This window comes from Dipodomys spectabilis, unplaced genomic scaffold (assembly GCF_019054845.1).
Source record: "Dipodomys spectabilis isolate Male_0828 unplaced genomic scaffold, ASM1905484v1 ptg000414l, whole genome shotgun sequence".
In the NCBI taxonomy this organism is placed as follows: domain Eukaryota; kingdom Metazoa; phylum Chordata; class Mammalia; order Rodentia; family Heteromyidae; genus Dipodomys; species Dipodomys spectabilis.
Window position 1 is genome coordinate 1,012,115 of NW_024871091.1, and position 72,089 is coordinate 1,084,203.

General features: G+C 35.7%; 1 pseudogene; it reads left to right on the top strand.

Moving 5' to 3' along the window:
* The first annotated feature begins 38,434 nt into the window (after positions 1 to 38,434).
* On the top strand, positions 38,435 to 50,829 carry LOC122097115 (annotated as a pseudogene).
* The last annotated feature ends 21,260 nt before the right edge of the window (positions 50,830 to 72,089 follow it).

The window sequence follows — 72,089 nt, forward strand, 5'->3', positions numbered from 1 at the left end:
TTCGTGGGATTCCTGCAGATCTCTTTGAGTGTTCTCAGCCTGCTCACGCCATTCCTCCCTTTCTCTTTGAGTATTCTCAAGTTGTTCACGCAAATCCTGTATCAGTTTTTGAGTAGCTTCCTCATGCTTATGATATTCCTGTATAAACTTCTGAGATGCCTCCTCTCTCTCCCTATCACGCTCATACAGAATCCTTGTACGTTGTCAAACTTCTCATTTATCATGTTTGCCAGCAGTGTTTGTAGAGCTATTTGGGAACTCTCCTCTGGATTATTCATTATCTGTTCTAACCCCTGATTATCAAGATTGGGAATTGAGATACCCGAATTTGCCATTTTTCTTGTGTTTTTCCGGCTTACTCTGCCCATTTGAGATGAAGATAGCACCAGTTTTGTGCTAGAACACTATCTTAAGGCAACCATCAACCAAAGTTTGCATTTGTACAGTCAATAGTCTACAGATACAATCTAGTTCAACAGATACATCTATTCGACATCAAACAACTTTATGTTAAAGGACTTCGAACCGCAGAGAAGAATTTGGAAAACCAGAAATTATTAGGGTTAGGGAGAGATGTGGGTAAAAAATAGGAATAGATTGGTGTGGGGAGGCACAGGGAGAGTTAACTATGTCCTAATCACAATGCAGGAAATAGGTTGGGTAGGATGTAAGTAGAGAGAGAGAGAGAGAAAAAGAAGAAAGGGAAAGGGGAATGAAAAGAGACCAGAAAATAAAATAGAAACCTAAAAATTAATGTTATTATAGAGATTCAAAGACTATCTATTTAGAGAGGAATGTGAATATGTTGAGAGAAAGGGAGGGACATAGAGGAGATGTGAAAAACTTTAAAAAAATGCTTAAAATATTATATAGGTATAAAGAGGTAGTACTGCTATTAATGAATTTAAGTCTCAGAGGTTTTGAATTGAGTAATAAGTTTGTGGATTAAGTGTGTACACAATGGGGGTTAGGGTTTACTAGTTAACTACGGGTTTATCTGAGGATGTGCAGGACAAGAGTTAAGTCACATAAAGAAGAACAAAAGAGAGGAAAAGGTGGAAAGGATAGGAAAGTGAGAAGAAAAGATCAGAAGTTCAGTAGAGCTGGACAAAAAACAAAAAGATAATTAAGAATGAAAGAAAAAAAGAAGGAAGACAAGAAAAGAAAGGAAAACACACATTCATGTATTCCCAAAATAAAAATTATAAGAGGAGAAAAAAAAAGTTACTGGAAAGCAATTATTTTTTCAGAAGAGGCAAAAATTAAAGATTAATAAAAGTTTTAGAAAAGGAAAAAATTTTTTTATATATATAAGGTAACAAAAAACAAAAAAAAAAGAAAAGAAGAAGAAGAAGAAAAAAAAAAGTTCTTTGATTTTTTTTTTTTTTTGGGAGCGGTGGGAAGAATCCTGTATCTCCCTTTTGTCTGTAACCAGAGTCTTGTTGGAGTCTCTGGTCAGCTTGAGGTCCTGTGGCTTGATTGGTTTCTTAAGTCAGTTTGTTGGAACAGGCAGAAAAATGCTCTGCTTTACCCAAGATTTTGAGATCCCCCTCCCAGGTTAGTTTACTGGGAGGGTGATCTGCTTTGAGAATCACAAAAGAGGGGGATGCAGTGATGAGGCTAGGTTCTGGGCAGAGTTGAGTCCTTTCAACAAACAGTAGCTTTTCCCTGGAGCTATTTTGTGAAAAAAACTCACAGCACCCAGCCTGGAGCCATTCTCAGGGTTTCTGTTTTTCAATTGATTGTGGTGGCTGCTAGAGGGAGGGGCAGCCTCTGGCTCTGGTTACCCAGTGAGGAGAGCCACTCCAATGGCTGGCGCCTGAGCTGGGTGACTTTCCCCTGGATGGAACTGAGTCTGTGAGGTCACTTCGCCGTTAAGTTCTTGTGACCTGCTAAATGACTAGTTTTATTCCAAGGCCTGAGCTGGAGCTAGCCGCTCCTCCGAGCTTTGTCGGTATCCAAGATGGAGATCACCGGTGCTGGGGGGGGAGGGGTGGCCTTCCCTCCTCTGCTCCCTGAGAAGGAATGAGGACGTCGGGCTTCTACTCACGCCAAGTCTTGGATCCCGGGTCGTCTCTGGTCTGCAAAGTGCAGGATGAAGTTGTCCGCTCCTTGTCGGTTCTTGCTGGTGTTGAGTAGAATCTGCTTGTCCGCTGCGTCTGGCTCCTTCGTCCCGGACTGTGTCTCAGGTATGACCCCACGGTGGTGGTCGCCGCCGGGACCCTGCCGCTGCAGCGGCAGCTGCTGGCAAGCGCTCAGATGTGTCTGCTTTGCTTCCCCTCTCTTGACTACCTCTCTGTCTTGGGATGGCACACTTGGTGTGATTCTCTGGCTTGGGACTGTTCACTGGAACTCTGAAACTGCTTTCTATGCAAGAGCTTGTTCAGATTCCAGCTTCTCCTCCGCCATCTTCCCGGAACTCCTGTAGATTTTTTTTACAGTGATCATGATTGCATATTTTTTTCACATAGAGATGCTGAGCTTCTTGAGAACATGGACCTCCAATACTTAGAAACATACCTGACATATAACAGCTCTTAAACGCTTGTTCTATTTAATGACTAAAGGAAGTAACTGGAATTTTATAACCTTAATATTCTTTACAAGTTTATGTTGATCATTGCAAAGAAGTACGTAAGCAAAGAAATTTTAATCTACGAAATTGTATCTCCATGCGAAATTTTTAAGACATCCTGACATGAATCTTAATTTTTACATTATGTATTCTTTCTCCTAAGGCAAACATTGCCTCACCTCTCCCTGTTCTGTATCAATATTGCATAACAGGAGCATTTGCCATGCCTGGCATAAAGAAGCACACACAATGCTAACTCAGCATGCTTCACTGCTATGATAAGAAAATTATAGACTCCCCGGTTAGGAAGGACCTGAAAGCAAAGGCCAGACAGCCAGTGAACACGGGAGTCGGGGCCTCATTATTTTTCATCTAGACTATTTCTAAAGCTTCACAATGCATCTTGCCTTTTCAATTCCAGTCTTTGGTATATTGCAAGCTTAATCTTCCTACTATATAGATGAAAGCATACCTGTTTGCTTCTTCTGAACTACAATAATAGTGTTCTTTTTGCCTACAAAATAATGGCACACAGCATCCTCCAGTTTCATCTTATGAATATTTTAGAAATATTTTCTCTAAGTTCTTCCACATATATGCACGTGTGACTTTCTAGTCAAGCACCCCAGAACTGCTAAATGCATAAGATTCATAATGTGTTGAAGTATATTTTTATACATATTTATACATATTTTATACATATACATGTCCGTGTTATAGACATGAATTTTATATACACATACTTTTTAACCTCAATCAGCTTTAATATAATTTAATATAATTTAATATCATTCCTGCTATAAAAGTGATTATTATCAAGCTTGGCATGTGTTAAATGCCTGTAATCCTAACTACTCAGGCTGCTGAGATTTGAAGGTTGCAGTTCAAAGCCAACCCAGTCAGGAAACACCATGAGACTCAAGGCCAGTTAACCATCAAAATGCCAGAAGTGGAGCTGTGGATCAAGGGGTAGAGTGCTAGCCTTTAGCAAAACAAGCCCAGAAACAATGACCAAGGTCTGAATTCAAGTTGTAGGATTGGCACCAAAATAATGATTGTTATGTTTCAAAGACAGTTTGTAATGCTTTCCAGTAAAATGTATTTTCCATGGCTTCCTAATCAGAATGAAGAATTATCTCTTTCGTGATCCATTTCTACATTGTGTAGCAAAAGATATGACTACCGCATTTAGTTACATTGTTTCAAGATGGCAGACATCAAATTACATGAAATAGAAAAGTCCCCATTTTCATGATGTTTACACATAAGCATGGAAGGTATAGAAAAAAAAATTTTATTGTGAAAATACTGAACAGAGGGTTTACAATTACATGGGCAAGATAATGAGTACATTACTTATCAAACATTGTAGCCTCCTCCTTTGTTTCCCTTTCCTATCCCTTTCCATCCTCCCCCCCCAATCATCCTCTCCCCGCCCCCCACCCCGCACCAAAGTTGTAAAGTTCGTTTTCGACATAACGACTTGTACATCTCATTGTTGCAATGGGTCCACCTGTATCCCTATTTAAACCATTTGTTTTTCCCCTTGCCCTCCACAAATTATACTGACATCAAATACAGTAAAAGCAGGGGTTATACCATGGGAGAGGGACATACAAAGCAACAAAGAAATAATTGTATAAATGTGATAGAAACAATCGCATGAAAGAAAAAAAGCATTTGAATACATATCTTAGGGTTCATTTCCCTAACATCAACTTATCTAACCTTTTCTGCTTGACTCAGATATATACTAGATATTGCAAATAAGGGAAACCATGGGACCTATGTTGCTTTGGGCCTGGCTTACTTCACTTAATACAATTTTTTCCAAGCCGTTCCATTTCCTAACAAATGGGGCAATATCATTCTTTCTGATGGAGGCATAGAATTCCATTGTGTATATATACCACATTTTCTTGATCCATTCATCTACCTAGTGGCATCTGGGTTGGTTCCATGTCTTAGCTAGGGCAAATAATGCTACAATAAACTTAATTGTGCTGGTAGTTTTAGTATGGTCTTGTTTGTGATCATATGGGCAAATGTCCAAAAGTGGGATTGCTGGGTAATAGGGGAGCTCTATGTGGAGTCTTTTGAGGAACATCCATACTGCTTTCCAAAGTGTTGAACAAGTTTACACTCCCACCAACAATGCAGTAGGGTTCTCTTCTGGTCACATCCCCTCCAGCATCTGTTGTTATTACATTTCTTGATTATAGCCATCATAGGTCCTATGGTTTCTCTTATTCGCCATAACTTTTATATGTCTGGGACAAACAGAAAAGGTCAAAAGCTATGTACATAATACCAGATAAGATGATGTTAAGCGAACTGAACCCCAAGATAGGGACACAAGTGGTTTTTTCTTGTTTGCTACTGTTCCTAACGTATTTATAATGTACCATGTGATTTTTTTGTTTCTTTGTATGTTCCTCCCCCATGGTATAACCCCTGTTTTCGCTATATTTGATGTCTGTGGCCTGCATATTGTATGTACATTTCTCTAATTTGGGGAGGGGAAGGGAAAAAACAAAATGCTTAAATAGGGACACAGGTTGACCCATTGTAACTATGAGATGTACAAGCCACTATGCTGAAAAATTAACTTTACAATTTAGGTGGGGAGGGAGTGTAGTTGTGGATGTGGGAAGGAAGGGAGGGTAGGGGAAAAACAAAGGAAGAGATAACAATACTTGATAGGAAATGTACTCATTACCTTGCTCATATAACTGTAACCCCTCTGTGCAGTATTTTTACAATAAAAAGTATATTTTAAAAATCACATAGTATATTATAAGCATATTCCAAACAACAAGAAGAAAGATAAATCCTCTTGTTTCCCTTTTTGGGGGTTCATTTCACTTAGCATCATTTATATGGTCCTATGTACATAGCTTTTGACCTTTTCTGCTTATACTAGACTTTTACTAGTAATTGCAAATAAGGGAAACCATGGGACCTATGTTTCTTTGGGCCTGGCTTACTTCACTTAATATATTTTTTTCCAAGTCAATGAAGTATTCTTGCTTCTGAGGCCAGAGGTGAAATTATCTGGTTTGGGTTTTTAAGGAATTGATCTGTTTTTTTTTTTTTTTTTTCACACTAGAGTATAGAAGATCAAGTTTAGAAGCAGAGAGATTAGAGTATTTTTCCAGTGATTTGGGTCAGAAGTTAATAGCAACTGAGACTAGAATGGCAGACATTGAAGGGGTGAGAAGTCAGGCTGTGAATCTATTTTAGAGCAACAAGTAAGTAAGTTATCTGCTTGGAAAAGATCCAGTCAGGCCAGGGGCATGTGACATTTTTAGCATCACCTTATTTCTACTAGATACACTGATAGCCATTAGTAAGTACAAAATAAGTATATGGTAAACAAGGAAATGATCAAAATGCCAATGGATTAAAAGTGAGTTCTATGTGAATGTGAGGAGCTGAATATAACTCCAGTTTTTCACTAAGACAAATAGAACAGAGATCCCCTTACAGTGATAGCGAGACTATGGCTATGGGTTTCTCTTGAATATAGGAGGGGTTGAACACTGTGATTGCTGCTTTTCTATGTTAAGTTTGAGGTGACTATTAAGAATGTAATAAACTACCAGTTATATGAGTTGAGATTCCAGGACAGAGGTTTATATTAACAATATATATGGCAGAGTTTTCAGCAACATATAGATGATATTTAAATAAATAATGCTAGATTTGGTCAGTAAAGTTTGAGTGCAGACAAAAACAAAAAAGATACCTGCATATGTGCCCGCAAATGTCTACCTTAAAAGGTTAGGTGCCAGGAGCAGTGGATCAATTACTTAGGATATGGAGTTGCATTCGAGGGCAGCTGGAACACAGAGTTATCTAAACCTCATTTTAACAACACCAACAAAAAGTGAGGCGTGGCCTTGCATGCCTGTGATCCTAGCTATTAGGAAAGCATAACTGCTACAAAGATCACCAGTCCCAGGTAAATATGATGAGAGCTTATCCAAAAATAAACAGAATAAAAAGTTCTGGGGACATTATTCTAGTGCTAGAGGCACTGAATTCAATCTGTAATATTGCAAAGAAGAAAAAAAAGAAAGGAAGAAGAAAGAAACAAAGAACAAAAGAAAGAAAGAAAGAACAAATGAAAGAAAGAAAGAAAGGAAAAGAAAAGGAGAGGAAGGAAGAGAGGAGGGGAGGATGGAAGGAAGGGAGAATGGAAGGAAGGAAGGAAGGAAGGAAGGAAGGAAGGAAGGAAGGAAGGAAGGAAGGAAGGAAGGAAGGAAGGAAGGGAAGAAAATATCAAAGAAAGAAAGGATGCATGAAAGAAGACAAAAGATAGTGCAACCAAAGAGATATAATACAGTGGGTTCTGAAAACCAAGTAAAGAAACATAAAAGAAGAAAAAAACCATGTGAGATGATTCACAAGTGAGTATTGAGTTTGGTGATACAAAATTTGTTGGTGGATTGGTCAAAAAATAATTTTCTGGCACAGTGCTGCTAAAATGTTAAAGGAAGAAGCCTCCAAAATTAAACAAGTGGAAACTTGCAAGTACAGGCAACTGCAGGAATTTGATTGGAAAAGGCAAGAGAGAAATGGAATTATATGTTCTAGTACATATTTTATGGGCTTACTGGGAGGCTTCAATGATTTAATGCTTTTGAAAATGCTTTATAAATGTCAAGTATTCATTACCACTGTTTCTTTTTTTCTTTTTTAATTATACAGAGCTGTTTTCCCTCAAAAATCAATCTACGTGGATATGAAATACCTGTTTGCTGTTATTTTTATTTATCCTGATATTTACAGTTATATTTATAACTATGCTGTTTATTCTTAAATTAGCTCCCAGTAAGGCTGATTTAGTTCTTTGCTTGTCAAACAGTTGGATTGGGTTATTTGCATTAGTTTTGCCTTCTCAGCCAAGCTGTGCATTCCTTGGTATACTTGGATGCATGCCTCCACTTCCTGAGCAACATGGGGCACAAAATTAATCTGTAATAACTGTCTCTTGAATGATGAAAATAAGAAACAAATATTGAAATGAACATATATGTTTAAAAAGGTGAACTAGGAGACACTTTAATATCTTAATAAAGGTATAAATTCATGTTATGTCTATGCTGATAGGAGATGGCTGTTGGCAACTTAGACAGCCTGTCAATAAAACCAAACTATGCTTGCAAAGTTTCTATTTGCAATAAGCTCAGATGCACATGCAATCAATAGTGCCACCCCAAATCAATGAATCCTGCCAACAAAAATTACTCTGCCCTTTCCTTGTATAACACAAAGCAGGTTCCAATAACCTTTAAGGAAATATGCTATTACATCAAGAAATAATGTCAAACTTACCAAAACATTATGCAGTTGCTGTTGCCATTAACACTTGCTTCTGTTATAAAGGAAGTTAACTACTAGTAAATATAGAGGAGTTACAAATAGTGTGATTAGGATATTATTTCAAATATATAATCTAATGCTTCTCATGGATATTCCACTCAACTAACACAATTTATTCACTAAAATCTAAAGCAATGAAGACAAACAGAATTCATGAGAAAGGAAGAATTTGGTGGGAAATAGTTATTAGAATTAATGTGAAATCTTTTTTTTATCATTTTTCTATTACTGGTACCAGTAATAGAACAGCCTTATAATCTACCTTGGCTAACAGTTGCATGGTGAATAGCAACCTCATCCACTATAAATGCTTATAAATTAATTTACCTCTCTACTTCTGGGCAAATTTCATGTTCTTTATCAACAAATACAAGAAAAGGAGATAGGCAGTTCCTTTCAATCCCAAAGAGAAAAACTTACCATTGTTCTGTATGTGTCATTTTCAGAATGAGTCAACTGTGACTACCTGTCCCTTGTTTTATGATTGAGCCACAGTTATTTGCCCTAAGGGACAAAAGAGCAGTCGAAAAATCCATATTTTCTCTCAAGCTTTGGAAAAGCTTTTTGTGATCATGGCAGGAGATATCACTTTACAATTTTGTTTTGTGTATGCTTCCTTTGAAGTGTCTTTGTATCTTGAGCATGCCAACTGGAAAAATACAGCAGAAGCTTATTGAAGAAAAGATTAAAAATAAACTCAAATTGCTTCAGGAAATATGGTGAGGGCCAAATGTAAAGAAATATATACGAAACATAATTGACTGTGAGTCTGTAATTGATGTTAGATGCTGGGTGAATTATGCTTTTTTCTATTCTTTTGTATGGTTTAAATTTCCAAAAGTATTACAGCTATTTCAAGATACAAATAATTCATAATATGCATTATATGTGTTAACACATCATATACTAAACACATAGAATGTTTCATACCCTGTGGGGGTGCTGAAGAAAGGATATATAAGCCATTGTATCTATCCAAGAGGCACCAATATCTTGATGGATGTAATTAAATTAACAGTAAGTTATAAAAACTACTGGTTACTTATTATGTGCCAGGACTATACTATCTCAAATATAGCTTGCTATGAATCTATCAGAGCTATCTAACAGAGTTCAAAAAAGTTAAATTTTACATTGTTATGAAGCTTGTAATTGGTTGAACATAGATTCTTCCTTAAGTCTAATAACCTCCCAATCACATGCTCTTTTATAATTTTATTTTATTGTAAAGATGCTGAACATGCTCTTTTCTTTCTATTTTTTTTATTGTGAAAATACCGTACAGAGGGATTACAATTACATGGGCAAGGTAATAAATACATTTCTTATCAAGCATTGTTGCCTCCTCCTTTGTTTCCCCTTCCCATCCCTTCCCAACACCCATTCCTTCCCAGCCCTCCACCCTCCCCTCTCCCGCCAAAGTTGTAAAGTTCATTTTTTGATATAATGTCTTGTACATCTCAATGGGTCCGCCTGTATCCTTATTTGAACAATTTTTTTCCCTTCTCCTCTACAAAGTATACCAACATCAAGTACAGTGAAATCAGGGGTTATACTTTGGGGGACGGACATACAAAGCAACAAATATATCATCTTATAAATATGTTAGAAACAATCGCAAGAAAGAAAAAACATTTGAATCCTTATCTTGGGGATCATTTTGCCTAACATCAACTTATTTGGTCATATATAGATAGCTTTTGACCTTTTCTGCTTGTCCCAGACATATACTAGATATTGCAAATAAGGGAATAACCATGGGACCTATGTTTCTTTGGGCAAGGCTTACTTCACTTAATATAATTTTTTCCAAGTATTTCCATTACCTAACAAATGGGGCGATGTCATTCTTTCTGATGGAGGCATGAAATTCCATTGCATATATAATAGCACATTTTCTTGATCCATTCATCTATTGAGTGGCATCTGAGTTGGTTCCATATCTTAGCTATGCTAAATAATGCTGCGATAAACATACTGGAGCTGGTAGGTTTAGGATGGTCTGTTTGTGATCATAAACAAGACCATCCTAACCCTACCAGCGCAACTACATTGCCTCTGTTTTTTATTTTGGTACCCTGTGTCTTATATATGTTTTTATCTGATTTGGGGAAGAGAAGGGGAATACCAAAATGGTGAGACAAAGGATACAGTGTGAACCAATGCAACAGTGATACTCACAAGATAATGAACTTTACAACTTGGGGGAAAAGGAGAATCAAAAGGGAGGGAAAGTGGGGAAAATGAGGTAGTGCATAACAATGTTTCACAAGAAATGTACTCATTACCTTCCTTAGGTAACTGTAACCCCTCTGACTTCACCCTTACAATAAAATCAAATTAATTTTTTTTTAAAAAAGGTAGGCCATACGTAGAAGAAGTAAGTCTTTGAAAGACAGATCTTGCCTAGGCCCCATCTGATGTCCTTCTCTCTGGTTCTCTGCCACCATCAAGTGGACATACATGTTACTTTGCCCTACCAGTGTTCTGTTTTGTGATACTCAACCTCACCTCGGGGCTAAAAGCAAAGAAGCTAGCTGGCCACTGAATGGTTCTTCTGAAACTATGATCCAAAGTGTATCTTTCCACCTATAACCTAAATATGTGTCACATATTTTGTCAGAGTGATAGAGAAACCAACACACGCACACACACACACACACACACACACACACACACACACACACACACACACTGATACCATATTTACTGCATTACTAGGAGAAATCTTTGCCAAAGAAAGATATTTTGGGGTAACAAATGGAACAGAGTGGTGTTTTTAGGAGTTTTGTTTTTTGGCCAATACAAAAGCACCAGAAGTTACTGTTGAACTACAGTGAAACCATTCCAGTTCTCAGAGTGCCTAAAAAATGCCATCTAGATAAGGTATTTTCTTTAGTAAATCATCTTTAATTGCATAAATCATTTATTTGTGCCATATGCCTCAATGAAGTAAATCAAACCCATCTGTCTGAAGTTATAATGACAAAAATTGATTAAATAATCCCATTATCAATCAAAATTTATTTTCCAATTATTTTTATCTTGATTAAGGCTAAAAGTATATACTGGTCCACTGTAAACTAAACTTTTCCGAAGGCATTTCATTTGAAGGCAGATCTGTTAGTGTCTAAAATTCTGAATTTGAACTTGAACAGAACTTACAGATAATTCATTTGCACAAAATGACCTGTTCAAACGAAGTCATAGCACAATTGTAGCAAAGAAATATCATATGTTTTCCTCTATGTTAAGGAAACTTAGAAGCAAGGTTTTAATCCCTGCTAATTCTATAGGAAACACTGTATCTATTTTTTGAATCAACAAATAAACTTAAGCGATTGTCAGATGCTCAAATGGTAACAATATAAATAGGGGCACCATGTTGTTTAACTGTTTCCTAAAAACTCTGCTTTCAAAATCAAACACGCACATTTGCACACTCGTGTTTAGCCACACAAACACACCTAACCTTATGCAAATGCACACAAAACAATGATACAATACATTCCAAAGATGCTTTCCCAATCCTTCAAATACAAAAAATGAAAAATGATATAATTGGAACATAGAAAAGACTTTTTAAAAGACCCTTATCAACACAAAAGTGTTAAAACAAATTTAGTATACTTTATCTGAATAGTGAGGAGAAAAGAAGACAATGACTTCGAATACTGTCACACTTTTAGTAGAACAAAGAACAACTTTAGTGTCAATACAAATTTAATGTTTGTCCCGCAATAAATTATGGAACAACGGGAGAATAAGAAGTCAGAGATTTTGGTTGCACATATATCATAGAACAAATTTAGGGCACACTGAAAATTTTGAATCTCTTTGTATTCAGTATCGCAGATGTAAAGTGACAGATTGACAGTTTACAACTTTATACAGTCCAGTGATGTGTCACCAAACAATCTCTGAGAAAAATGTAGCCATGGTATTTAGCACTTGCCAATTTCTATGATGAAAATATCCCCACCAAGCTATTGATGAGATGATAGTGAAAGGAGATATACAAATAGATGCACATAATTAGATTTCTAGAACTACTGGGAGTGGCTCTAGTACATAATTGTATACATCCATGTAACTATCAATTAACTTATCAGATGCATATTCTTTCACCACACGAAGTTCTCCAATGTCCTATTACAATCAACCTCTACCCCTCACCTAGCAATTCTTATTTGGTACTGATTTTTGAACTCAGGGCTTACACTTGCTACCCATGTACTCTATCTAACTTGTCACAAACCAACATTCTTTTATTGCTCTGCAATAACCAATGGAACAGTTTGTGTATTTTTTCCCAGTACAAAGCTACCAGAAGTTACACTGTTCACCAATAATTAAATAATTCCATTTCTCAAGATAGAACCTCATTTCTGCCTACGGTGCCTCTGAATCTCAGTTGTAGTATTCTTTTATTCTGTTTCTTTTTTTAAATAAGTTTTTTTTGGGGGGGCGTCCAGTTGTAAGGCCTGAACTCTGGGCCTGGGCGCTGTCCCTCAGCTCTTCAGCTCAAGGCTAGCGCTCTACCACTTGAGCCACAGTGCCACTTTCGGCTTTTTTCTTTTTGCTTATGTGGTGCTGAGGAATCAAACCCAGGGCTTCATGTATGCAAGGCAAGTGCTCTACAACTGAGTCACCTTCCCAGCCCCTTAAATAAGTTTTTTATTGTGAAAATATTGTACAGGGGAGTTACAGTTACATGAGCAAGGTAATGAGTATATTTCTTATCCAGCATTGTTGCCTACTCCTTTGTTTTTCCCCTACCATCCAGTCCCTCCCACCTCCACAACTACCCCCCCCTCCACCCCTCATCCCCCCACTCCGCCACCTAAATTGTAAAGTTCATTTTTCGACATAGCATCTTGTATATCTCATTGTTGCAATGAGTCAATCTGTATCCCTATTTAAATATTTTGGTTTTTCCCTTCCCCTCCCCAAATTATACCAACATCAAATACAGTGTAGACAGGGGTTATACCATGGGGGAGGGACATATGAAGAGACACAAAAATCGCATGGTACCTTATAAATACGTTAGAAACAATAGCAAGAAAGAAAAAAACACTTGTGTCCCTATCTTGGAGTTCATTTCACTTAACATCATCTTATCTGACCTTTTCTGCTTGACTCAGATATATAGTAGTTATTGCAAATAAGGGAAACCATGGGACCTATGTTGCTTTGGGCCTGGCTTACTTCACTTAATATAATTTTTTCCAAGCCTTTCCATTTCCTAACAAATGGGGCAATGTCATTTTTTTCTGATGGAGGCATAGAGTTCCATTGTGTATATACACCACATTTTCTTGATCCATTCATCTACTGAGGGGCATCTGGGTTGGTTCCATATCTTAGCTATGGTAAATGAGGGTGCAATAAACATAGTTGTGCTGGTTGTAGTATTCTTTACTCTCTAATGTAGGTGAGATGACAGGTGCATTCCATTATGCTCAGCTACAGTTGAGAAGGAATCTCATGAACTTCTCTGTCCTGCCAACCTTTCAACTTCAGTCCTTCTAATTCCAGCTTCCCAAGTAGCTCAGGTTAAAGCTCAGAGCCCTGCTTTGATTTCTTGCAGCATAACTTAGTTTTTCCTATTCTTGAAGTCTACAAACATTTTCATATTACATACTCGATGGTTAGTTTCTATATTTAATGGTATGTTGTCAAGATTCTAACAGTTTTATTCACTGGAATGAAAATATAGCCATATTTTGAACATTAATTATATAAATATAGAAAACACTTATGTGTTTATTTTTCTATTGATGGCCATTTGTTTTAATTTTAGGCTTAAAAATATAATGTAACAATAGGCGTAATATTGTTGTTCTTCCTTTTGAAGAGTTACTATGATGAGGATTTCTGCACTCCTATGAAAATGTCCTGTGTCACTTTAAAAGAAATGCCAAGTAATTTTCCCAAATGACTACCAAATTCTTCAATCCTATCTGCAATTTAAGAAAGTTATGAATGCTTTACATGAATACCAATATTCAAAGTTGTCAGTCTCTTTAATTTTAGTCATTTCAGTGGGTGGGAAGTGTTATCTCATTATGTTTTGAATTTGCATTGCCTGATGACTAATGATGTTGAGTAACTTTCTATGAGCTTATTGCCAATTGGTACATCTTCTGCCATGAACAATTTGCTCAAAGTATTCTGTTTTAGTTCAGGTTGTCTTTTCTTATTAAATTTAGGAATACTTTACATAATGTAGTTGCACCTACTATATTAGTTGCATATATTGGAAAAATATTCTGCTTTAATGCTTATATTTTGCTTTCTTAATTATGCATTTTATAAGAAATTATTTAATGGAGCTGATTTTAACATTACTTTTTCTTTTATGATAAGTACTTTTTATCCTAAGAGATCTTTCCTTAATGTGTGAATGTGCTTTCTCACATATTCTTCCAAATTTGTCTTTTAGCTTTTATAATTAGTCCACAACTAATTAAAACTATTATTTTTACTGTGCCAGTACTGGTATTTGAGTTTGAGCCATGTTTCCATGTCTGACTTTTTGCTGCTAATTGTTGACATAAGTTTCATGGACTTTCCTGCCCAAGTTGGTTTCTAACTGAGATCCTCAGATCTAGCCTCCTGAATAGTTAGAATTACAGGGGCAAGCCACCAGCTCCTTGCTTTAAGGATGTTTTAGTTTCCTTATACACATACAGCATATACAGTTGATATCTATTAACTATTTTATCTTCAGAAATACTTTCTGTAAGGCTGATATTATTTCTTAATTACATTTGATAACATTCTCCATTAAAACATTGTTTTATTTTCTAATTCATTTGGAGTCAGTTCTGGCAAGTTTGTTTCTTTGGTTTTGCTCATCACTGTGGTAATGAGGGTAGAATTTTTAGTCAAATGCTCTCTTTTTCCATATCTATAATTTTTATTTGTTCTACTCTTATGGATTACTATTGATAGAGTTTGTTGTAATATTTTAAATAATACTCATTAATTTGCTAATTTTATCCACATTTTTATTTGATATTTCAATGGCATGTTTATGAATTTACTTTGTACTTTGACTTTTGGACTTAATTTGCTTTACTTTCAAAAGTTCTGGAACATTTAAATCAATGATATTAAAAGTTTTCCTTTTTGAATATTAGCATAATATTCAGTGCTATAATTTTCCATTGAGGAGATTTATTTTCCATGGAGAAAACATTTTGGAATAACTAGAAATATTTTTGTTGTGATAGCTCTAGGCATACCATTTCCAGTTAATAAGTAGACTTCTTTGTTAATTTTCTGTTGTAAAAATGTTGTACAGAATTGGGTGGGGGGGAGGGGGGAGGCTGGGAAGGGAGGTGAAGGGTAAACAAAGGAGGAGGCTGCAATGCTTGGTAAGAAATGTATGCATTATCCTGCTCATGTAATTGTAACCCCTCTGTACAGTATGTTCTCAAATAAAATAAAATAAAATTAAAAGAAAATGTTGTACAGAGGGGTTACAGTTACATGAGTAAGATAATAAGTACGTTTCCTAGCGATCATTGCTACCTCCTCCTTTATTTTACCCCTACTATCACTTCCCTCCCCACCTCCCCAACTCCTCCTGCTCCCCACTTCCCCGACATTGTAAAGTTTCTTTTCAGTGTAGTGTCCTGTACATCTCATCGTCACAATGGGTCAGCCCGCATCCTCATTTAAGCATTTGCAATATCCCTTCCCTTCCTCAAATTACAAAAATATATATACAAGGTGCAGAGCACCAGCAATAAGGAGACTTTCTTGCTCTAATCTAGTAACATGAAGTTTCTTTCAACATATTCTAAATATAGAAATTGAATCTTATCACCTTTAACACACTGCATTGACAGAAAACAAGATAAAGTCCCATCTGAAGCCAAGGGATGGGGATTAAGTTAGACCATACATATTAGAAGGTAGCTATCCTGGGATGGTCATCTGATCCATATTATTGAAAAACAATTTACCAAGTTGCTGTTTTTTATTGCAGCATTATGTACCATAACTAAGATATGGAACTAACCCAGGTGCCCCTCTGTAGATGAATGTATCAAGAAAATGTGATATATATACACAATGGAATTCTATGCTTCCATCAGAAAGAATGACATCACCCCATTCATAAGGAAGTGGGAAGGCTTGGAAAAATCATATTCAGTGAAGTAAACCAGACAAAAAGAAACATAGATTCATGGTTTCCCTCATCTATAATAATTAGTGCATGTCTAGGACAGTCCTACCAGATGGGCAGAATAGCTCAGTAGCTATGCACATTTGACCATATAAGATGATGCTAAGTGAAATGAACTCATAGTTGTGTACTATGTGATCTCTTTCTTCTTTGTTTTTTCCCCTATGATTTATTCCCTCTTGTCACTGTATTTGATTTTGGTACCCTGTGTATTGCTATTGGATTTTGTTTTTGTTTTTGTTTTTTGGGGTTTTTTTTGGTCGGTTGTGCAGCTTGAACTCTGGACTTGGCGCTGTCCCTGCGCTGAAGCTCAGGGAGTACTCTGCTGCTTGAGCCACAGCTCCACTTCCGGTTTTCTAGTGGTTATTCGAAAGAAGAGTCTCACGGAGTTTCCTGCCAGGGCTGGCTTTGAACCGCGATCCTCAGATCTCAGCCTCTTTAGTAGCTAGGATTACAGGCATGAGCCACCAGCTCCTGGCTTGCTATTTGTTTTTAATCCTACTTGAATATAAGTCCATCTGATTTGGGGACAGGAAGGAGAAGCATAGAATTGTGGGACAAAGGGTGAAACATTCAGGAGTGATATTCATAGATAGTATGTTGGAAATGAACTATACAACTTAGGGGTAAGAGGGGAAATGTGAGGGGAAAAACTGAGAGAGAATGAGGGAAAGGTGACCCCATTCAAAAGGAAATGTACTCATCACATGACTTATCGAACTGTAACTCTTCTGTATATCATCTTCACAATAATTTTTTTAATTGTAATGCTGAGGACTAAACCCAGATCCAGTATGTGTGTGGCAATAGTTCTACCACTGACCTGTACTCTGACCCCTTAATTTACCTCTATTTATGTGCTCTCCTAATCATCCTTACCTTTTAGATTAACTGAATAAATTATTTCATGTTAATGATTATATATGAATTATTATTTTTTCATTGTTTCTGTGGACATTTCAATATCCAGCGTCAATTCATTACAGTCTATTTAGACTAAATATTATATTACTCGATGGAAAATGTTAGGATCAGCCTGATGCTGGTGGCTCACATATGTAATTTTAGCTGAGATCTGGGGATGGTGATTTGAAGCCAGCCCAGGCAGAAAACTCTATAAGGCACTTATATCCAAATTAAACAAAAAGCCAGAAGTGCATCTGTAGATCAAGTGATCGATCACCATCCTTGAGTAAAAATGTACAAGACCTGAAGTTCAAACTCTAGTATCAGTGCAAACACACACACACACACACACACAAATAAACATAAAATAATACAATTCTATTCCCCAGCCTTTTATTGTATATTTTATGCATGTGGTAAAACCCACAGTTATATGCTTTATTTTTAACAAGACTTTCAAAATGTTAAGAACAAATAAGGCCTGTTGTTTATGCATGTCTATATGTCCAGCTAGATCCGGTGCTATTCTGATCTGTAAAACACTGCCTCAAATAGATTCTTGCATAGTTTTTATAGTGCAGGATTTCTGGTGATAACTTCTTCCAAGTTTCAATTTTCTTATAAATATATTTTGGCCATCACAGTGCAGTACTGTTTTCTGAGTATAGAATTTTAGAATTTTATTTTCCTTCTGGTATTTTAAACATGTGTCCTGATCTTAGGCCTTTATTATTAATGATAATATAATCACATTATTCAATTATGTTAAGTTTTCCTCTTCCTCTGAATGCCTTGAAATTTTTCTATTTGTTGTTTGTATTATAAAATTTAATAATAATTTGCTTAAGTTTAGTTTTACCTGTATTGATTTATCTTGTATTCATTGAATTTCGTAGATATTCACTTTTACATATTTAAAGAAAAATTAGCCTTATTATTATTACATATTTTTCAAAGCCTATTGCTCTTTACTATATTTAGACACATGTATTTGTAAGTATGTGCTTTTGTGTGCTTAAGTTTCTTGACTATCTTATAAATCACTGATTCTCACTATATTTTTCTATGTTTTTTCTCTGTTGATTTTTATTGATCTCTCTTCCTTTTCAATGACTCTTCTGAATTTTTCATCAAGCTGTTAAAACTGTAGTTATTGTCTAAATTATGCAAACTCTATTTTATAGCTCTTGTATTTACAGTCATTTGTAACTTCTCAGTTATTTGATGAGATGTGTCCTTGTATTTTCACATGATGCCCATTTTTTTTCCTTTTAAGTAGCTGAAGATATTTATAATAGATGAACTAACGTCTATTCCCTCGAATTCTTTCTTTAAGATTACTTTTGGAAATATTTCAATTGAACACATTTACTCTCTTAGATCACTTGCAATACATTTTTGTACATGTATAGTCACTAATTTTTTTCTTTTTCTTTTTGTGTGCTTAAATATGTGCAACACTGAAGTCACCATTTTAATAACTTTGAAGAGTATGATTTAGTTCCATTTACTGCCTTTATAATATTGTCTTCCATCTTCATTCTGATAGTGTGTTGGGTCCTCTTTGTGATTCCAATGATTCTGGCTTAGTCTTTTATGACCAATCAGAGAAATATGTCTGCTCTGAAGTGCCTGTATGATTAGATCAGGCCACTGACATAATATCACAATCTTTAAAATTACCTGCAATACATAACAGATACTCCATTTTATTCATAAGCGATATCCAGTAGCCTGTGGGGGAACAAGTTTGGAAGACCATCTTGGAAATCTTACTTTCATATATACATATACATATATTGTTTTTGGCAATATTTCCATACATTATTTTATAAAAATTCTAAAGGTATGTAGGAAGAAAATACATGAGGACAATGGTATATAGTTACAAGTATCTATGTTTACTACATGAATCACACTGTTGCAACTCTGGACTAGCTGACCAAAAAGTACATGTCATAAATTACCATACTATGACTTTGTAACATTTAGTTTCTGATATGTCACAATGTAATCATAGGTAATTGTATGATAGCATTTTATAGCAGGTGAAATCTGTAAGGTTGTAAGAATCTCTAATGTAAGAGTTTATTGAAACCCCTCTGTACAATATTTTTACAATAAAATATTAAAAAAAAGAGTTTATTGAGCAAAACATTCACTATAAAAATGTAAAATCTCAATCGAGCTTCATTTGCTATTTCAAATGTATTCAGTAATTATAGTAAATAATATTTCAATTGATTTAGCACAGTAATAAAATACTAGGATAATGTCACTGCTTACCAAATTCAGTTTCTTAAAGAAACTTTGCTGTAAAATAGAGAAGAAATAAATTTTTTGAGGAATGAAATCTTGGTTTGTACTCATAAGATGTGAGTATAGTCTGAGTTATGAATAGTCTGTCCCATTGATGATTCCCCAATGAAACTATTAGAAGAAATTGATAATCTTCCTATACCGTATTATATAGAATACATGTATATGTATACATATTTAAATATGGATTAACTAATCTAGAAAATGTTCCTAACAAATTAGCTCAATTTATACTAACCAGGAGCAGCAGAAGAAAACGAATTATCTATTCAGTGTTTAAAATAAACCATACATAAGGATTATCATGAAACAAATAGAAAAATAATTAGTCCTTTAACAAAACCAGACAATGCTTTGGGAAATATTAAGGGCAACAGAAATGAATGTAACAGGTATTTTAGTTACAATTCTGACATGAAAAATAAGCAGAAATCCTCTCTTCAGGTTTTACAAAGAGAAAAAGTGCTGAACAAATTTCAAATCAATAGCTTTTGGAGAAAATTTAGAGACCTGACATGTCAAGACATTTCATCACTGTCAAGCTATACAATCTATTAAGACAGGAACATTCGGAGAGCTATGGATCCAAGATTTTCTTACCTAGAAAGAAAGCTACTAATCTATAATAGTGAACGGTTTCTGTGTAGTTCCTGGCATAGAAACCATTTACACAAGCATTTGCTACAGACTAACCATCGGGTTTGTGTTTTGATTTTAGGTCCAAGACTGGGACTCGAACTCAGTATAAGACACCTTAATTTATTAGTTAGCACTCTACCAACTGAGCCACACCTCCAGCCCCAACCACTAGGTTCTTATAATAAATATCTGAGAAGTAGTCTTTTTTGAAGAAAATGTAAACACTGTGAAATACATCCATGATTTTTTCGATATCAAAATAATTCTCTTTCTCTCTTTTTTTTGCCAGTCTTGGAGGCCAGGTCCTGAGTTCAAGCCCATGACAGGCAAAAAATAATAACAATCATTCTCTAGGAAGAATATAATCTTTCCATAACTTTATTTCTATATACAAAGGGATTGGTTTCTACTCCAACTTCTTTCAATTTTCCTTTCTTACTTGCAGGGGAAATAAACATAATCAAGAAAGATCAGACCTTCAGGAAATAGATTAGAAACGTTGCAGCCACGAATTGAAGAAGAAAGAAAGAAGAGAAAAATAAACTCTAGGACTGGAGGCATACTTGCAAAGGTCACAGCCCAGAGCTACTGGTCTATGAAAACACTGAGATGAAATTAGAAGATTATATAATCCCTTCTCCTGACACTTGACACCTCAACACCAAGACTTCATTATCATAACAGTGAAGTACAGCTGAAACGTGTTCAAGAAGCATACATTTTGTAGGAAAGAAAAGTCAAGAGGGGATGTAAAAAGAAGTATACTAGAAAAAAATCTGAAAACTCTGGAACAAGTATCTCTAGAAAATATTAAGTACAACTTGATGTCTACACAGTTAAGCACAAATCCTGATACTAAAGGTCTATTTACTTTAGCTTTTATTGTTAAATATGTAATTTCTGATATTCCACCAAAAGCTGTAATGTATACCAAAAGAGGAGAGAGAGAGAGAGAGAGAGAGAGAGAGAAAGAATGCAGACAGAGCAATTATCAGAAGTAATAAATGCAGATGTGAGAATTGAACTACATAATTTTTTTAAATATGAAAATTAACAAACCAGGCATAATGGCCAAGCTTTTAATCCCCACTACTCAAGAGGCAAAGCTTAGGGAGATAACACTTCAAGGTCACCCTAGGCAAATAGGTAAAAGCTAGGTATGGTATTATGTGCATATCGTACCAAATTCATGTGCAAGAGGTATAATAGAAAGACTGTGATCCAGTTGAGCCCTGAGCAAAAAAATGCTTTTCCCTCTTTAAAGGAAATATAATTTTATCTTGTGTGTGTGTGTGTGTGTGTGTGTGTGTGTGTGTGTGTATATATATATATACACACACACACAAGTCTGTTTATTTTTTATTTACACACCGATGGGTATATTTCTCTTCCTTATGTTAGCTGTTGTAAATTATATGGAAACAAATATGTTACTTAAGGTATATCTTCAATATACTGATTTCAGTTTATTTGATTGCATACTTAGAAGTAGGATATCTTGATATATGATCATTTAATTTTTATTAGTTTTAAATAATCTCCATACTACTTTACAAATGGGTTTCTGAATTCCATTCTTGTCAATACATTGTTTGCAAAATGTTCCCCTCTTTAAAGGGCTATATACTCTACAAACTGTTATCAATTCTTTTTATCATATGTCTTTTGCTATTAATAATGACATCTTATTATGGTTTTAATTTTCAATTTCCTGAAGATTAGAAATATCAAGCTTTTTAATTTTATTTTATTGTGAAAATACCATACAGAGGGGTTACAATTACATGGGCAAGATAATGACTAAATTTCTTACCAAGCATTGTTGCCTCCTCCTTTGTTTCCCCTTCCCATCCCTTCCCATCTCCCCCCCCCCCCACCTCCTCCCCTCCACCCCTCCCCCCCGCCAAAGTTGTAAAGTTCGTTTTTCAACATAACGATTTGTACATCTCATTGTTGAAATGGGTCCACCTGTATCCCTATTTAAATGATTTGCTTTTTCCATTCCCCTCCACAAATTATACCAGGCCCAAAGAAACATAGGTCCCATGATTTCCCTTATTTGCAGTAACTGGTATATGTCTGAGACAAGCAGAAAAGTTCAGATAAGTTGATGTTAGGTGAAACGAACCCCAAAATAAGTATTCAAATGTTTTTGCTTTCATGTGATTGTTTCTAACATACTTATAAGATGATTTCTTTACTGCTTTATATGTCCCTCCCTCACGGTATAACCCCTGCTTTCACTGTATTTGATGTTGGCATTTTTTCACCTATACATTGGCCATATCTAAATAGTGTAACAAATTAGACGTTTTCATCATTGGCTAAATAAGTCTTTATAATCTTTTTTGTTTAGTATATAGGAAAATATTTAAGGAGGGCAAAGTGATACCTAGTTCTAAAGAGAAGCATTAAGAGAGATTTGACTAGTGGAAATATAATAAATCATAATCAATTTGAATTTACATATACTTGGCTGCTAGGATTTGAAGAAGTGTTCATGTCTTTAAGCTTTAAGGTTTAGTGTCTGTGGTGGTGCTATATGAAGATAGTGTCACAGGTCTCTTTAAATGTTGTCATGAGACCCAAACTCTTTCTTTTTCCCTTTTATTTCCTAGCTTATGATGTGATCAGTCTGCTCTGTCACTAACTTCTCCTCACTGACATTCAGCATGCCTTTCTGAAGCAATAAACAATAGGTCTACAAACTCCAAATCCACTTAGAAAAGAAACGTTTTTCATTTTTTATTGTTTTTTGTTTGGTTTTATTTTGTGATAGGACGTCTCATTTTGTTCAGGCTGATTGCAAGTTAATTATCCCTGGCATTTAATTATAGTAATAGTAAACTGATTGAGTAGCTAATTAAATGATACTTGGACATCTGTACTTGCTTTGATCATGACAATAACAAAAAAGCAGGGGGATACTCTGCCCCAAATGCTCTACATATTTTCAGAAACCAGAAAATCAGATGGATGCCCTAGAAATCATATTTACATGCACATTCTGAAGCAGTAGATTGATGAAGGAGATAAAGGTTTTCTTTTCAAATAATATTTTAGTGTGACTGGGCTTTGAACTCAGGGTCTCACCGTTATTATGCAAGTTCTTTACAGACTAAATTATAACTATAAACTTTTGTATGGTAGTTACTTTAGAGATAAGGGCCTCATATATTTCCCAGGCTAACTTGGATCATAACTTTTTCCTCCTTCACCACCACATTCACCTTACTGATTGAGATGAATCTTATCATATTGTCTAGGCTGGCTTCCAAGTCTCCATCACATTGATCTGCACCTCTCATGTAGCTAAGACTGCAGTTGGGAGGCACCATGGCTGAAAGGATTCTGCATGTCTAATCAACTTGGAGGTCGTGCTGATTGTACTGTTTCTGGACCCATTCTTTGGATGACAAGGATATAGAACACCCTCATTTGGGGTATATACTACCCAAGGTTTTATATATATACAATATACAATAATATAATATACAATAATATATATATATATATTACTGTAGCGATATTGTACAGAGGGGTTACAGTTACATGAGCAAGGTAATAAGTCCATTCCCTATCGAGCATGTTACCCTCTCCTTTGTTTACCCTACCATCCCTTCCCTCCCCAATTCCCCAACTCTTCCCTCCCCACTCCAAAAAGTTGTAAAGTTTGTTTTCAACATAGTGTCTTGTACATCTCGTTGTTACAATTAGTCATTCTGCATCCTTATTTCAGCCTTATGTTATTTCCCTTACCCCACCCCCCAAATTAGAAAAATGTATATGCAAGATGCAGGACACTGGAATCAAATACAGTGACAACAAGGGTTATACCACAGGGGAAGAACATACAAAGAAAAAAAATCACATAGTACAATATAAGTAAATTAAAAAGAACCAGAAAGATAAAATCTCTGTGTACCTAACTTGGGGTTCATTTTGCTTAGCATCAGGTTATATGGTTATATTTATGTAGCTGTTGACCACTTCTCCTTGTCCTAGACATATACTAGTTACTGCAGATAAGGGAAACCATAGGACCGATGTTTCTTTGGGTCTGGCTTACTTCACTTAATATCTTTTTCCAAGTCTCCATTTCCTAACAAATGGGTCAGTGTCATTCTTTCTGATGGAGGCACAGAATTCCACTATATATATCACTTTTTCTTGATCCTGAGGGCTTCTGGGTTGGTTCCATATCCTAACTATGGTGAATAATGTTGCGATAAACATACTTGTGCTGGTAGCTTTAGTATGGTCTTGTTTGTGATCATTTAGGTAAATGCCTAAAAGTGGATTGCTGGGTCATAGGCGAGTTCTATGTGGAATATTTTGAGGAGCCTCCATATTGCTTTCCAAAGTGGTCGAACAAGTTTACATTCCCACCAACAATGTAGTAGGATTCTCTTTTGGCCATATCCTCTCCAGCATCTGTTGTTATTAGAGTTCTTGATTATAGCCATTCTAACTGGGGTGAGGTGGAATCTCAGTGTTGTTTTGAGTTGCATTTCTTTTATGGCTAGAATAGTTGGACATTCCTTCATGGAAGCAAAGTTGGTTCAATATGTGCAAATCAATTAATATAATTCATCACATCAACAAGAGCAAAGATAAGAACCACGTGATTATCTCAATAGATTCAGAAAAAGCATTTGACAAGATCCAACATCCCTTTATGATGAAAGCTCTGGAAAACTAGTAATCCATGGAACATTCCTCAATATAATAAAGGCTGTGCATGACAAACCTACAGTCAGCATTATACTAAATAACGAAACACTAAAGCCATTTCCTCTAAATTCAGGAACAAGACAAGGATGTCCACTCTCTCCACTTCTCTTCAATCTAGTATTAGAATGCCTAGCAAGAGCATTAAGACAAGATGCAAACATAAAGGGGATCCAAATAGGAAAAGATGAAGTAAAACTCTCCCTCTTTGCAGATGACATGATCTTGTATTTAAAGAACCCCATGGACACCTCTCCCAAGTTACTCAAGCTGATTCAAAACTTTGGCAAAGTAGCAGAATACAAAATTAACCCTCAAAAATCAATGGCTTTTCTGTGTGCCAATAACGAGATGAGCACGGCTGAAATCAGGAAACCAACTCCTTTTGTAGTAGCCCCACAAAAAATAAAATACCTAGGAGTTAACTAAAGAAGTGAAGGACCACTATGACGAAAAATTTAAAAACCTGAAAAAGGAAATTTAAGCAGAACTAAGAATGTGTAAATACTCGCAATGTTCCTGGATTTGGAGGATTAACATCATAAAAATGGCAATACTGCCAAAGGCTATCTACAAATTCAATGTGATACCCATCAATATCCCAACCTTATTCTTCAAAGAACTAGAAGAAGCAATCACAAAACTCATATGGAACAATAAAAGACCCCAAATAGCAAAAACAATCCTTAGCAGAAAGAACAGTGCTGGAGGAATACCAACACCAAACTTCAAACTCTACTACAAAGCCATAGTAATCAAAACAGCTTGGTACTGGCAGAGGAACAGACCTCAGGACCAATGGAATAGAACTGAAGGCCCAGACATGAAACCACACACCTACAGCCACCTGTTCTTCTATAAGGGAGCTAAAACAATAGAATGGAGGAAAGACAGCCTCTTCAGTAAATGGTGCTGGCAAAATTGGTTAACTACTTGTAGAAAACTAAAGCTAGAGCCCCATATATCACCCTGCACCAGAATCAACTCCAAATGGATCAAAGACTTCGGAGTCAAAGCAGACACCCTGAAAACATTACAGGAAGGAATGGGAGAAACTCTAAGACTCCTTGGCACAGGCCAAAATTTTCTTAATAGAGACCCAGAAACACAACAAATCAAAGAAAGGTTGGACAAATGGGATTGCATGAAACTGCAGAGCTTCTGCATGACAAAGGACATAGCTAGCAAGATCAATAGAAAGCCTACCAACTGGGAGAAGATCTTTACTAGCCATACAATAGACAAGGGTCTCATATCTAAAATATACTTAGATCTCAAAAAAATTAAATCCCCCAACACCAAATCCTCAAAGAAACAACCGCCTGATTAATAAGTGTGCTAAAGACTTAAAGGGAGACTTTTCTGTAGAGGTAATAAGAATGGCCAAGATTTTCATGTTTTAAATTCTTTCTTCTTCACAATCCTTTTACACATATTTCTTCCTCAAATTACTACTTGGCATGTGTGAATATATTTACAATATTATTGTTATGAAACAAAACACAAACCAGGGTAATTTAGGAGGGATGATATTAATCTAAGATGGTTATTTTATGGATTCTCTATTGCATTCAATAAAATTCTAACATGATTAGCTCTTTGTTTTAACTACAAAAAATGTAAGCATTCTGCATCCTTTCCCTACCTGTTTTTTTATGGTTGTGTTTACGTGTTTAACTCACCAAGTTGAATTCCTCTAATTGTCCCAATGTAACATGTTCTGTATGTATGGCTGCAGCACAAAAAATTTCTGAATATGGATAAGTACATAATTATATGTTCATAGCACCCTTAACTAAACATAATTTATGCACATGATATTTGAATTAGCACTTTTTTGGTTCCAAGACAACATATTTTATCTTCATAACAAGGAGATCTTCACAGTGTGACCATTAAACATATACCATCTCTAGGTATAGGTAGACTTTCATGAATATCAAATGTCACAACTATGTCAACATAATCATAGAGATTCTGAGAGTATTGTGATGCTAAATCCTGAGTGTTTGTAGTAGTACTCATCTATAATTCCATCTACAATTGGAAAACAGCAATATTGCAATCCCTAAAGTCAACTAGGCCAAAAAGTTACTGAGACACCTTGACAAATGACTGGGTATGGTTATACCTACTTGTGATCCTAGTTACATTTTTTTAAAAAAGTAGACATGTTGTGGTCTGTGCCCAGCCCCAGGGCAAAAACACAAGACTCTACTGAAAAAATGGTATGACTCATATAGGAGAGTGTCTGCTGAAAAAACAAAATCCCTGAGCTAAAAGCTTAGTAACATCACAAAGAGATGAAATGTTTGGGTTCTAGAACAGAGAGCTTTGTGAACATGATAATGGAAAAACTGACTGGTATGAAAGAAGACAAGAAGCCAGGCAGAAGGTATATGGTTATTTCTGTGCTGGTTTCAGAAGTTACACAGATGCAGTAAGAGTTCTCTCAGATTCTATTGACCACAGCTGTCACAGACTAACCTAAATTAAAGAAGGTGTAGGAATAGAATCCATTCATCAAATGAAGGAAAGGCTTATATAGGGAAAAAGTGCAGGAACTGAGATCAGTTCACTGACATAAAGTATCAGAAGAGCTTTGTGGCAAAAATGCAAGAGGAGTGCCACTGTTGTCACAGTAAACATTTTTGAGAGAAACTGTTTGATATGTTAAAGCCAGGTGAAATGAGGATTAACTATCTTAGAAAACAGGTGGAGTATAGGGAAAAATAGTATTTCTATAATGGTCAAAAGTAAATGTGGACCCATAAGGTAAGTATAGGCATGGAGTAAATGACCTGAGATGGTGGTGAACGTTACTCTTTACACATGATGGGTCAGGTATTGGAACTAATGTGAGGTGCCCTAATTTATCATAAATGATAAAAAGGTTTTAAAACATTGTAAAGAGAGATCTGAGCTGTATGAAGGAAAGTAATGCAAATGAAATAGCACTTATAATTGTATAATTCAAGAATACACCACGAATTTATAGAACATGTGTGTGCTGCTTTTTATGGTGTTGGGGCTTGAACACTGAGTTTCCCACACAACTTAGCTTTCTTTCTCACATCTGGATGTCTTCTACTGCATCTTTGCCTCCAGGCTAGCTTTTTGCTGGCTAATTGGAGATGAAGTATCATAGACATTTCTATCCATGGTGATACTGAACTACAGCCCTTCAAATGTCAGTCTCCTGAGGAGCTAGGAATATAGGAATGAGCCACTGTTACCCAACTTGATTTAAAAACATTCAAGTATGAGTTAACTCACAAATAATTTAGTAAATACTGGCATAAGTTGGCATGGCGACTACAAGACTGAACCTGAAGAACAAAAATAAATAGATTAATAAAAGCACATCCCTTTGAGAATAACTCATGATTTTTAAATTCATATCATCCATTTTTAATACTCATAATAATATGGTAAAATAAGTCCTGCTCTATTCAAATCCAATAGGTGGATTTGTATGTTCTAGATAAGTTTGATCATATACCACACACAGGCACCAGGTCTGACTCTATTCTCCCACACAACCTTTAGATATTTTTGCCAGCATTTATACAGTTCTTAAAACATTTTTGTTCTACAGTATAACATTGATTATTTGAAGAATCTAATTCTCTGATATGTTAACCTTGGCCTATATTCTTTGACCTTTCAACTTGCCTGGCCTCTGTTTTTAACTCTTGAACAGTTTTGTATTTTAAAAAAAATCTTCCTGTAAATCCTGAGCCTTTAGCAGTTCATACCAGCTAAATTATCCCATCAATTGACTCAATAGAGAAAGAGTGTAATTCCAGCAAATGTTGCCATTTTATGGACAATGAATTTAAAGTCCACTGTGATTAACTCAAAGTATAAGAGTTGTACAACCTTTTTATAGGACATTTAGGACTTTATTTCTGTGATAGTATTCTCTCTGATTCTCCAAATAGTATCATTAAAATAAGCCAAATATAGAAAATATTAAGTAAAAAATTGTTGTGGGATTCATTTGAGAAAGTTTACAAAGGGAGTAATAGCAAGTCAGAGCTGGTCTAGAGCTGGATTCTCTTCAGGGAGAATCCTGCAGAAATGTGAACAATAAAGATCTGCAGAAACTGAGTCTTCTTTGCTAGTACCAGCTATAATGTACTGAAATAAGATAGCCACCTCGTTACCTGCCTTCTGTTACTTGTGTTCTTTGTGTTGTTCAAAGCTGGAGAGAAGCCATTATACCTTAGCCAAACAATGCTGGAACCCAGAGTACACCACTAAGTTCCAGGGGTAAGTTGAGTGCCAGTTGAGAGCTGGGGGCCAATAAGTACAAATGCCAACTCACTGACCAATTGTGGAGGGATATAGTGATCTTACCCTAATCATTGTAACATTATCTCTTTCCTTTCTATGTTCTTTCCTAGTCTTTTGGGGCCGGATGTCTATTAATGATAAGACTCTGTGTAAGGTATAGAAATTGGTAAGAAAAAGAAGACATTCTTTTCTTCTGTTACAAACAGAGATACAAAAGGAAATAGAAAATCTGAAATTTAAAATGTGATTCATGAAAGTTCATGTAATTACTGACTTTGCAGAATCAGACAACTGAAATGACCAGGGACTGATATCCACATGTCCTCTACCTCCTAATATTCTCAAAGCTAACAAGGTTCCTCAACAATCATCATGTCAAAAATTGCCCAAACTTTTTTGAGCATCAAAGTCCTGGCATTGAACCCCTTCCACATAATAGCCATTGAGTGCTTTAATTTTTTCTGAGAAAATTAGTGCTGATATAAAACTTATACTGGGCATCTGATTAAAGTTTGTACACTTTCCCCCTTTCCCCCATTTCCATTTAAGCCTATAATATTGCATAAGGAGTTACTTCCATTTGAGAAGTGAAAGAATTGAAAAAGAATTAAGAATGCTTAAATAACTCATCCATGGTCAGTCAAGCAATAATTTCCAGGGCCTGTATCTTAGACCATTTTAAATGTTGTAACAAAATACTTAAGGCTGGTACTTTATAAAGAAGAAAATTACGTGGCATACAATTCTGAAGGTCCAGGAGCATGGCACTAAGTCTACTCAATGTCTTAAGAGGGACTTCTTCTACATCACCACATGAAGGAAAATGTGAGACACAGTAGAGGTCTAAATTGATTTTGACAACCCATGATTACAGTACCTAATGCAGTCAATAAACACTCAACCAATTGTAACACAACCCAACCTCTTGAAAACTGCATTGATCTATGACAGAGATTTCCACATGACCTTATCACCTCCCATTGGCTGATTTCTTTAAAGCTTCTATTATCATATTCTTCATTACTATTCAATATGTATGAGAACAATAGCATGGATGCAAATAACACAGAAGTAATTACAGGAGCTCTGTAAGAATACTCAGGCAATGGTAAATTTTCTCAAGGCAAAGAGAACAACATGTGCTAAGGTGACCTAAGCAAATATTAAAATCTTACCTAAAAACTGTCACCTCCCTCCCCTGTATCCAACAGGGATTATCTGAACCTCTCTCAGGGTGTTGATGTTGGGGGCTGGTTAAATATAAAAGAAGTTTGAACAAACTGGCATACATGATTATAGTCCTCATGAAAAATGCTGACTGAAAACCAAGACTCTCAAATTAATCAAGTAAATTATTGACTGCAATCTGCCTCTCACTTCTCATTCTTATTCCTCAACATAAATTCAAACTACAATGTATGTCCTGCTCAAATCCAGCTTAATCATTGGGACAGCTTAAGTTTTGAGTCAGGGAAAACCAGTGACCTAAAGTAAATAAGACTGGTAGCAAAGGATTCTCACATAGTAGTTTTCCAATAAATGTTGTTGACATCTTATTCTGGAGACATTGCATGAGAGATACTCCTTTGTCTTCTCTCTAGTAAGTGCCAACATCTGTGCAATGATTATCTTTAAACCAGTTTTGCAGAATAAATGTGGAAATACAAGTTATATTTTATTCATTTAAAGATAAGTTCTAGGAACACAGTCTAATACTTTTCAGATACTGCTTTTCAGGGATACAGGTTTACTGTTTGAAATCACTCTCTAACTAGTCCTTGTCTGCATTTCCATAGTCAGTGCTGGACAGAAACATTTAACTTTGCAAATTAGCTTCATTCTGGTTCTTGCATTCTGATTTGTATCCATAAAACTCTATCTCCCATTATGTTGCAGTCTGACAGGAAACACTATGGGACTTAAAAAATCCCTCTTTGGATATATCGTTCTACCTTTATACATTGCTAACCCAACTGCATTGCCCCTTATCTTTAAAGTGCTTTTGTTGCTTAATTCATACCACAAACATTTTTGACAAATATTTATTGCCCTGCTAGTATTTGCATTGCAAATGTTAAGACTTCAGAATACAACATTCAACCAAGAAGATATGACCCTTGTGATGCTTTAGGTACTTTCTAAATATGGTTCAGGTTATAGGAGTTAGAGAGGAAGAGACTCAAAATTCACATCATTTGCATGGAAAAAATAATTTGAGCAAGCATCAGTCTCTTTCCTCAAAGAGTTCAGGCTAGGGCAGAAAGGAGATAAAATAAGCTAAATAGCAATACACCTCTCAAATGTAATATACCCACTCCAGTAGTGAGCCCAGAGACAATATTTGATTTGGTTTTGAAAGATGAGAAGTTTTGTAAGAATGAGGACAAAAAGAGTGCATTCCCATGGAGCGAATAGCATAAGCACAGTAACTAAGGTAAATACAGACTGGCATTTTCTGTTCAGACTATGACTATAACTTTCAATCTTGCTGCATTAGCTACCAGAAGCACTACCCAAACCAAAAAAGCATTGGAAGTTAGAGAGCTAATCTAATGGGGCTTGAATGAATGACAACAAATATCAGGACATCATTAATAATGACAATGAAACTGCTCCTGGAACAATGGTGCCTACACCCAATCTTGAGTGTGAAAGGTCAGAACTGTCACTAGAGGAACTATTTAAGAATTCAGTAATTTGAATACCAGTCTTCCTGCTTCAGTCTTGAAATCTACCCTTATGAACTCATTATCAAAATTGCTACCACATTTTCTCTATGGTGCCATTTGTACTGTTCATCCCTATATTCCAATTCTTCTTAATAATGACTCTGCCCATTTCCTCCTTCCTAACAGAGACAATTATGCAATCTTTGTTGTCTACTTGTTCCCACTAAATAATGAGAAAGCAAAGTAGCTCACTTTCTCTTTGTTTTCCATAACCTATATTTCTAATTCTAAAAAACTTGGTGAAAATAATTTTTTTCTAATTTTCATCAGTTCGCTTCACAAATAAGATTCATTTTGATGTTTACAATATGTATAATGTGCTTTGGCTAAATAAATCAAACTAGTGTTAGTTTACCACCCTTCCTCTCTCCATTCATCCACATCTACCCCCAGGGTCTTCCTCACCTTACACCAACACCTTAAGTTCCAGCTTCCTCTATTCATTTTGTTAAACCGGGAGTTAAAAGATACCTACTCTTATTTTTCCACTTTATTAACACAAATTCATATACCATTGGAACGAACCTCCCATGCAAATACTATAGTTAGCATGCTTGTATGTATATGCATATGAATCTGTATGTGTTTACATATAGATTTATAATTTAGATCTAACTACCATATATGAAAGAAAACATTTGTCTTTGACTTGCCGAGCCGGACTAACTACACTTAGGATATTTTATTTGTGCACAGAGAAAGGTAAAATTCTATTTAAACATTGGGTCTATGGTGAGTTTGACTTAAAGACTAATAATTTTATGTTAAAGTATTTGTTCCTGTTGCCTGATTAATCACTCTGAGTTTGGACCATGTATTCACAGACTTCCTTCTGTTTGGGTTTCCCCTTTGTAACTAATCAAAAGGGTCTACTCTTTGTGCTTGCACCTGCTTATCTGCTGTGACTAATTAGCAATCACCTAAGTGTGACTAAATGATCGATTAGTGATATTGAGTATTACAAGCTTCAATTTGCTAAATGTTCTCATAAGATTGGAGGTACATAACAGCTAATCATTTCTGAAAACATACCTGCTCTCGTTTTTCCATTTTATGAACACCGAGCAATACATACCTCATTCTTGTGAAGAAACTAGGAGCAATGATAATTTTCTATACATCGTTGCCCACAATGAAAGCATCTCTAGTTAAAGAAGGCTTGGTTTATTCTGAATTGCCTTTTGTTAATTTACAAGAATATTAATAGAAATTGTCAAATTGTCACTTTTTTGATCTTTATATAAGCTGTCTAGTCATTCACCAGAGGTCTAGATTTAGATATTGTCTTTCTAGATTAGCTCCATTAAATACTTTATTATTTTGCACACAACTAATTAACCTTTTGAACCTCATTAAGGTATAGTATGGAGGAAGACAATTATTGAGACTGGAATTTGGTCAGCAGGCTAACGCTAATACATTATTATTAGGAAGGAAAAGAAAACCTGTTATCTTTTTAATGACTACAGATGATCAGAGCAGCTGGGTTAAATCATTTGTTTACAATAACCCACATCTGGAAGACAGGGCTGCAACAAAGAGCTGGGTCAGTGGCTCTGCATTAACACAGTGGCAAACAGCCACCCCCAAAATTACCAGCTACAATCTGGGTTGCAGTAGGAGTGACTATAAATTATATATACTTCCTTGTGTTCACAACGCTTGACAGTTTGTAGAGTGCTGTCACCTACATAATTTTATTTGCTCTTTAGAACAATTCTGTGCAGTAGATGGCTCAATGTTATTATCTCCATTTCAAAGACAAATAAGTTAAAATGCCAGAAGGATGAATGACTTCTCAAGTATCAAGCAGCTATTAAGTACTGGAGTTCTGATTCAGTAATTTCACCAGAGTGTTGTTCCCAATGACACTGTTGTGTGACTGTATATTATCCAGGGTCTTCTCATTCTTCATGTAAGTTACTTTTACTTTATGAGTCTCAATAGTGTTGTTTTATGTGAATCTGAGAAAGGATGGCTTGAGGGCATCTCTGATTACCCTTGTAACTCTAAGTCCATACACAGTATATACTCTTGGCCTCAGGATTAATCAGGCCCTAGAAGTTAATATTTACAACTCTTCTATTTTTCAACAGAAGTTCTAAATAATTCCTACCCTGCATGGTCAGCTGGATGCCTTCTTCTATAAGAGAAATGCATTGCCTAAACAATTCTACAAAGAACATTGCGAGCATACATATAAAATTTGGCAAGTTAATCTTCACTGAGCACCAGCTACCTAAGTACCAGAAGACTTAGAGCTGAAGTAGAAAAGAAAAGGAAATTGAGAAGCGTGTTTTCTAGATAGGAATGTAATTAAAGTGAGAAATTCAATACTTGTATTGATTGTTAAAAGATGAAGGGGTAAAGTGAACTAGAGAGGTGAAAGAGAGAGGGGGGATATAGGAATAGGAGAATGAGCAGTCATTCGCATTTGTGATATTAGAGTGAACTCAAATGAAAAGAAAACACCTTCTATACTGTGTAAAATCTTGCATATTCATTTTTCTAATTTGAGGAGGGGAAGGGAAATAACAGAATGCTGAAACAAGGATACAGGATGACCCATTGTAACAATGAGACGGACAAGACAGTATGTAGAAAAAGTTACAACTTGGGGGGGAGGAGGGGAGAGATGGGAAGGGGGGGAAGGTAGGGATGGTAGGAGGTTAACAATGCTCGAGAGGAAATGTACTCATTACCTTACTCATGTAACTGTCACCTTCTGTACACTATTTTTATAATTTAAAAAAAAACTTAAAAAAGAAAGTAATAGACTCACTTACATGGGGTAGCAGAATAGAAACAGGAGAAAAATCGGTACATAGATCAGAGTAAGATAGGAAACAACATGCCAAGAGACAGATGATGACATATGCAAGGGGAATGTCTATCTTCACTGGGGACTATAGAAAGTCCAGAGAGTGGTTTTGTTTAGTAAGCTTTCCAGCTCAAGCATTGTTGGCTCTTAGGCATAGTGCACCTCAGACCGGGAGACAATCAGACACAGCAGGGAGTCAAGTCAAGGAGGAAGAAACTCGTTTATTAACAGAGAGCAAGCCCGTTTTAAAGCAAAAAAGAGCTGGTGTCCTGGCAGGGGAGGAAGAGGAACCAATCACTGTCAAGGTCACACCTTATCATGCACCTAAGCTTCCACGGGCTGTTTACCCACTGAACGTAAGGCAAATTGGGCTCTGCCCACTCAACTCCCTATCAGCGCCATCTTTGCTGCTCATGTGCTCTGCAGAGCATATTAAAGCATAGGATGGTCAGTCCATTAAATTCAAAGATTGTGTAAGGTACATTTTATTGTATGCTTTCTACAAGATTTGGAAGATACTTACATTCAAAGCTATTGTTCATCTAAAATGAAAGTTGAAATGTGAACCTCAGGTTCTTCCGGAAAGCCTGTTTGCAGGAAAGACCATCTAGAGGGGTACTACTTTTGATAAAAAAATAAATAAATAAAATGGCCCAAAGGAGCACAGCATAGACCTCACCTTCTCTCCAGCAACCTAGGGCTGAGCCAATGCCATGCTAGGCCCTTTGTTGGCCCTCCTGGCGAGTGTGCTCTACCCTTGAGGGCATTTAGCTCAATCCCTGGGATCCTTGGAGTGGCCACACCTGCAGCAGCAGGCAGGCTTTCTGCTGCTGTAGGCAAAGCCCACTGGCCAGACCTACCCTTCCAGCTGTGGCAAGAGCTGTGTGTGGTTTCTTTCTTGCTTTCTTCTCTCCAAAGAACCTTTCATAAACGTCCAATTTGTTAAGAACACCTCACAGTTAAAGGATGGAAAATATCTCCATGGGAGCACACAACACCCCTCTCATTTCTGCCAAAAGATCAGGTCTGCTTGGGTTTGCAGTGTGTCCTCAGCAGCTCCAGCACTGCCCTAGGCTCCTTGCTGTCCCTGAGCCTTTGCAGTGTGGGAGTTTAACTCTCCAGTGAGGTCCATGTGGCGGGGCTCTGCCTGCTGACTCTGTGTACCCTGTGGGTGCTAGCGTGGATAATGGAGCCCTGGTTCGATCCTGCGAGTGTGAGCACAGCCCATAGCAGTCTGTTCCTGGAGGAATGAGCAGCCATGCTAGCACAGTGAGAGAGGGAGGAAAGGTTATCTACGAGAAGCTTCTCTAGCACTCCATCCAGGCCGCCTTAGCAGGTCAGATAGGAGATGGGGGCTCACTGCGAATAAACACTTTATAAATGCCAACCTCCTCCCTGCATGCCCGTCCAGCTGTGAACTGCTACAGTCACCGTGGGGCGGCTCCACTTGAAGCAGTTTTGTTTGCTCTCTCATCGTGTCCTGAGGTGCCACTGATAAATTGAGACCTGTCTTTGAAGTGGGAATAATACTCTGTTCTTGATTCTGCAGCAGGAACCCTATAATACAACCTGCTGTCTGAGGCATCTCTGTGTGTTCCCCTTTCTAGCTCTACAGGGCAGCCAAGCCTGGATCTAGGGTGCCACCTGAGACTGGCAAAGAGCTGCTCAGAGGCATGCTGTGCTTTGTGGTTCTCCGTGGTGCTCAGGAAATGTATTTATGCCTTGGTGCCCTGTGCCCAACTGGTTAAAGACACATTAACTCCAGTATCATTCAAACCTGGCTTCAGTTCCTGAAGAATTCCATTTCTGGCTTTGCTGGCTGTGGACGGCATTTCCTAATCTCTGAAACCAAGTTTCCCTATTCCTTTTTTGTTGGTCGTGGGGCCTGAACTCTGGGCCTGGGCGCTGTCCCTGCGCTCTTCAGCTCAAGGCTAGCACTCTACCACTTGAGCCACAGCACCACTTCGGGCTTTCTGGTGGTTATTTGGAGATCAGAGTCTCACCGACTTTCCCGCTCAGGCTGGTTTTGACCCATGATCCTCAGATCTCAGTCTCCTGAGTAGCTAGGATTACAGGAGTGAGCCACTGGTGTCTGGCTCCCTATTCTTGGAGTAGCAATCAGGTCCCGAATTTCTGTTAAGGGTGAACAATGAATGCCAACTGTTTGGCACAATCTGTCCTTGGCAGATACTAGGCATTGTCCATCATCTCTTTAGCTCTGCTTTCCTGAACCTGTGTCCTGCCCTTAGTTTGCCAGCTAAGCTAGCTGGGTGGAGAACTGCTTTCTTTGAATAGTGACTTTTAGTCTGCTCTCTCTTACTTTTCTTTTTCTTTTTCTATTTTCTTTTCTTTCTCTCTCTCTTCTCTCTCTCTCTCTCTCTCTCTCTCTCTCTCTCTCTCTCTCTCTCTCTCTCTCTCTCTCTCTCTCTCTCTCTCTTTCTAGTTGTTCCAGTACTAGGACGAGCTCAGCTTCCAGTCAGCATTTTTTGTTGGTTAATAGGACATTGAGTCTCACAGACTTTACACCCACCCACAATCCTCAGATCTCTGCCTTGTAAGTAGCTAAGATCAGAGGTATAAGCTACTAGCACTCGGTTTTTAGTCTTTTTTTGCCTAAGATACTCACAACTTACCCTCATTTTTAGCTTCTGATTAAATTTCAGACTTTTGAGTCTCTGATTATGACTTTTGCAAACTATCATTTTTGAAGTTACCCAGGACATCCAAGTGTTATTAAAGTGTATTCCACTGAGAAGTGACATTTTATGATCCCAGATTCTGTGTATGCCACCTGTGTGCAACTTTCATGACCATGATTTTTTCTTACTCAGGGACTGATCACAATCCTTTAACACTTTGACCCAGACTGGTAATTTACCACTTGAGCCACAGCTTTACTTCTAGTTTTTTTGGCAATTAGGGATAAGAAATGCTCATCTTTAGATCTCAGCCTCTTCAGTACCTAGGAATACAGGCATGAGCTACCAGTACCCACTGTCCATGGTTATATTATGTTAGAATACCTATGTGATATGTGTGCTACAGTACTGTAATAGCTTAAGGTAAAATAAAGTTACCCAGATGCTGGTGTCTTATACCTGTAACCCAAGCTACTCAGGAGGCTGAGACCTGAGGATCATGTTTTGAAGCCAGCCAGGGTAGTAAAGCCCATGAGACTCTTATCTCCAATTAAACACCAAAAAAGGTGGAAGAAGAGCTGTGGCTGAAGTGGTAGCAAAAAGAAGCTCAGGATAGTGCCCAGACCCAGAGTTTAAGACCCAACACTGGCATCAAAAAAAAAAAAGTAAAATTAGCCAGAGTTTTTTCTAGCAAGTTCATCAACAGTTTTATGTTTGGGCTGAGAGCCAGAGCTGGGGAACCTTTGTTACATAATGACAGCAGAATTTATTTATTTATTCATTTGTTTGTTTATCTCAGTGTATACATACACACATTCCCATGTATGCAAGCATGCATATACACCCGAGGTTTTACTGTGTAGCCCAGGCTAGTCTTAAATTTGAGATCCTCCTGCATCAACCTCCAGGTGTTGAGATGACTGATGTGCACCCCCATGCCTGGCTGTTAAGAATAGATTCTGAGGGCATTAGTTCAGGTACTCAGTGAAAGCTTGGCCATGGCTTAAGCCACTCAATCTTCATGAGAAACCAGTGCCATTGCTGCACCTTTGTAATGGATGAAACAAAGTGAAGTGGAAGAGACTGAGCAACTTGCCCAGTGCTATTTCTTCGTTTTGTAAGCAGCAGTGTGGAAATTCAAGCAGTGTCTATGTAATGGTAACAGCCATGGTGCATCTCCTCACCATGAAGCATTTTTGCCCAGCCCTTCCTCGCTATTTTGTGCTGGCCTTGCTGAGCCTACAGCAACCTGCTCCCCATGCTCAGGACTCTTCTGAGAGAGTTCCCTTAGTCAGGGCTGCATCTTTCCTCGAAGACCTCATGTAGTGTTATGGTGAAAGTGACAGTGTCACCTTGCCACAGTTGAAGGCCCTGCTCAACCACCTGGATGTGGGAGTAGGCCAGGAGAATGTCACCAAGCCTGGGTAGGGACATAAGAACTTGTCGTCATGCACTAGTTTTAGAGATCTCTTTGCTGGTTGTAATTTCAACCAACTGTCCCAGATCGGGCAGAGTGAGTTCTAGGAGTTCTGTGCCACCATTCTCCACCAACTGGATTCCCCGAGCCTGTGCCTCTGAGAACCAAGAGAATGAGAATGAGCAGACCGAAGAGGGTAAACAGAGTGCCATTGAAGTATGGGGCTTTGGTTTCCTCAGTGTTTCACGGATTAACCTGGCCTCTCTTCTAGGAGTTCTCGTTCTGCCGGGCATGGAGAAAGCGATTTTCAGCCGTGTGCATACTCAGTCATTTCATCGTCATGTCCATTGGAATGCTGTTCTCTAACGCGCTCTTCCAGCTCATCCCAGAGGCTTTTGGTTTCAACTCACTGGAAGATTATTATGGCTCCAGTTCTACGATGGTATTTGGGGACTTCTACCTCTTCTTTTCCACAGAGAAAATTTTGAAGAATTCCTTATGCCAAAAAATGAATATCATCACGGACATACCTCTGAAATGCTTCCTTCCAAGAAACACCGGGAAGAGGATGTGACCGAAAAGCTGCAGAATGAGTATGTGGCCCATGTGATCCCTCAGCCCTGCGATGGCGGGCTGGATGGCAAGGGCCCTGGCCTGGATGAGAAGGTCATCCTAGGCTCCCTCTGCGTACAGGACCTGCAAGGCATCACTAAGAGCCTGCTACTGGCTGAACGGTGTTCTCTATTATGATATTGGTACTCTAGCCTGGGTGATCACCCTCAGCGATGGAGGCTACAGTTTTATTGCTAGTCTGGCCATCATCACCTCCTTCACCGTGTCCGTGTTTCAAGACTTCAGCCCCTCAGTGGCCACTCTACACAAGCTGGGAGACTTTGTCATCCTGCTCAGGGCTGACATGAGCATCTCTTCTTCAATTTCCTCTTTGCCTGCTGCTGCTACATGGGTCTGGCTTTGGCATCCCGGCGGGCAGCCACTTCTCTACTGGCAGGAGGATGAAACGAAGGGCATCATCCTGATCCCCTTTACCATCCAGTACCTGGGCCTGCTCACAGGCTTCACCATCATGCTGGTCGTCACTATGGACCCAGGACCAATCCAGGTCAGTTAGGACCCGGCTGGGATTGCACGATCGGCTCTGGGCTGTGTTTCGTCCCCTGACTGAGGACTCAGCATCTGCAAAACACCTGGAAGAGGCAGTTCCCTTAGAACCTGACCCAGACAGCCGGCATTCGTTCAAATGTCAGCTGATTTACAACGCTCTGGCTTAGGAAGAAGAAGTTGCCCTGGTAACCATTCTCTAGGTAGTGACTAGCCTCTTCCTCTCAAAGGGATTCTAGAACCCCACATACAGGACAAGCTTCCCTTTTCTCTCTGGCTATTTTGCCCCCCCCCCCTCTCTCTGAAACACCATCAAGAGATTTTTGAATCTCATGTCTTACAATGTAAAAATGGAAAGGAGTTCATACTCTGGGAGCCATCAATTGAAATGTGCCTGCCAGACCCCAAGCTGGCTCATTTTGAGAACAGGTTGTTCTGTTCGTACAGAGCATGAGCAAGAGACAGAAATCTCTCCCAATTCCCCAGTCTGTTCGTTGTCTCTGACTTCTGTCAAAGTGAACTAAAAGCCAGAGCATATCAGCAGGACAGGGAGAGAGGCGTGGATCATCCTGAGGGAGGAGGGAAATAGTCCTGCAATGTTTGTTTCTGTCGGGTGCTGGGTGTTGGTTTATGTGCAGTACTTGGTGTCTTAGGACCATTGGGAGAGCTAATGTGGAGGTTTACTCTCCTGGGTCATCTCTTCTGGTAGAATGGAGAGGCAGGAAGTTCGCAAGAAAACAATTGGTCTTGCAGTGATTTCCACCTTCCTTTCCCAGTTTCCTTCTTCTAAGACTTTAATGCCTCCCTTGAAGCACATTCTGAGCACATTTGTTTGTATTAGAGGGGAAAAGCGCACAAACTTCCTCCCCCTGGACACGTCTTCTGCTTTAGAGTAGCAAACTGAATTGTAGAACTGGGATGTAGTAGTTTTTGCTTTACTATGACGAAGGGTAAACACAAATGGAATCAGAGCCCATAAAACTTAGGACTGGCTAATCACATGAATAAAAGTATGAGTACTAAGGGAAAAATAAATAAAATGTCCCTAAATGTATGATAGTAGTCAAGTACTTCGTGAAAAGTGTTTAGTAGGACTAGGGTGATGGAGGGAAGCCCTCTCTTTTTTCAAATTTCAACACCTAGAATACTTATGAGGTATTATTTAAGTCACCTGTGTCTTTGTTTCTACTCCCATAACCTAAATGTAACAGTAAATCCTTCTAATGTTTATATGTGCCATATGGATATATATATATATATGTATATATATATATATATGGAGTGATAATATATTTCTCTCATATGTAAAATGATACAAATTATATATATATATATGTATATCATACATTTGTATACATACCATAAACAAATATATGCCTAAGTAAATAGGGACGTGATGGTCTTTTAATACACAAAATATGTGTCAGCTACTCTATTTTCCGTAGTAATACCCAATGATGATTAATGGACCATTGAATTTTCTGAATGTTGTCATCTATTTGAGAGACAAGCCAGAAATTCCAGCAGTTGATGTTATTTTAACTTGAGAATTAAAATAGCAATTAATACTAATACTAATAATAATTTCAAAAGAATTGTGAAGTTAAAACTTGATGACATCTGTCTTGCTAATTGATAATGTGTTTGTTAATTTCATTAATTGATATACTCATTTGTTCACACCATCTACTCAGTAAACATGCCTTAAAATTATTAAAGCACCTGGTCAATAAAAATTACTGGGTAAATGATAGTTATTATTGGTTGGATAATTTAATTTTTACAAACTATACTGAGCATTCCATAAGAAATTTGCTCACAGAATTGATAACTGGATTTATAGAAAACCTAGTAAGGACCAATAGAAAGGTGGTGATTTAGCTGTGCTTGAGTAATTTTAAGTCAGCAATATTTAGTGAGAAGTTAGAAAGGGAAAAAAATGATCTGATCAAAAGGCTATTAGAAGCATGTTAAGATTTGGGGAATTTTTGCCAGAATACAAAAGGAAAAATAAAGCACATAATGACACATTCAGAATTCTATTTATGAAAATTTTTATTTCTCTAGCTGTAGGGGAGAGACTAGCTTGGTCTGTACTTATGAGATCTAAATTATGCTCATTATATTATACATATTAAAATTTTGTAACACATAATTTTCCTTTGCTTAGCCTTGAACAGCTTGTATAATTGTGTTCCTGTGTTAAATGACCTTCTCTCTTCTCAAACATACCTCTTGAGAGTAACATCATCTGAAAAATCCTGTATTCAAACTAGGCATGGGAAAATTGACTTAAGAAGAATAGATATATTCAAGGCATTCTTCTTACTTGAGCCTCATCCTTAATTATCTCAATTAGATGCAATATTTTATTCTAAATTGTTCTGGAACAGACTCTATACTTTTCTTAAGGTATTATTTTAGTTTTTATTTTATATTACTAAAATCATTTCTTTATTTTTAAATATTTGTATGTGTTTTAATTTTATTTTTTGTACTGGTTTTTCAAACGTAGGATATTGCACTTGCTAGGCAAAGGTTTTGCCACTGAGGTACATCCCAGTCCTTAGAGTCATTTCTTAAGTCTTTCATTGGACTGCAAGTTATTTGAAGGCAACCACTAATGATTTCTCTCATTCTCCCAGGTGCAGTGCACACCACACAATGTTCATCCAAAAGCAAATATCTATGTGTTCTCTAATCAAAGGAAGTCAACATAAAATGAAAAAGTAGAATAGATTGCTATGATTTATTTTAAATTTCATGTCATGCTATCACTGATTTTTATAATAGCAATGATGTTATATTGCTCTCATGTAAAATAGTCTACACTACTACGAGATGATGAAGAAAAACTATATTAAAGGGCTTTTATTTTAACCTACAAGCGAACACTTTGTATTCTGAGATTCTGTTTGCTGACTGGATAGAACAAGATAAATGTCCTAGCATCGCCTCTATTCCCACAATAGATGTATAATCTGTAAAGATGCAAAGAGGGTACAATAATGAAGTTGACAGTTATCTGTCATAGACTCAATTTCCAGATAAGTACTCTCATGAATAAACTATAAGTTTTGTCAAGGAACTAACAAAGTACATATACAAAAGGAAAAAATGTTTCATACTTTGTCTTTTCACACTTGAGCTCATCCATACTCTTCAGCCCACATACCCCCTTCACCCTTATTATCATCCACAGCTTAATAGGTATTTCTATGCTCAAATTTTTTTAACTTTTCTGGGTTTACTGTTATCTTCTAGAGACTATATATCAAGAGATAAGTAGGGAACATCAGATTGTCCTGGAAACCCTCACTTCAGAATTTGGCATTTCCTAATATAAATGTAAAGGACAATACAGAGACAAATCCTTTTATAGGAACTGCTGGGGAGGAGAGATAAGAATGCTGATTAAATTTCACATCTACTCTACTGATATTTATCATTTAACCTGGTTGAGAACAATCAGTATCCATAATTTTAATCTCTAATTTATGACATATAGCTAGGATTTGAATTTTTTGTTATGGAATCCTTTTCCCGTTTCTGATCCCTGCAGGATGATAATGCATCATCCACAGTGAAAAACTTGATTCAACAGCTGAATTTTTAAGATGGTTTCTCCCATAGCTTACTATAAATTCACTAAGTTCTATTAAAAATAAGAAAGTATAGAGGGTTTCAGAAAGGAAATTCATAAATCATCTCCCCGAATGAAGAAGATAAAAATAGCATGCCATTTTATGTGGGACCAATATTTTGCAATCCATGTAACTCTTATACACCAAACGTTTTATCATTTTACCTTGCTCAGAAACAACTTGATAAATAATATGATGTTAAAGAAAGCATAGGGATCACTACTTGGCAGAAAAATTAGGTTCAAGGATAATGTGTACCAATTTGAAATGAGAATTTCTTTTTTCCTCCAAGGTAATATCTGGAGCTAAAATTTATATTTGAAAATAACTCAAAATGACAGCAGCATTTGAACCACTTCATGTATTGTAAATGAATCCCATACAGTTTGCATTTGATATAGTATAATCTGCATGTCACATCTCATAACATTAAATTTTGCTATTTTTTGGGGTGCAATTCAAGTAAAATTCACTGTCAGGATAATGCAGAGTATCCACTCATTTATCTCAGTTTCCATATGTTTACAAACAACACAAAAGAGCTTCCTGGACAAAATGTATCTGGCCCATCTAATCGATAGTGAATAATTATATATGAAATTTATGGCAGAATTGCCATCGTATTGAGAGGCATAGATTGTACTGGGGCAAAAGCTTAGTTTTCATGTAGAAAGGCTTTCTTGACTTTCTATGGGATTCTGTTGGAAGAGGGCAGTGATGCTGCCCTCTGGACACAACCTTGACTAAGAATTGTGATACAGAATGTGCTTTCAAAAATAACCCCTGCTTTCACTGTATTTGATGTCGGTATAATTTGTGGAGGGGAAGGGAAAAAACAAATCATTTAAACAGGGATACAGGTGGACCCATTGCAACAATGAGATGTACAAGTCGTTATGTTGAAAACGAACTTTACAACTTTGGTAGAGGGGGAGGGTTGGGTGGGAAACGGAGGGGGGGAGGGGAGGAAGGGAAGGGGAAACAAAGGAGGAGGCTATAATGCTTGATAAGAAATGTACTCATTATCTTGCCCATGTAATTGTAACCCCTCTGTACAGTATTTTCACAATAAAAAAAGAATAAAAAATAAATAAATAAAATTTTAAAAAAGTATCTGTTTGCTCAGGATGCTTCAACAAAACACCATAATCTTAAATACATGAGAGATTTACTTTCCTTAGTTCTAAGGCTGAGAAGTTCTAGATCAAGGCAGATATTCTCTTGTTGAATGTCTATTTTCTCAGTCAAAGATTGCCCCTTGTCACAATTTCCACATCAATTTAATCTTATTTCAGTGAAAAAAAATTAGAGTCCTTCTTAGCCTCTTTCATTAGGACTGTTTTTCTCTTGTTTGCAAAAAATGATCTGGTTTAAGTCATATACATAAATTAACTGTAATTCCTTGGAAGCAAAAACTAGTTCTGGAATGTAATAAATATTAGGTTCAGGCTTTGTTTTGATGGTTTGCCTAACTCAACTTGTTTATTCTGGAAATTTCACTCTATTAATAAAGCTTCCTAAGCTACATTCTTTCTCTGAGGACAATATACTGTTCCCTATATATTCTATGTGATCTCATCCACATTTGTTTCAACAATTGACATAGTAACCATTTGTTGTCACGCATACAATGATATTTTAAAATAAAGCAGATAAAATGACGAATGCTGAATTGAAACTCCTTTTTACAACTACTTTAAGATAAAAATAATATTAATTAAAGAAACAAAATACTGTATACCTTACAATAGTTTTCATTGTGAAACTAGCATTCCAAATTGAAATCTCTATAGAAGCTAAGCAAAGATGACTCCCAGTTTTTGTAAACTCAGTTCAACACCAGTGGTTTATTTCAGGTTGTTTTCTTTGTGTGGTTTACATTAAACAAGCATGTTTTCAGCTTCTAAATCATATTCTTGAATAAATAATTCTCTTGTATACTCTTGAATGCAGTAAACAAAGCAATCTGTTTTGAAGGATATCCATCAATGAGGGAGTCTTCACATTAATTCCAATGAAATGAATCCTTTAAGAGCTCCCTTTTTTTGAGGCTATTACCCAAATGAGAAGTACAAGTTGTTATGTTGAAAACGAACTTTACAACTTTGGTGGGGGGGGGTGGGGGGGGGACTGGGTGGGGGGTGTGGGGGGAGGATGGGAAGGGATGGGAAGGGGAAACAAAGGAGGAGGCAACAATGCTTGATAAGAAATGTACTCATTATCTTGCCCATGTAATTGTAACCCCTCTGTACAGTATTTTCACAATAAAAAATAAATAAAAATTTTAAAAAAAATTAAAAAAATAAAATAAAATAAAAAAAGAAAGACAAAAAAATTTTTGAAGATTTAAGGAAATGGAAATCCATGCTCCTGGACTGGAAGAAATTTAACCTACTTAAAATGGCAATACTGGAATGCCCAATAATGTCCCTATAAGTGATTATGATTGAAATGGAAATAAATCCTCTGTGTTATCAGAGAAGATTTGGAAAATTTTCACAAAAAGTCAAAATGCATAGATAATTAGAGATAATTTTAATGGAAAATAAATGAATACTACCATAGATTCAGTTCTGATTTCTGAACATCCATGGATGATAAGAGACATAGATCCAGTGATACTATGAGAAGAAAAGGAAACATTCCACTCGAATTATAATGTATTACAAAGGCTCAATAGCTATGTGCATATCATCATATAAAATGATGTTTACTAAAATGAATTCCAAGAAATAGAAACAAGTGGGTTTTTTGCTACCTTGATCTTCATTTTTAATATTTCTCCCTTGTTGCTGTTTTTGTTTTCTGCAAGTTTTGTCTTGTGTGTAAGTTTATGTGATTTCAGGAGGGGAAGGGGAAGCACAGAAATGGCAAGACAAAGGTAATCTAATTATTCAATGTTACACACTAGACACTATGCTGTAAATAAGGTATACAACTTGTGGGGTCATGACAGAAAAACTGGGAGAAAATGATGGAAGAGGTGACACTGTTCAAAAAGAAATTTACTCATTACCTGACATATGTAACTGTAGCCCCTTTGTACATCACATTTACAATAAAAATTTAAAAAGAATTATAACATATCCCAACACTGATTTCTAAAATAAAATGGTCCATACAGTGCTTGATATAAAGGCCCTGAGTAATATAAATAAATTGTCATCAACAACAATGATAAATGGAATGAAGCATCTTGAAAGTCATAGTTATTAATCCAAGCACAGTAAAAATAGATGCTTACTAGTCTGACAAAGGACTGAACAAATCACACAACTTTGTTAATTTCATTTTTTCACTTATAAGGCTTTAAGCACAAAGTGGAACACATAAAATACTTTGCTGAAATATTACAATTTGACATAGGATAAAATCTGATTGTGTTACTAAATTAAATGTAACATTCTTAAACTATTCTACAAATTCTAGATGAAATATACAATATACGTGAAACCACCTTACTACCATTTAAATCTCTTCCATGAAGCATACCTGCTCGTCTTTAGAAAAATTATTCAGAAAGAGCTATCAGATGCTGACACTTCCCAAGGACCCAAAGGAACAATCGAAAACAGGTGCCCATTACACTAATGGCTCACAGCCAACTTTAAAAGAGCTATCAGATTTTTGTCTTCCCTTTCTTTACTTCACATCTCTTCTAAATACAAATTGACTCAATTTCCTGCTGTTCCACCAAAATTATTCCTACCAAAATTATTCCTGGTAAGTACACTGATGATCTCAGATCCACTAACTTCAGTGGATACTGTTTCACTTCTATCATCATATCTTTATTCAACCAAGGTTGGCATATTGCCAGCCAAATGCTGGACACTGTTTTCATGTTTGGGAAAAATGATCACAAATGACCTGATTTCTACAATGATAATTGTGATGAGGAAAATATTCATGGTGCTGTCAAAATGTATCAATGGATAGAATAAATACTAGAGAAGCAATTGACTTGTCAAAAGCATTTGGCCCCTGTGACATCAGATTTCTTGCTATTTCTTCCTTCCTCACTGACTGCTTTTTCACCATGTTTCTGGCTTACATCTTCCATGTTTATGTATTTTCCAATGGCAGTCACAGTTTACAAAGGTTAGCTCTGGTTTATACCTGCATCCTGGCCTAATGGTTTTTAAGACACTTGAAACTCTCAAAAAAGTCTAATTTTGAATGATACAATTTCTCTAAAGGTGACATTATTCAGTGTTGAAGAATTTACTAACATACATATATATATATATATATATATATATATATATGTATTGTGTGTGTGTATGTGTGTGTGTGTGTGTGTGTGTGTGTATGATTTCTAGACTTTTTCCTCTAACATGGTACTTCTGTGAGGTATAGGTCTATATGTTGATCTGCCTATTTAGTATCTCCCATTCATATTTCTTAATGAGTTCAAGCTCAGTATGGTCAAACCAGGAACAAATTTTGTTGTTACTAAAATGTACCTAGTTGTTGAAGCTATTGTCTGGCACTCAACCTTGAATGCATTCTGTGGGAGTGTCCTCATTGTCAACATACCACCAAATCTCTTCTGTACATTTTAACAATATCTTGAGTTGTGCTGCCTGATCCTAGAGAACCAATGTCTCTTACTAGAATTGCAACGGATACTTAATTATGCTGTCATGTATCATTCTTACCAGGAACTGGTGTTTCACATCTGTAATTCTACCTACTCAGAAATACTGACACCCAGAATATCATGGGTCAAAGTCAGCCCCAGATAGAAAGGTGTGTGAGCTTCCATCTCTAGTCTAACTCTCCTTCAAAAAAACATTCTCACAGCAAAAGTCAAACAGCCACAAAAGTCAAAGTAATATTTTAAAATGAAATAAACCACTGTACTGTTGAAAATTTTTTGTCATTTGTCATTAAATGCAGAGTAAATACCAAAACATTTTAATACAGCATATCCATGCTCTTTTCTCATCCTGTAGCCAATTCTACCTCTATTCACTACACTCCTGACACACTATACTGTGTATAACTTATGTTGGGTGTCATTAAATGTAAATGCCAGCTTCACAGAGACGTTCATATGTTCTCTTTTTTACATATCAGAAGCATTTTATATCAATTATTATCAGTAAATAACTGTTAAGTAACAGACGCATTATTTCCTGAAATGTGTTATTTGTTCTACACAATAAGCTCAAGAAGGGAAGCATTGTAAAATAACATAAACAATGTTTGTTAGCTTAAAACTTTCTCTTTAGCAATGCCAAAGGCCTCGGAGCATTGTTAATCTCCCCCTAAAAGGTATGAGAACAAGAAATAAAAGAAGAAAATGATAGTAGACTACGTCAGGAATACTTCTATGGGATCTGAAAACAGCTTTGGATGCCTAATACTTCACAATATATTCATGAGAGAAGATAGGGAATTGAAAAAGTCTGGGGTTCAGAAAAGCTGAGAGGAAATTACTTTGTACAATAACAATGCTTTCCACTTTGCATATGTAAACATAAGCCTGTTTCTCACAGACACTGATTTGGTCCCTTCTGAAGTTTGTGTTCCCTCAAGTACACTTTGCTTGATACCTCAAGGAAAATTTTTGCTTCAATTGGACAAGTGTTATTGACAAATTTTTTACTTAGTGATTTCAGAGTTATACCAACTAGTTTGAAAGGTTTGAATTATGTTGATTATGAGGAAGAAAGTAGTTAGGAAATGTATCAAGGTACATATATGCACATGTAGACATGTAAAAATAACACCCCTTTTACAACTAACTAATGCAAAGAAAATTGTGGGGAAAGACATCTGATAGCTACGAAGAGCACGCTATGAAATTTGTGAAAATATTAGCATATCTTATGATTTTTCAAAGCAATTGATACTACTTTACTGTGGACTGTTGCAGTGATAACATATGGTTTTAATTGTACTTTTTCACCTCTTCGATATCTGTACTGTTATTAGTATACAAATTTCAACCTCCCTCTGGAAAAGTAGATTCCTTGAATTCAGATATAATATCAGATTAATTTCCTCTGTCTTCAGTGCTAAAGTATGCCCAATTACTGTATGCTGAGGAGATATTTCTAAATACTCTAAGTATGATAAAAATTGAATTTTGTATCTTAGCATCTGGAGACCTTAGCAACATGGACCAGTAAATATGATCAAAGCCAAGATATGTGATGCAGAAGTACAAAAGTGAATCAATCTCTAAGGCTCGATGGCTGGAGTAGGGCGAACTGCCCTCAGTCCAACAATCAATGTTCAAATAGGCATTGTGAGCTAGATTTCAAGCAAATGTTGCTATTTAAGTAGATGAATGTTGGTGTATGTATCACAGCACAGAGTGTACAATTCACATTCTGGTATATGTTACTGATTCAACATGATCTATCTAGTGTAGAAAAGTAAAGCCCCTGTTTCGATTAGAAAGAATGGGCGTTTTGCCCAGGAACGGCAAGCATGTTTTGTCTTAAGATGTCAGTTTCAACTGATACTAGGAGATGCCCTAGCACTGATTTGCAAATGATTACAAATGATTATAAAACTGCATTGGGGTCAAATAAAGAAAAATCCCATAAGTGATTATTGAAGTCTGTAATAGGTAGACAGGATTAGAAATAAGCATGGGTAATATTCATGCCATGTCACTAAGCACAATGCCTAAAGAGAAAATGCCTTAATTTAGTGAACATGCTGGATGCTATTTCAAATAAAATTAATTTTAAAGCAGATCCATATCTTGAGTGTTATACCCCATTATGCTGAGGTCCCTGTGTAATTTGCCTAATAATGGCATAAGATTCACACAATTCATTATAAAATTCAGTGCCAAGAAGTTAAGCAGGTCTGAGGAAATTGAAGGGTAGCAAGTGTTCTAAAATGTAGTCAAATCTTAATTTTTATTTCAGTCCAAATGCAGACCTAAAATATTTGAATGAATAAAACCTACCTCTTGTCTTTTCTTGGAGGGCTCAAAGATTGAGTTCTTGGCACAGTTTCACAGTTTCATCAGTGATTGGTAATTGTCCAGAGGATATTTTTCTGCCATTTCCCCCATGCTCTTTTGGTTAGTGTCCCAGCTAATGGACATTCAGTTCTGTGTAAGTCTTTAACTGATGAGAAGCTGCTGGAATCCTCTGCCGATGGTAAGAGAGGATTACCATCGATTCCCTGTGCATCACTGCTGGTTAACTCAGAGCAGGTTTGAAACAATTAAGGCAAAATAAAGAACAACATTCAAAAACACAGTGTTTCAAACACTGCTGTTTGCTTCCAAAATACAGCAACAGCAATCCAAGTCAGCATTGGCTTTCTTTTGAAAGAGTGATATCATTTTTATCTTTTGTGCAGAACTACCTTGGAATGCACTACAGGTAAATCGGGATATTCTGGCATACTCCCAGTCAGTAATATAAAATGTGTGTGGAGGAAAAGAGTTCTTGGCACACTAACTGTTATACCAGTAAGCTTCCAAGAACAAAAACCAAGAATTTATAGGACTCTAAATGCTCAAGGTGTTATAAGTGACATGACATACTGCGAATGCATTTGTTGATACTTCCATGCTTATATAATTGGTGAGACATAGGAAAACATGCACTATATTTCCTTTGACAAGTAATCTGAGGTGTTAAGTATTTAAATAACAAGCAAGGAATTTCACAATCTGTAAAGCAGTACTTGAACTAAAGTATCTTTCTTTTATGCTGACGATCTTTGTTTCCCAACTTCTTTTTGCTCTCTCTCATTCCTGCCATCAAGTCATGTGTTGACAGTATAATTAGAATTCTGAAGAAACTATAAGCGATCTAGCAGGTGATAACAAAAGCAACATCAATTTCATGCTGTAATGGAAGGGAAACTGGATATTAATGCACATTCATAATAATCAAAGGTTTGATAGTGGCAGTAGAGAGTTAAAATGACAGAGCTCTGTATAGACATAGAAAAGAAAATAGAATATTATAATCAAATGATTGTATTTTGATTGAAATGGCAAGCAGTTAAAGTGGGCATTTTTTGGTAACAGAAATAGAAAAGGATGACATGGGAAGTATACACGGGGCCAAACAATTTAATGTGGAAAGAAAATATGAAATAAAAGCAAAAATGGCCAACATGAATTGTTGGATTCTGAATGATGAAAGGTTTGGAAGGGGGTAGAGAGATGAAGGAGAAAGATGGAGGAGGTAAATTTGATCTAGGTGCATTGTATATGCAAATGGACATGTCTAAATGAAATTGTCTTGGACAACTAATTGATGCTAATAAAATGTGGAAAAGGAAGATAAGGAAAAAAATTACTTACTTAAAGGAGTCATTAATATTAAGTTTGAGGCAACACGAAGATATCTAAATGAAAACATAATGTGATAACTTTCAAGAATTAGCCATAGTTTTACATTGTCACCTTCTCTCCTCTAATTCTCTCTAACTCTCTTCTTAAATGAGTTCTGGGAGATACAAAAGGTTGACTTGATTCTTTGACAATGCAATAATAAGCAAGGATTTCATGTGTCAGAAAATTTCAGAACTTCTTAGTATATAAATGAGGACATTTAATGAAGCCATGGAATACTATTCAGAATCATTCTTTTTAAAATTAAATTTTATTTTATTTTTTAATTCTATTTTTAATTGAACAGAGAAGTTTCCATCCAACAATGTGGTATATGAATACCACAAATCTTGATTATTCTCTCGCATCAATACAAACTCCACTGTTTCCAGAAGCATTCTTTCTGAGAAAGAGTAAGGTAAATTTAGAGAAATCAAACAAGCAATCAAGAAAGTATATCCTAACCTTGTTAATTTAATTAGACATGAATGAAATACCTCAGTACTATTTGAAACTTACCAGTGCCATTAAAGTGATGAAGAATTTGAGCAAACTATGAAACAAGACAAAACAACAGCAGTAACAACACCAACAACCGCACTAAAAGAAATTAAGCGCTTTCAGGGTGTCTGAAGAAGGGAAAGTCGTAACAATTGTAAAAGTAACTTAAAAATTACCACAAAATTCTGTGTAGAAATCAAGTTGGCAGTATGATTTTCAGGCTACTGAAAGGAGTTTATTTGTTATTTCATATATCAAATATTTGACAGTCTTTACTGTTTTTTTCTTACTGACAGGGTGTCTTTATTGAAGCATACCCACTTTATTACATGTGTCAGGTTGTGTAGTAGGCACTGACAATATCTCAATGAAGATGTCAGGCAATGTCCCTGCTCTCATGAACTCTACTTCCAGTGAAGAGAGATAAACAAAAAACAAATAGCTTATGTCAAGTAGTACTGTGCTACAGAAAAAAAAAATCTAGTAGCACAAGAGCATGAGAATGTACTAGAGTGAAACATACAGAATTGGTGTTTTATATAAGGTAAAAATGAAGACTTTTCTGATGTCTGTAAGCAGAAATTAGAACTAAAGGAGAGAGAAGAACTACACACAGCTTTAGGTGAGGGAGCCTTAAGGGAACCAATTTGACATAAAATCAAAGAATAGAGCCATAGAGAGAAGGGCAAAGTTGGAAAGAGGTAATATCACAATCCCACTCAGTTGAGAAGAATCCTATGACCACTTATTCAAGTTCATTATGGGCACAAGGGAGAGTGGCACCAATACTGATAACCTGGATTTTATTTTTCATATGTACCATGTGATTTTATTTTATTTTGTTGTTGTTTCCTTTGTCTGTTCTTTCCCCTATGGCGTATCCCCTGTTGTCACTGTACTTGATTTTGGTGCCTTGCATCTTGTATATGCATATTCCTAATCTGAGGAGGGGAAGGGGAATAACAAAACTCTGAAACAAGGACACAGGATGACCAATTGCAACAAGGATACCCACAGGACAGTACATTGAAAACGAACTTTACAACCTCGGGTGGTTGGGGGGGGGGGAATGTGGGGGGGGATGATGGGAGGGGACATGGGAGGAGTGTGAGAGGTGAGGAAGGAGGAGGGAAGGGATAGCGGGACAACACCAAGGAAGGGAAAGGGTAACAATGATCCACTAGTAATGTACTCATTGCCTTACTCATGTAACTGTAACCCCTCTGTACAGCATCTTTAAAATTAAAAAAAAAAAACTTAAATTGACATTTGGAAATGAAAAAAATGTGTCCAATATTAAAACTGAGGGAAAATAGGGGATTATTTATGGTCTTTGGAATAGAATGGGATTCTTTATTTATTGAAGTGAAAATGAGCAAGAAAATGACAGTATTATTATCAAACATTTCATTCCTATATATATTCATATATACTTATATGATATAGCCACCAATGGTCTTGAAAAAATAAACTATGACTAACATGGTAGAAAAGAATAGCACAGCACATGTGGCATCTGTAATCTTTACTGTAAACTTGAAAGAGGCACTGATATTACCATTTAATTAGACAACTTAAATAACATTTTTAAGACTGATATCTAATGAGGGAAAGAAGAGGAACGCCTGTTGTTTAAGCCAATAATTCTTTAAAACTCAAGACTAGTAAAAGTCCAAAGAAACATAGGTCCCATGATTTCCCTTATTTGCAATAACTAGTATACATCCGTGACAAGCAGAAAAGGTCAAAAGCTATGTGCATAAGACCAGGTAAGATGATGTTAAGCGAAATGAACCCCAAGATATGTACACAAGTGGTTTTTTCTTCTTGCTATTGTTTCTAATGTATTTATAATGTACCATGTGATTTTTTTTGTTTCTTAGTATGTTCCTCCCCCACCATATAATCCTTGTTCTCACTGTATTTGATATCGGTGCCTTGCATCTTGTATATACACTTTTCTAATTTGGGGAGGGGAAGGGAAAAAAACAAAATGCTTAAAAAGGGACACAGGTTGACCCATTATAACAATGAGATGTACAAGACACTATGTTGAAAAACAAACTTTACAATTTAGTCAGTGGGAGACTGGGAGTGTAGTTGTGGAGGTGGGTTGGAAGGGATGGTAGGGGAAAAATAAAGGAGGAGGCAATGCTTGATAAGAAATGTAATCGTTATCTTGCCCATGTAACTGTAACCCCTCTATACAGTATTTTTACAATAAAAACGTATTAAAAAAGAAGTAAAATTTTATAAAGATGGGGAATTGCAGAATACAGTGTAAGCAGAAGACAAATTTAGAGATCATTATGGTTGACAGACTTGATGATAAGGAGGAAAGAACGGAAATGATTGATGCTGAGTCGATGTGATGTGAATGAAGATCAACAATGTGTTGGATTTAGAGACAGACATGAAGCAAACAAAGCAAGATAAAAGCAATTGGATGAAGTATTTGGAAGGACCTATTCACAGTAAGTAAAAAGCAAAATCACAATCAAACCACCCAAGCTCACTGGAAGAAAAAAAAACAATAATTACCAATATGGAACAAAATGTTCTGGCCTTAGAAACATGTGATAATATACTATTTGTTTCACCTCACTACAAATGTATTTAGCAAATTTTACCAACTATTAAAAGCACATGCATATTCTTTCAATCCAGCATTTTAGGCTGGATGACAATGAAACTGCCATTGTTTTTCAACATGTGATTAGTCTTCAAAGTGAAGTTTTCATCACTATCTCAGACCAGTATTTCATATGCAGTATTTTAAATAGTCCTAACTAATAAAGGAATGCTAATGAAATTATTGTCTAGGATGCTTAACAGGGACATATGTTAAAGATGTCATATGTGATTTCTTAATTAGTTGCTATGCTAAACTTATTTTTCTGATAGTGAAAGCAACTCAGTAAGTTTATTTTCTTAATTTTATATTAGTTTATTGTAAGGGTGATGTACAGAGGGATTACAGTTACACAAGTAAGGTAATGAGTACATTTCTTTTTGAACATTGAAACCCCATCCCTCATTTTCTCCCACTTTCCTTCCTCAACTCCCCTTGCCCCCAGCTGTAAAGTTCATTTCCAACATAATGTCATTTGAATATCACTGTTGCATTGGTTCACAGTTTCTCCTTTATCTCACCATTTTGTTATTCCTCTTCCCATCCCCAAATAAGATAAATGTATATACAAGACACCAGGTACAAAATCAAAAACAGTGATAACAGGGGATATACCAAGCTGGGGGGCAATGAAAGAAAAAAGAACTAACACAGCACATTTAAAAAAAAAACCCAAAAACCCTTTTGTTTCCATATCTTGGAGTTTGATTTCAATTAGCATCATTTTATATGGTCATAGTTATAGAGCAATTGTGATCCTCTACTAGGGCTATCCTAGATATGTACCAATTATTACAAATGAGAGAAACTGGAAAACTTGTGTTTCTTTGGGTCTGGTTAACTTCATTTTATATGACTTTTTTCAAATCTTACCATTTCCTTACAAATGAGGCAATGCCATTCTTTCTGACAGAAGCATATAATCTCATTGTGTATATATATCACATATTCTTGATTCATTCATCTACTGAGGAGCAACTAGGATGGTTCCATATCTTAACTACAGTAAATAATGTTGAAATGAACATAATTCTACTGGTAAGTTTAGTGTGGCCTTGTTTGAGATTGTTTGGGTAAATGCCCAAGAGTGGGATTGCTGGGTCATAGGAGAGCTCTATGTTTAGTTTTTGAAGAATCATCATACTGCTTTCCAGAGTGATTGAACCAATTTATAATTGAACCAAAAGTGTAGTAGTGTTCCCATTTGGCCACATCTCTGTCAGAATCTGTTATTAAATTTGTTGATAATGGCCATGCTAACTGGGGTGAGGTGGAATCTCAATGTAGTTTTGATTTGCATTTCTTTTATGACCAGGGATGTTGAACATTTCTTCAGGTACTTGCACATGAACAGACCTGAGGACACAGAAATGATCCCACCCACCTATGTCCACCTAATCTTTGATAAGAGAGCAAAAATTATCAGATGGAAGAAAGACAGCATCTTCAACAAATGGTGCTGGAAGAATTGGCTATACATGGAGTTAGACATTTATATATCACACTGCACCAGAATTAACTCCAAATGGATCAAAGACCTCCATGTAAGAGCAGAGACCCTGAAAATATTATAAGATAGGAGATACACGAGAGTTCTTTGGCACAGGTCAAAACTTCTTAAATAAAGATCCAGAAACACACTAAATCAAAGAAAGTGTGGATGAATGGGATGGCATTAAACTGCAGAGCTTCTGCATGGCAAAAAACATAGCTAGCAAGGTAAAGAGAAAGGCTGGCACTGGTGGCTCACACCTGTAATCCTAGCTACTCAGGAGGCTGGGATCTGAAGATCTCGGTTCAAAGCCAGCCTGGGCAGGAAATTCCGTGAGACTCTTATCTCCAATAAACCACTCAAAAAAGCAGGAGTGATATTGTGAATCAAATGCTAGAGTGCTAGCCTTGAGTTGAAGAGCTGAGGGACAGCAACCAGGCCCAGAGTTCAAGCCTCATAATCAATCCTCCCCCCCCCCCCCAAAAAAAAAGAAAGAAAAAGAGAGAAAGAGAAAGCCTTCAGATTGGGAGAAGAGCTTCACTAGCTATACAACGGACAAGGCTCTCATATTTAAAACATACCTAGAGGTCAAAATATTACACCCCCCCCCAATCAAATCTTCGAAGAAACAAACACCCCATATTAAAAAGGGACTTCTCTAGAGAGGAAATAAGAATAGTCAATAGCCCCATGAAGAAATGCTCAACTTCTCTGGATATAAAAGTAAGTTTTATCCGATATATTAGTGAATACTTGACTGTGACCCCAAAAGGAGAGAGAATATGGTGAAGGGCGTGAGTTGTTTTCAAGTATCATATATACATGTATGGAAATATAATGAGACCCCTCATGTTGCCAATGAGATGTCATAACTCACAATTAATATAAATTAATAAGTTATCAAAGTTTCACAATTATTTTCATAATTAACATACCTTGAGAGTCAGAACTACATTAAGGAGCATATATAGGTTCTAATTACACTTAAAAATTGGGGCTGACAAGGTGGCTCAGTGGTAAAGCGCTTGCCTTGCATGCATGAGGCCGTGGGTTCGATTCCTCAGCACCACATAAGCAGAAAAAAAAGACAGAAGTGGCGTTGTGGTTCAAGTGGTAGAGCTCTAGCCTTGAGCTGAAGAGCTGAGGGACAGTGCCCAGGCCCAGAGGTCAGGCCCCATGACTGGAAGCCCCCCCAAAAAATTGTTAGATTGCTCAGAAAATACATTAAATATAAATGCTGATTTCATCTTTTAATTTTCCTTAAAAATTCCTCTATATTTCTTTCTAAAGGAACAATATGAGTGAGAAGATCTGCATTGAAAATATTAATACAAGCTATTCAGAGCAATGAAAACATCACTTAAGAGGGACAACCTGAAGGTGACTTTTTATGTACTTAACTGCCTTGAAAAATGCTGTCATTTGGTAATTAAGCAATGAAAAAACAATACTTTAATAATTAATTTATAGAATAAGATTGATTTCATTAAAACCATTGATTGATATTCTAAATGAGTTGACAGTATTGCTCTCATTTAGGAAATAAGTGTTAAACACTTAATTTAGAGTCTTATTAAAAACTATAATAATATGAAGAATTAAATTTTAAATGAAATCAATTATGAAACATCAAAAATACAGCATTTCATAATTCCACATTACAAAGTCAAGTTATAAGTAACCTTACTTCTGTAACGTTAAATTATTTCATTATTTAAAAAACACTGCTTCCCCCGCTCTTTCAGCCATTCTAATAGGTATGAGGAGAAATCTCAGTAATTTTCTTTTTTCCAGTAATTGGAAAAATTGCTGGAAAATAGTCCTCATCTCTTTAATGTTTTAGTCATCAGTCCTTTATTTGAACTACCATATAATTGCTCTTGTTAAAACAGTTTAGCTGCAAGTTTTCAATGTAACAATTGCTTGTATGTGCTTAACTGCCATGAAAAAATGTTGTCATTTGGTAATTAAACAATGAAATAACAATACTTTAATAATTATTTTATAGAATAAGATAGATTAAGTAGACACAACAGACCTTAAGAAATTAAATATAACATTTTGTTTCAGAAGTAGGTACTTGTCTCTTTAATATAGACTTGAATGCTTGATTTGACAGGACTATATAACTGTCATGTTTTGTCTTAGAGATAGTCTTTCTAACCTTGCCTAAACTAGCTTTGAGCTGACGTCCTCCATCTCTCAGTCTCCTGTGTAGCAGAGATTGTAAGTATATATGTCAAAACATTATAATAATACACTCTTATTATACTACAAGCACTGTGATATTTGTTCCCAAAGATTCATTTTTCTCCTTAACCTGTTTTATTTCTCCTCATGGCTAATGATATCACATATATTTTCATATAACTGCTGGATAACATTTTGGAAAACTGTTTTTCCATGTACTTGTCCAGTTTTAAACGTTTTCTTTATTTTTGTAAATATTATTCATTTTTCATCTGTTTGAGGTCTTAGACCTTATATATGATTTGTAAATATGATCTCCCATGCTTCAGTTTTTCTTACAATTTATTGCTTTTTGTAGAGAATTTAGTTTTACTTTGATGCAGTCTCAAATGGAATTTTTGGTTTGTTTTTAGTTTCTTAAAACAAACAAAGCTAAAACATTGGCAAAGGCAATATCAAGGATGTTTTTGAGGTTTGAGGTTTGAAATGTCAAACATAATTGATTTTGACTTATGTTTATAAGTAAAATAAATAGGGATAGGGGTGGACCCATTGTAACAATAGATGTACAAGTCCTTATGTCATAAAACGAACTTTACAACATTGGGGAGGGCGATAGGAAGGGGAAACATAGGAGGAGGCAACAATGCTTGATAAGAAATGTACTCATCATCTTGCTCATGTAATTGGAACTCCTCTGTATGGTATTTTCACAATAAAATAAAAAAATAAGTAATATGAGGAAGGTTCAGTTTCATATAAAAATGACACTTCAAAATATAAGATAACTTCGGGGCTGGGAAGGTGGCTCAGTGGTAGAGTGCTTTCCTTGCATGCCTGAGGCCCTGGGTTTGATTCCTCAGCACCACATAAGCGAAAAGAAAAAAGCCAGAAGTACCGCTGTGGCTCAAGTGGTAGAGCGCTAGCCTTGTGCTGAAGAGCTGAGGGACAGCGCCCAGGCCCAGAGTTCAGGCCTCACGACTGGACCCCCCCCCAAAAAAAAATATAACACAACTTCCTGTGTGATCCTTGACTTGAAAATGATGTTCCTAAACATCTTAAGAATAGTCTGTCCTGGAAATATTGCCAGCTGTAGTTTGCACCAGATTTTAATATCTACGTGCTTATCTCTGGTTATTTTCTTTTTTGACAGTTCTGGAATTTTAAGGAAGAGGCTATTGCTTGCAAGGTAAATGTTCTATCGCTGGAGTCATTCCTGAGTCCTTTTTACCTTAGTGCATATACTTAAATTTGAAAAATCAAAAAATTAAAAAAAAACATTTCATGTATCTGTAATCTCAATGACGTTCTTCCACTACTATTTCATGGGACAATTTTGTACTATTTCTCTGATAGTTCAAAACATAAAATATAAATTACACATTTGAGCTCATTTAGTCCATTCAAAAATAATTTCATCTTCCATTAGTATTCTTTGAATGTATATTCTAGAGCCGTCGAGTTTCCTATTAGTCTACTTACAGTTTCTTCTAAAAGAAATCAAGAATGTATAGACCTTGAAGAAAGTTCTTTGATGTATGTGTTTTTTCCTCGTTATCTCATTTCCTGGCTAAAGTCAATTGGACCAGAGACAGATCATTCGTACATATTTTTTATCTTTTTGTGATCAAACCCAATGTTTTATTTATGCTACAGTAAACTATATTCTGAGCACATTTAGCCACTTTTAAAAGTTAAAAAATGTGTTATATATATTTGTGGGTGAAAGCTGTGAGTCTATACCCATGCAGAGCTGAGCTCAAATGGATTTGTTGCACACCAAAGTTGTTATTAAAGCAATTTTTTAGTTATTGCAAATAAGGGAAACACGCAGAAACGGTCAAATAAGTTGACGTTAGGTGAAATGAACCCCAAGATAAGGACTCAAATGCTTTTTCTTTCATGTTATTGTTTCTAACATATTTATAAGGTGATTTCTTGGTTGCTTTGTATGTCCCTCCCCCACGGTATAACCCCTGTTTTCACTGTATTTGATGTTTGTATAATTTGTGGAGGGGAAGGGAAAAAAAAACAAATTGTTTAACTAGGATACAGGTGGACCCATTGCAACAATGAGATGTACAAGACATGTCAAAAAACGAACTTTACAACTTTGGCAAGGCAGGGAGGGGGAAGGGAAAGGGAAGGGATGGTAAGGGAAAACAAAGGAGGAGGCTACAATGCTTGATAAGAAATGTACTCATTACCTTGCCCATGTGATTGTAACCCCTCTGTACAGTATTTTCACAATTAAAAAAAGCAATTTATTAGTGAGTGGAACAAAAAATAAACTCCAAGAGAAGCCAGAGATCCATGATTATAAGACAGAAATCCCCAAAAAGTCTTCAGTCTTTTTGAGCATTTAATTCATGGTCTAGTACACAATGAACCATTGTATTAGTGCACTAATCAAATCAATAAGTCCATGCTTTACTGTGTTGGTTTGTTTTTTTTTTAACTGTCGTCCAACAAGTTAGCAAACCATAAGAATCTTAAAACCATAAGCATTTATTATCTTGTAGTTTATGTGGGTGAAGTTTGAATGCAGTTTAGCTTACCCTTCTTCAAAGTTAAAATGGCTGAATCAGGGTGCTTCTTAGGTAGTGTCCCTTTCTAGGGATACCGTCTTTTTCTAAGCTCATTCATCCTGTTGGTGGAGTTCATGTATTTGAAAGGACAAGAATGACATATGAATTTATTTGATGGTAGAGGCCAGTGGCTATTTAAACATTCTAGATTCCACAGTGCCCTGCTACATGCCCTTTTCCATCAGCAGTTTAAATCATGGATGCCTACTTCTTTAAGAAATGTAGGAGACTTCCTTGTTCAATTCTGCTATAATAGGAGTACCATTTCATAACTTTGTCAAATTATGCTGTTTATTAGCAAGCAATATGGTCTGTCTGTACCAAACTGGAGAGATTTATGTGAGGAGTGTGTCTACCACAGGAGGAGCTGCTTGCAATATACAGCTGCAAAAGCATGTTATTTTGAACCCTTTGCGTGATGTCAGACCTTAATAAGTAGACTTAAAGTCATTCATATCTTCTCTCTTTCAACATTTACTTTCTATCAACACCTTAACCACGTCAAACAAGAAAAGAAACCTTTTTTTTCCATTATTAAAGTGACTATGCCATTGGGATATTAAATGACAAAAAATAGGTCTGGACATCAGAGAATTTGTTTGAACTAACTCAAGAAATGTGTACCATGTGTAATTAACCATTCGTTAAAAATCTAGTCTGAGACACTGGGCTGACACTCATTTCGTTGAATTTCTGTATACAGAATCACTAATGCATATCTCTGTTCTGACTTTATCACACTGACAAAAGTATAGGCTTTATACCTGACTGATCAATATGAAAGTACTTAGATTAAATAATTTAAAATTTTAAAATATAAAAAACAGCAATTATAAAAAATGCATTTCATTGGCTTTCAAAATGATACATTTCTTCTTTTTAAATTTCCACTAAATAAAAGATACAGCCGACTCCATTTTTACTTACAGAAATAAACAGCCTTTCTATGCAGAATGAATATGTAATTTGCTTCTTCAGCAGGAAGGATTTTCATTTGATTTGAAAGTTTCACTGGAATAGTGTATGTCAGTGACAAACACATTTTTTTCTATTCTTCTATATTTTTAATTGGAATCTACATAACAAAATAGACTAAGCTCTGAAAAACAAGCAACAGGTTTTTTTAAAAAACACTTGTAGCTCATGGAACATAGGAGATAAAAGAGAATTTTTAATGTGGTAGCAGTTGGAATACAGCTCAGATTTCAATACTGTTGCTATCTGAAACTAAGAAAGAAGGACCTAGGGTTATAGGTTAGTTGGAGAGAGCATGCCTAGCATAAAGCAATTACAGTGTTCAATAATCAAGATCTAGACAAAAAAGAAGAAAAATGCAAGGAAGGGCAAAGAAAAGAAGGAAAGGAAAAGGAAGGAAAGGGAAGAAGATAGAAAAGAATGAAAAAAGATGAAAAAACCAAAAAAAGAAAATGTGAAAGAACATCACTGAAAAGAAAAAAAAAGAGAGGAAAATCATGGCTGGTATACATCATTTTTGCAAACCTAAAACTATATACACTGATTGTGACTAGGAAAAGCTTAAGAAAGATAGTGAAAAGGCAGTTGATCTGGATTTTGTGGGATGTGATTTGACTAGACAAAAGGCAGTAAGAAGATATATTCTGGAAATTGCCTAAGCTAAGATGTTGAGGCAGATTCCATATGGATAATGAATTAGAATTCATGAATATAGAATCAGCATTTTCTCAGATTATAACATGTTAACCCTTTTGGTTGATTGTAATAAAACCTCTTTGTTAGGTATATGAGCTTCATTTCCCCAGCAATAACCAGCACTGCAACATTGGAAAATGAATGTGAATAGATTTTGAGCGATATTACTTTAAATAAACTGTGAATTGCTTAAAGTAGGACACACAAAAAAGTCCTAGAACCTCTCTCTTCACAATAGATCTTGGGTCAGATCTATTAATTTGCAATTTTCCTTCTATCTGAAAATTAAAATGAGAAAAGAAAAATGCAGCACCTAGCCTGATCAGAATCTCTTCCTATTCAAGGACTGTGTCAGGAACTAGTCTTTATTAAATTTCTTGTCATTTGCTGAATTAAATATAATTATAATGAACTCAGTTGGGACTTGATTATAATCGGTGCAGGTTTTCATTCTAATTATGTAGCTTCATATTAACTCTTACATGTAAATGTGTAACCTTTCTCTAAAACACTAGAGTCATATTCCTGTGAGTACTGTACAGAATTGCTATTTGAAAGGATCTTGAAAACTGCACGAGGACTGCATTAAACCTCACAACTGCATTCAGAGATAGATGAGTGGTTTGTATTATTCTTTTTTATTCATTCTGGACCTAAATCTATTCTAGAGACTCAAAGTAATGGTGTATGGCATCTTCGCTTTCAATTTCTCTCATACTTCTTATTGGTTAAGTCAAAGACCATTTCACTTGTTATTTATTTGAAGCCCATTAATGGCTAACAAATGGAAAAGGGGAAGAGCCAACATCTAAAGCCTTACCAAATTATTTGTTATTGTTGAACCTCAAATAATGTGAAATCAAAGAGTAGGTTTCTGATACAGGAAGAGTTGGTATCCAGTCTTGAGTGTTACCAGATAATTTATGTATGGCATGTTTTATTTGCTCATTTATTTTGCTTTTAGCTTAGGATTTTGAATACTTGTATAACTATCTGTCATGTATTGTGTGAAAACTTCTTGTAATATTATGTTCAGATAGTTCATAAATATATTTTCTTTTCCTCATTAAGAAATTTATTTAAATGATGCTATGCACATAAAAGGTCAAACTACTTTAGTGTTGGAATTTGAAGTTAAAAATGAATTCATGCCACAACAATATTCCTGGTCTTTCTCCAGACAAGATGAAGATACAAAGGAGATATATAGGGTCAAAGAGCCTTCCTCACTAAGTTCAGGGTGTTGATTGACTTTTCAATGAATATTGAATTTTGGGGTTCCAAAGCAAAAAATCATTTTTGTCTTATTTCTTATTTAAAATTTTTATTCTCTTTAAGTAATTGTACAAAGGAATGGCCATTTAACAAAGCAGTTGAAGAATACAATGTATCTTGATCAGTGTGAGCCCTTCAACATTCTAATCCTTCCTTCGACCCACACTTTCTCGTACTTTGTGTAATTTTTTTCTTGAATGTACAATGAATTCTTTACTGCATCCACCCACCCACACCACTTAGCACCACTTCAATGGTCTACCATTCTCCCCTTGGCCCCACCTCCCTTTTGCATGTATCCAATTCCTGATGCTTATTTTGTTCTGCTTTGACCTAGTCGTTCTAATATATATATATATTAGGATATATATATAGGATATATATATATATATATGTATATATATATATATATCCTATGCTATTTGAGCTCTCCAAAGAGCCTGTTGTACTTGAGCTAATTCATTTGCAAACACGGTCTTATTTCTTAAACTACTTAAATCACCTGCATGACTATGGAAAAATATCTACCAAAGAATGAGGGAAAAAAACCTATATTTCAGTGAATAATCACTATACTGAAAACTAATCTTAGAATTTGAAAATTGTTGTAAAATGAATTGAATCAAATCAGAAGTCAGAAAGAAATTCCTTTCAACTTTCATTACTTTGAAATGAGTTAGTGAAAATCACTATGGTTTACATTTGATTTACTTAAAAAACACGTGAAACCCAATGGGAAACATATCTGTATCTACAATATATGGAATTCTTTCATGATTGACAACAACCAGGTACTTGGCATTATTTCATTCAATATCTGCATACGGGATACCCATATTCACTATGTATAGATAACATGTGTACTGCTAGTATAGTTTATGGTTTTCATTGAAAAGAGAATCTACAAAATATTAGCATAGTTATGAATATTATTTTATTGACTATATTTGAAATTATTGTCAGTTACAAAGACACTTGAGTGAATCTAAATATTAGAAACACATCCATCCTTAACATCTCCTAGCTGCAAAGATTAATGAGTTAGCACAGATATATAAAGTAGGCTATAATCAAGTTTTGGATAATTTATCAAGATTTTAACAAATAACTATAATAGCTAATGAGGTAAGGAATGATTTCTTATATCTAAAGGTAACAAAGGCAGTGATTATCCATAGAAATTCAATATAAACTATTGATTATGAGATCAGCTTTCAAAATATCTGTAAAATTATATGAGTGGATGTCAATTCTGGCAGAAATAGATGTATATATTTTATGACTTTATAAAATCTTTTTGGGGAGGTCTTTAAGAATGTTTGTTACAATTTTTATTCTCTTTGATAAAATGAGTAGATTCATAGTCATAGATTCATAGACAAAAAATAGGTATAAATTTAATTATGTGTTAACTTTCTGTTTATAAATGATTTCATGGTAAATTTACATTTTTCTTTAAGACTAACTCAACAATTAAAATATGATACATTGTATGCTGTAGAAATATTTTAGGTAGGGTCAATGTACATATACTTGAAAATAACCAAGAAGACTATTTCAAAAGGAAGTAGCTCATGTTAGAAGTCCCCAATTTCACTGCTTACTATGTATATGTACATTCTCACTGTGAAAAAATGAACATTATACTGTCTCTAGAGGATGATTTATGATGTGGTAGAAATAGCGTTCTTTATATTTTTAATGTTGAATGTGTGAAAAAAAACTTAAAATACCTGCCAAACATTAAAGCATCATGTCATTATATTTTTGGGAGGTATTTGACCTAAGCTGCAAATCCTGACTATTCCCACCAGCCAACCTTATATTTCTGAGAAATGCTATCAGTACTGTTGTTCTGATAGCATAGGAAAACCTGATAGAAAAACCTCTTCCTTTTCATTTGATGAATAAAACCAAAGAGAATTATACAATGAAATGAAAAACAATTGTTCCATCTCAGGATCATTTTACATGTTTTTTTATGCTTATCACTCAGTGTGAATAGTTTCTAAAGTAGAGAAATCAGTTTCCAAAAACCTTGTCACATTATTTACTTCTAAATTTTTTTCTGTTTTTGGTATTTGTGTTTGATGTTCTAGTGACTAAACACCTGCTATGGGTAGATAGGGGGATATTATTTTAAAGTAAAGAAATATAAAATGTCACATTTACAAATTATATTAATGAATAGCACATACGTAATTTCAGCAGGAAGACAAAGTAAGCAACACTAGCCTTTACCTTCCAAAAAATAAAAATACCCATAAACATCTATACTCAAAATAAAGTATCTCAGAAAGGGATCAAGTTCCTATTCCGGAATATCCAACCACAAGCGGGAAAATATGAAGAATGTCCACATAGAAAGGATAACTAGTGAAAACTACAGATGCCAGGAGATAGCTAGGAGGAGAGAAAAGCAGAAAAAATGGCATAAATCCTGTGGTAGAAGCTGTTTGCTAATAGCCTATTCCTCATAGAAACCTCAAAGAAAGGAAATGAGCTCCATAGGCCTTGCCTGCCTGTGAAACTGATGCAGTTGAACTATTTTTATTTTATTTTATTGTAAAGATGCTGTACAGAGGGGTTACAGTTACATGAGTAAGGCAATGACTACATTACTTGTTGATGACTGTTACCCCTTCCCTTGTTGTTATCCCCCTATCCCTTCCCTTCCCCACATCTTCCTCTCCTCCCTTCACCTCCAAGTTGTAAAGTTCATTTCCAACATAGTGTCTTGTGAGTATCATTTGTGTTGTAATGGGTCTTCCTGTGTCTTTGTTTCAGCATTTTGTTCTTCCCCTTCCCCTTCCCAAATTAGATTAATGCATATTACAAGATGCAGGGTACCAAAATCAAATACAGGGGATATACCATAGAAAGAAGAACATACAAAAGAAACAAAATAATAATGCACATAGTGCATTAAAGACAACAACAACAAAGAAAAGCCTCTTGTGTCCATATCTTGGGGTTCATTTCCCTTAGCATCATCTTATATGGTCGTATTCACACAGTTTTTAATCTGTTCTGCTTATCCAATAAGATTATCCTAGACATATACCAATTAGTCTTATATTTCTTTGAGTCTGAAGTACTTCACTTAATATGATTTTTTCCAAATCTTTCCATTTCCTAATAAATGGGGCAGTATCATTCTTTCTGATGGAAGCATAGAATTCATATATATATATATATATGTGTGTGTGTGTGTGTGTGTGTGTGTGTGTGTGTGTGTGTGTGTGTGTGTGTCTGTGTGTGTGTCTGTGTATCTCTCTCTACATATATATATATATATATATATATATATATATATCACATTTTCTTGATCCATTTATCTACTGAGGGGCATCTGGGTCAGTTCCCTATCTTAGCTATGGTGAATAATGCTGCAATGAGCATAGTTGTGCTGGTAGCTTTAGTATGGCCTTGCTTGTGATCATTTGGGTAAATGCCCAGAAGTGGGATTGCTGGGTCATAGGGGACCTCTTAACAAATGGAAATCTATACAGCATAAATGTAACTTGTCCAGCAGCAAGTAAAGCAGATAAAAGTGTGTTGATGATTGCGTGATTTTCCATAAATCTTGAAAAATGCGTATAAAAGTTGGTAAAACAGTATAAGACACTATGTATCATAGAGTAACTTGGAAAAAATAAATTTGTTTCCTATACTATGCACTTAAAATGTAGTGAATTTAAGTGAAAAGGACGTGGTTTTATAATTTCCTTGATTAAAATAGTAAGCAGTATACCAAATGCCATTATCAGACCCACAACTATTGCAACACGAAATTCCATATTGTTCTTACTTTTGACATCATATTCTTATTTCGACCTCATTTACTCAAAATGGGAAGTAACAGACTTTAAGATACTTTGGTTATGCTTTTATTATGTTTTGTATATGGAATGAAAAATAATAACTGGTCTTCTAAGCCCTCATATGGTGGCTGATATGTCAAACACAGAAATTTCAAATGCTGAGAAATGAAAATATAATGAAGACATATAAACTCATGCCTTAACCTTTTGGTAATCATCTCAACTGTAGTAACTAAGTACTGTGATTATAAACACTTTGAGATGAAGAAATTAATGTTCAGGAAAGTTAATTATTTAATCATGATTACAGAACTACTGTCTGGCAGATCTCTAATCTACATTTTGGAAATTTTAATACAGGGACAGTCAAGGGATATCTTAACAGTAAAGCAGTAGCAATGCTATGGTATGTGCAGTGTTTTGAGTTTTTTTCCTATGATTGAAATGTATTATGTTTATACATTGATATCTGTATTTGGTCTTAATATTTTTATTTCATCTCTATATAAAAGAAGTATTTGACAGTTTTAGAAATTGAAGCAGTGTTTAAAATGAGACAAAGAAATTCTCTTGGGAGCTCAGAACTTGATTCCTGGAGAAGTGTACAAATTCAAAGTTCAATCATTGGAATAATAAAGGCTGTCATGTTGTAGAGAATTTTGAATGAAATCAATGTTTCTATAGCCTATGTGGAAATATGTGATGAGAAAAGCAATATTCACAAAAGAAACAGCTGACAGTTCGGAACAGCCAAAACAAATGTCAAAGGCTATCTTTATTAAAGAACAATGTCTTGAGTTTCATCAGTGTTGAAGAGACAAGTAGGGTCTATTTATCCAAAGTTTATATAAACACAGTCCTTGAGAATGAGTATGATTTAAATAAAATGTTTAGTCGGATCCATGATGCCAGAATTAACCTGAGCTGGAAATATATCTGAATTAATCATAGCAAATTATAATGAAAAAATATCAAAAGCATTATAAAAGCACTATCATTCACATTGTTTGGATTTATCAGTGATAAGATGTTTGTGAGTGACTAACTCTAAATCTCCAATCAGTACTGCCAATTAATTGTAGAATGTTGTCATGCAATTGCAAAGATATTAGAAATGTGCAAACAGATCCAAATGAGCAAAGTTATAAGCAGTAGGAAGTTACTCTAATATCACATCTACTGAAACATGAATCATTGTGTATTTGTTGTGATGAAGGAAACTCCTGAGAAAATTAAAATTGTCGATCGTGAATAAAGAACAACTTTCAATGTGCAAGTAGTGTATTAATTCAGTAGGTAATTTTTATTTTCTTTTGTTTTTCTTCTCTGACACTAGTAATAATTATTTGTACAAGATTTTATTTTGATACATTCTTATATACCTACAATACTCCTTGACTCACCAGACTCACTATCTCTCTATGATTTAGTAGTTTACTAAACTCTTGACACTGGTCAGGTGTTTAGTTTTGAAAGTTCATATTATTTATTAAAATCTCCTTTACTCAAGAACTCTTACTGGAATTATGGATTTTGATTTCTTTCTAAAAATAGAAGCAAACTTTGGTTTCTGTCATCTAAACAGAAGAATAAATATTTAAAAGCATTTGAAATAGTATTCAAAGTTGATGCCAATTAATATTCTCTAAACTGACACTGTCCAATAGAAGATTTGGCAATGCTAGGATAAATTACATCTATGTGGTTGGATACATATGGCTAATTGCATTCTTGAAATATGACTAGTGTGATGACAAGAGTGAATTTTAATACTATTTAATTTGACATAATTTAAACAAAAATTAAAATAATCAAATGTGGTTACTACATATTGCACAACAAAATTCTCAGATTTTAAAATATGATAAATACAACAGAAGAAATTTTCTGCATTTTTCAATAATAGATTTTGCTCCCAGTCCACAATGATGAAACCCCTGACCCTCACATCCACACCAGGGTCTCTGCCTCCTAGCCCCTTCTAGCCCTTCCTAAACCTTCTAGGTTATATAGGTCACCTCAGACAATAGCCATTGCTTCTTCTCCCTTCTCCCTTGTAAGAAGGGATCTTTCCGGCTCCTTTCCTGGCAATAAACCTTTCTTTGTTCTCTGTATCTGGATGTCTGCGTGGTTTTCTGGCAAAGTTCAAGTAATCTAGCAGTGAGGATAAAGTTTGATATAAATGTACATTTTTTTGTTTGTTTTGTGATGTTAAAGACTGAGCCCAGGGCCTCAGGGAAGCTAAGCAAGCCCTCTACCACCGGGCAACAGTCTTAAACCCTATGAAAGCATTTCAGGTTTACAAAGGGTTTTCTTGGTAACCATAGTAGACAGAATAATGATGTAAGATACTTATGCCCTAACCTCTAGACCTGTGAATCTATTACTTGCCATGGCAAAGGGGATTTTCCAAATATAATTATATTAAGGATCTTGAGATAGGAAGATGTTTCTGAGTAATCCAGGTGGGTGCAATGTGGTGCTAGGAGTCCTTGTAAGAGGGAAATGGAAGAAGTAATGTCAACAGAAGAAGGAGTCAGAGTCAGAGACACTGGAAGGTAGTATACCTGGTATTGAAGACAGAAGGGACATGAGTGAGCCAAAGAAGGTTGCTAGTCCCTAAAAGCCAGAAAGGACAAGGAAGGGAATTTTAGCCAGTAAGTCCTATTTCTGAATTCTGACACAAATAAACTTTGTTATTTTCAACTACAAAGAATAATAGATTTTGCCAATTAAGCTATGAATTTTAAAAGAAGGTATTAAATTAATATTTAATATGGAAATACAGTGCCTAATTTAAATATACTCCTTTATAAAGAAAGTCCTCAGGACCTGTAAGTCCTCTAAATATTCTTCTCCCACTACTATATATTTGATATTTAAGATAATATTCAGCATAGAATATACATATCAATGTTGTTTAGAGGAAGAATGATAGAAACAAAATAATTGTGTGTCCAAAAAAATATTTAAATATAACAGCCCATGACATCAGTGAACAAAACTCTTCAATGCTATTCAGAAAATATAATCTCTATGGAACTACCAAAGTTTAACTGTATCCATGAGTGTCTGGGCTAAATTAATTTTGACTTTCATTTATTTTTCAATAATGCTCCTCTCATGTCAGAGCTACTGAATATTGCTCTGGCTAGTGCGTAAGGCTCATTTTCTTTAAACAAATATTTGTTGGACATGTACTACAATTCAGGCACTGTGTCAGAAAGGCAGTGTGTTGGAAAAGGCTGAGAGTTTTCAACTCTGATTACCTGGATCAAAAGTCTACCTTTCTACACAGTGTATGACATTGAGAAAGTGGATTGTCCTCACTAGAGTTAAGTTTATACTTCCATAAGATGGAGAAATTATAGGAAATACCCAGTGGGTGATTTTCAATATTAGGTGACTAAATGAATATAAAATATGTGCCAGTATATAATAGGTATTTAAAAGTATTAATCAAGTTTTATGAATTCAAGAATAAACAAAACAGATATTGTGAACTTAGTACAGTTTACATTTGAGTCCAGTAAAAACCAAAAATTTTGTCCTAAAATTTCCTGTCAGTATATAATGGATGATTTTAGCTTCTTATATTTAAAGCTATTTTATATATAATTTACAGAAAGACAGAAGGATAATGAAAAATAAGAATAGTAGAAATTTGTGAAACCTAACCATTTGGAAACATGAAATATCAACATATAGACTCTAAATAAAATTATATCAAAGGCCTACCTATTTTTGAAATATGGTAAAATGATGAAAAAAATCTTAAATCTATAATGGTCATTTACATAAATACTACACCATTTCCTTCCCCTTTTCATACATATTCACATACACATATATACACACAGCATTAACAAATAAACACAGCTGATCTTTTATATACAGATTTTTTTATTACAGTTCATTTTAATTTTTCTTCTGCTTACCACCTTACTTTCCCTTTATCAGTCACCCAATACCAGGCATGTACACATCTATACACACACACTGATGGATAAAGTAATGATGACTTATTGATGTTTCTCTTTGACATGTTCTCCACTTATATGGCCATCTTAGTTTCAATTAAAAGCACTAATTTTAATCCATTCAGAGACATCTTTTGCATCTTTCAAGATAAATGTTTTCATTGTAACCAACATGCCTGTGTGT